Raw genomic sequence first — 60,948 nt, forward strand, 5'->3', positions numbered from 1 at the left:
AAACCTTTTTTTATGTGGGACAAGAAAATATGATGTAGGACATTAAAACCCACCCCTCTCCTAGAAAATGAAATATTTTAGGAAATATTAAAAGGACAGAATATTTCCCCTAAAAAGGGAAGTAGAAACTCAGAGAGGCAGAAACTCATCCTTCTCCAACCTTTGTCAATAGGCCATTAAGGCCTGAGCCAGAGAAACATATTTTAGGCAGGAAACAGACTTACTCTTAATAGCTCCCCACATCTTTGGCAACGGACCATTAAGCCCTGAGCCAGCTTATTCTACATAACCAAGATCTACCCCATCTCTTTGCCCTTCATTGTAGCACCCTCCAAGTTTCAACCAAACTTAGTATTAAATACGAGGTGTGAGGTAAACGGCAAAAGCTTTATTAATGGTTAGAACTACAACAGAACTTCAGGACTCGGACAGTGCTCGCTCGCCTGACAGCTCTTTATATTCTAGAGCTGTCAGGTGGCTAACCAATAGTCGGCCAGCAATTCTCCCGCCAGCCGGCGGGTGCGTCAGGTCCAGTCAGGATCTTGCGACTCTGGCCCCTCCCGTCGGCTGGAACGGCAGGACGTAACACCCCTTCCCCCCAGATTGCGCATGCGTAATCTTTTAAGTACGCGGGCCTCCTGCGCAAGCGCTGGGATCTTCGCAGAAAGGGAGTGTCCGCCGAAGGGAGAGGAGGTGGCTTGCAGCTGTGACATGGCCGGTGGGAAGGCCCAGTCCCGGAGTCCAAGGGAGGAATTACAGGTAGGCGGCCAGTTAAAGCTGGCAAGAACGGGGGTTGGAGTCATGTAGCGGAACGGATGGCTGGAGCTGGAGAAGCCGCGGCAGGGCGTGGTTGAACAGGAGAGACAGTTGCTGGGCAAGCAGGCCCCAGCTGTGGTGGTTTCAGAGCATTGGTTTCAGCTGGAGACGAGGAAGCCACGGCTGGTGGTGGCTGGGTAGGCAATGCGGCTGCTGGGTAGGCAGACCCCGGCTGCAATGGTTGCTCGGGCCCGGCAGAGGTTGACTGCGGTCTCTCCGTTGCCCGATGCCAAAGTTGATTTAAATGGCGCCGCCATACTCTTCCATCAGCCAGCAGGACCCTGTAAGAACAGGGCCCTGTTAGCTTGGTAATAACCCCAGGCAGCCATTTTGGGTCCCCCGCAAAGTTTTGGGCGAATACCCCCTCACCCACCAGAAATGCCCTTGGTGGGTCAAGTGTGGGCCCCGAGGTGGGGGAAAAGGAAGGGTGCAGCCTGTCAAGGGTGGTCCGCAGGCGGCGGCCCATGAGGACCTCGGCGGGGCTCTTCCCGGTGGACTGGCAGGGGGTAGTATGCTGGGCGAGCAGATAGCTGCGAAGTCTAAGTGGCCAGGGCAGGTGGCTAAGGCGGGCCAGGCCTTCTTTAGCTGACCGTACAGCTCGTTCAGCCAAGCCATTGGCAGCTGGGTGGTAGGGAGCAGTGGGGGCGTGCCTGATGCCCAGGGATGCCAAGAAGGAGAGGAAAGGGGTGGATTGGAATTGGGGCCCGTTGTCGGAGACAATGATGTCGTGAGTTGTAAAGAGGGACTGGAGGATTTGGATGGTGGCGGCTGCGGTAGTGGATGCCATGGGAAAAACATCCACCCATTTGGACATGGCATCCACTACGAGGAAGAAAGATCGGCCATCCAGGGGGCCAAAAAAGTCTATATGGAGGCGGCTCCATGGGGAGGAAGGGGCCTCCCAGGAACGGGTCAGGGCGGCAGCAGGTGCCTGCCGGCCGGCCTGGCAGGGGGAACACCGCTGGACCCAGGTCGCGATGTCCGCGCCCATGGAAGGCCACCAGGCATAGCTGCGGCCGAGGGCCTTCATCCGCACTATGCCTGGGTGGCCTTCGTGGAGACGATCCAGGACTTGCTGGCGGAGGGCAGTGGGTATGACGACCCAGGAGCCCCAGAGTAGGCAGTCTTGTGAGACTGACAGTTCATCGCGGCGGCGGTAAAACGGAAAGAACTCGCCGGAGCGAGTCTCCTCCATCCAGCCCCGCCGAACTGCGTCTAGGACCCTCTGGAGGATGGGGTCGATACGGGAGGCCTGCGATATGTCGGTGGCCGAGAGAGGACAATTTAGGTCGTCGGTCAGGGCCGCGACCGAGACGGAGGGAGCTGGATCAGAAACTGGAAGGGGCAAGGGGCAGCGGCTGAGGGCGTCCACCTGGCCCATCTGTTTCCCCGGGCGGTAGAGGAGAGTATAGGAGTAGGTGGAGAGAAACTCTGACCAGCGGCCCATGCGGGGAGACAGGATGGGAGGGGTGGGTCGGTTTCCTAAAAGAATGCAAAAGAGAGGCTTGTGGTTGGTTAGAAGGGTGAAGGGGCGGCCGTAAAGGTAGGGGTGGAATCGCTTTACTCCCGCAACGGCCGCAAGGGCCTCCTTGTCCAACTGGCTGTAAATCCACTCAGGTTTGGAGAAGGTGTGGGAGTAGAAAGCGATGGGGGCCTCGGAGCCATCGGGGTAGGAGTGGCTGAGGACAGCCCACACCCCGAAGGGGGAAGCATCGCACGCTAGAAGTAGGGGGAGGTGCTCGTCATACTGGACGAGCACAGGGGCCGTGGTCAGGAGAGTTTTGACAGCCGCGAGCGCATGCGCTTCGTGGTCTGTCCAGACCCAGGGGGTGGAGGCATCGAGGAGGCGATGCAAAGGCTCCGCAACAGAGGCCTTATGCGGAATAAAGGAGGAATAAAAGTTTAGGAGCCCCAGGAAGGCCTGGAGCTCCACCTTGGACGTGGGGGTGGGGGTGGAGGCGATGGCCTCTATTTTGGAAGGCGTGGGGTGGATTCCATGGGAATCCACAAGAAACCCCAGGAACTCCACGGATGGCACACCGAGCTTGCACTTGGAGCGCTTCAAGTGCAAGCCGGCGGCACGGAAACGGGAGAGGACGGCCCTCAGTGTTTTGATGAGTCCTGATTGGTCGGGGGCGGCAATCAGAACATCGTCAAAGTAGGGTACGACCCCCGGGATGCCATGGAGCACGCGCTTCATCAGCCCTTGGAAAATCCCAGGAGCCACACTGACCCCGAACTGTAGCCGGCGGCACCTAAAAGCACCGCGGTGGGTCACTATAGTTTGCGCCGTGGCGGAGACCTCATCCACCGGCAGCTGTTGGTATGCTTGGGCCAGGTCCAGCTTGGCAAAGATCTGGCCCTGGCCCAAGGAGTGCAGGACGTGCTGCACAACGGAAACAGGGTAAGGGTACGCCTGCAAGGCCTTGTTCAAAGTGGCCTTGTAATCGGCGCAGAACCTCAGGGAGCCATCAGATTTTAAAGGAAGGACAATAGGGGTTTCCCAGGGGGCGTGGTCGACGGGTTCCAGGACGCCTTGAGAGACAAGTTTGTCAATCTCGGCATCCACTCGAGTCCGGAGGGTGAAAGGAACCCATTGGGCCTTTAGGCGGATGGGCGCCACCTTGGGGTCTAGGTTTAGGGAGATTGGGGTGCCGGTATAGCACCTCAGGGAATTGGAAAAAACATCAGAGAACTCCGACAAGAGGGAATCTAGGGAGGAGGTAAGGCGGAGGGAATTTATCCCGGCTATAGTAAGACCAAAGGCACGAAACCAGTCGAGCCCTAGGAGGGACGCTAGGGGCGACTGGAGGAAGGGAGCCCTTGAATTTTCGGAAGGAGACAGGGAAATGGCCACAACCCAGTATGGGGATGGAATTTCCCTGATAGTCGCAGAGGAGGCAGTCAGCAGGGCCCAGCTGGCTAGCCTTGAGGGTCGGTATAAGTGACCTCAGGGTGGCCCACGGCATAATGGTGCGGGCGGAGCCCGTGTCCAACTCCATCTTGCAGGGGCGGCCTGCGAGTAAGATGCGGAGATGCATCCTACCCTGGCCGCCATAGGAGGAAACAGCAGTGGAATCGGTCTGCCAATCGGGCAGGGAAGGCTCAGGAGCGGAGACAACATAGCAGCTCATGCGGGCTGATGAAGAGGGACTGGCAAACTGGTGTCGGCTAGCAGCAGGCTGAGGAGGAGGCGGAGGAGGAGGTGGGGGCCTCGGGTTTCGAGCGTCCCCTGAAGCAGAGCGGCAGACATTCGAAATGTAGCCCTTCTTGCCACAACGGCGGCAGATGGCCATGCGGAACTGGCAGGAAGCTCTGGGATGGCGGCCACCGCAACTGAGGCACACGCCGCCATCTCGAGGAGGCTGAGAACGGAGGCGGTCGACTGAGGACATGGTGTCTGCACACGGGTCGAGAGCCAACATCTGGCTGTGGACAGCGGAGTTGGGAAGCGCCGGCATCGCTGAAGGCGGGAAACGGCAGACATCAGGGGTGGACTGCCCGGCCATCTCGTAAGCCCGAGCTTCGTCCACAGCTATCTTCATGGATAGCTCAGTGCGCGCCAGGATCTTCCTGTCAAGATTGATGTCGAGGAGCCCGTGAATGAATTGTTCGAGGAGGGCATCCTCTAAATCGGCAAACTCGCAGTTGATGGCAGCTGCGTGCAGTTCGGTGACATACTGCGCTATGGATTGGCCCTGGCTCTGAATACACCGCCGGAAGTATTGACGGCGGGTGTACTTGGAGGGCGAAGGCTCATAATGGATTTTGAGCCGCTCCATGAGAACGTCCAGAGGCAAAGAATGTACCGGGGCCAGTGTAGCTAAAGCCCGGGCGGTGGTGAACATTTCAGGCCCGCAATAATGAAGGAAAGTGCCTCGACGCCTCCCCTCAGGGAGCTCAGAGAGGTCGTGGGCCATGAGGAAAACCTCGAACCTTTCTAAAAAGGCGTCCCATGATTCGGCCTATGGCCTGAAAGTGGCGAACACCAACGATGGAGCCAGGGCAGGGACGATGACAGGGTCCGAGTCGGTCATCCTCGTCGCCAGTATTAAATACGAGGCGTGAGGTAAATGGCAACAGCTTTATTAACAGTTAGAACTACAACAGAACTTCAGGACTCGGACAGCGCTCGCTCGCCTGACAGCTCTTTATATACTAGAGCTGTCAGGCGGCTGACCAATAGTTGGCCAGCAATTCTCCCGCCAGCCGGCGGGCGCGTCAGGGCCAGTCAGGATCTTGCGACTCTGGCCCCTTCCGCCGGCTGGAACGGCAGGACGTAACACTTAGCACATAACCTACGAAGTTAGTTAAGGTCCCCCCGCCCCTGGGAGTCTGACAACTAATCAGAGTACATTTCTTACACAGGAACAGGAAACAGAGAGGTGGGGCCCCAGAACGGGCATAAAACCCAGGGACTCTCAGGTTCTCTGCCCTTTTCTGTTCAGGAGTTCAAGCCATATGATCCTATCCCCCATTAAATCATCTTTCCAAGCAGCCTCCATGTTTCCAGTGGGGGTGGGTTGCTGCCAGTGCCCGACGGTACTCGCAAACTGGTTGATGACCGGACCCGGAAGTAAGCCTGCCCCGCCCCCAGCCCTGTATATCCGTCCCGGATGGACGGTATTTTGTTCCTTCTGTCTCCCTGTTGCTCAGAAAAGCAACTTTGGGAAGATCCTTTACTAGCAGGCAGGTTCTAGGACACCTGCCGCCACCAAAGGTCCTTCCCAGAGTTGCTGTTCTGAGCAACCGGGAGACACAATCTCCTTTCATTCTCCCTCTGCCTCATTCACTCGTTCGGGCAGCAGAGAATGAAAGGAAATTGCATAGTCGAAGACAAAGGAGCCTGCAGCCCGCCTCCTTCATTCAAACGTTCAGGCAGCGGGGATGGGGGGGGGGACTTTCTTGCATGCCTTCTTTCTCTGAAGCTGCTCTGGATTCAGCAAACCGGGCAGCACGTGCCCTTGGCCTTGTGCAGCAGCCGAAGAACAGGAGGCGAGGATTCAGCTGCTGCACAAGCCCACGGGCACGCGCTGCCCTCTTCTCTCTGATAGCTGCCTGGTTAAAAGGGAGGAGGTGGCTCCACCCCTGCAGATGGGATCCGGACCAGCGGAGCCTCCTCCTCCTTTTTAACCAGGCAGCTATCAGAGAGAAGAGGGCAGCGTGTGCCCGTGGGCTTATGCAGCAGCCGAAGATCGCCTGGTTAAAAAGATTGCCTGGTTAAAAAGGAAGAAAAGGAGAGTCCGCTGGTCCGGAGCCCATCTGCGGGGGCAGGGATCAGATCATCTGGGGACTTCACGCACCTGCTCACTCGCATGGCCTGCATGCTTCTAGCAGGAATGGGAAACACGGGGATCTTAATGTAGTAGGGCGAGGGAGACTGGAGCGGGAGGCTGCCGGGACACGAAGTTTCAAGGCAAAACGCAGCTGCTGCAATCGGTGCGCCTGCAAATTAATGTTCTCCAAGAAGCCTGTGTTACCCGGAGCAGCAGCAGCAGTGGGCACTACCTCCACCTCCCGGTGTCCAGTGTCCTCCTCGGGTGGTTGATGGCCATTTGCACATCTTTTCTGAGCTTATCTTGGGGGGCGACCGCGGCAGAGCCTCCAGGTGGAAGACGAGTGAAAGGCACACTTTAGAGGTCAACGGAGGATCGGCTGTGGCAACCTGGCCCCAGCCGCATTTCGCCAAACTGGACAGTACTACTCCCGCTTCCAGCGCTTTTCTCCAGCCAGGCTGCAAAGCACAGGGAGCAGAGAGCAGCCACGCCCACAGAAGCAGAGACCAGCCGCTGCCACCGCTGCTAGCCCGCTGTTGCTGCTGGTGATGATAGTAATAGTAAACATGGACGCATCTTTGCTGTATGTTCTGCTGCACCCAGTCTCGTGGGAGGAAAAATGGGAGACGCCCCACTGGCAGAGCCTCCGGGTGGAAGGCAAGTGAAGGGTGCAGTGGTGGGAGAGGCTGGGTGTCCTCGAGGCTAGGCCCGGGGCTCACTTCCCTGCCTCCTTCCTCCGAGAGCTGCAGGCGGCAGGGAAAACAAGTCTTCTTTGCCAGCCTCCCAGCTGGCAAAACAGAATTTTTCACCAACTGGAAGGTGTGTGTGTGTGTGAGAGGGGGGGCAAGAGAGAGAGAAAGAAAGAGAAAGAGTAAGAGAGAAAAAACGGAAGGAAGGGAGAGAGAGAGAGAAAAGAGAGAAACAAAGATAGAAAGAGAAAGAGAACAAAGGAAAGAGAAAGAAGAGAGAGACATAGGAAAGAAGTAAGGAAGAAAGTAAATAAGTAAGTGGGGGAAAGAAAGAAAGAAAGAAAGAAAGAAAGAAAGAAAGAAAGAAAGAAAGAAAGAAAGAAAGAAAGAAAGAAGGAAGGAAGGAAGGAAGGAAGGAAGAAAGAAAAAGGAAGGGAGGAAAGAAAGAAAGAGGGAGAGAGAGAGACAAGAAAGAAAGAAGAAAGAAAGAAAGAAAGAAAGAAAGAGGAAAGAAAGAGAACTTGTAATCACAATTGAGCCCAAACTTTTGGTTGCTAAGCAAGAGTGTTGTTAAATGAGTTTCACCACATTTTACAAGTTGACCACTCCCGCCCAATCACATGACCACCAAGCCACGCCCAAAAAATAGGCCACACCTACAGAATAGGTTCAAAAAAAAATTGAAACCCACCACTGGTTTCCAGTGTCTTTTCCCCCACCTGGAACTGAACCCAGAAGGACATTTCTTCCAACAATGATAAGAACAGGTATGAAAAAAGGAGACATGTAAGCTTGAGACAATAGACATGTGAAATGTCTTCTCTATAATTTTGGACATCTAAGATTTCCCATTTAAGCTATGTCAAGACTCTACCTACACTCCATAGAACATATAGCTGGGGGTGGATGCGAAGGCAATTACAATAAGTCAAATTCAAATCTATTTTTAAAAGAAAAATATTAAACACCTAAAATGCCCAAATGAGCCCATTTTAAAAAAAAATTAACCAGAATTTAAATCTGCAAACTGTTAGCAAACCTCAAAAAAGATGCTGTTAAGATCCTTCTAAGGGAGTATACATGTTGTTGATCACAGGACACAAAGCAGAGTCTTTAAAGTTGAATTGCTCCCAAGGTAGATGCATCCCAGTTAAATACAGAGTTGCACAACAGGCAGCAGCAAACTGAAGACTTTTGCTTTAAATAATTCGATTACTGCAGTCACATTCAAACCCTTTACGACTTGAAAATCGGATACTGAGTCTTTTTTGTGCTCTGAACAAAAGCTTACTTATATGGTGACTCCAGAGTTGAATGGCTGGAAGGGAATTACTAAGACAGTGAAAGCCCTTGAATTGCTCTGTAGATTTAACATTAAATCTATTTATTCATTCAGTCAATCAATTTGTATGGCCACCCATCTCAATAAATGACTCTTTCCAATTATAAAAAAGGTCAAAACACTTTTTGGTTTAAAAAAATGTAGGACCTTTGCTTTAATTATTAATAATTTATTTCTATGTTTTCCCAAAAACAAAAGGATGCTAGTGTATTTCTGAATTCTGTAGTGTATTTCCTTGGCAACTGTGAAGACCAAGAGGAGATATAGGTAGAACAATTACACTGTCTGCATAGAGCAAAACTTAAATAGGCTACTAGATGAGGACTGGTGATGGAATTTGTATTTAATAAAGGTCAAAACAACATTGATGCTATAGAAATTAAAGTCCCAAAAGTGCTTTTTAAAAAGACCACATGGGCTTTTGTTTTTTCCTTAAAGATTTTTCATTTCTCATCCAAGAAGCTTCTTCAGTTCTGAAACTTGTCATCCAAGCTTCTTGGATGAGAAATGAAACCTCTTCAAAGAACAAAGTCCAGTTAGTTGCCTGTTAAAAAAGCATCTTTGGGACAACCATGACTGAGATGACTGAGAATCTCCATAAACATACAGAAATTAAACAAGGTGTGGCAGAATACACCCCTGCTTCCCTCTGTTTGAGATGGAAATAAGGGCAACTATGGTTCACCATTGTTCTTGCATTTAAATTGCATTTCGTGGAATGGCATTATTTTCATGAGAAGATAACCATTCTTTATTAAAAGTATCTTCTGACTGAAGGGCTGTTCTGCCCTATGACCACTGTTAAGAACAGTGTCTCTTTACATATCTGACTCATTCTTATTTCATATGACGCAGGCTGAAACTTGGTTTTCTGTCATTACTTTCATTATTCTCTTGTCCAAATCTCTTTTTGTTCATGTAGAGCCATCAATGCAACATCTCAGATTTGCACCTCAGATAAACTTACCTCACACTGCAACATGCTATTCCAGTCAGCCAACTGCTCTTCCACAATACGCCATCCTACTTAATTCCACAATTATGTGCCACTGCCAGCCAATCTTCTATACCTTAAATTGCTTTTGAATCCTCACTCCACCTAGTGTGGGATTATTTTTTTAAAAATTGCAGGTAGTTCAAACAATGGGACATTTCCTAATCCTACCAGTCCCTGCTTTTTATGTGGGAATAGCATCATTGCAAAAATAGCATTGATACTCCCCTTCAAACCCTGAGAAAAACCATCTGATGGGGTTTTTTTTATCTCTCCAGTCTAAAATTATAGGAGTTCTGAGTGGCAAAGAAGAAGTGTGTGAGATAATTTTAAGTCATCTGATCATGCCAAAGATTGCTTCACCAATCAGCAGGATGATATGTTCAGTATATGGCCACACATCTATGGAGAGTCTCAATCACCCAGAGCATGGTTGTCCCAAAAGTGCTTTCCAAAAGGCAACTAGACTTTCTTGGGGGGGGGAGGGGGTTCCCCTTGAAAACCTTTCGTTTCTCATCCAAGAAGTGAAGAAGCTTCTTAGATGAGAAGTGAAATGATTTCAAAGGGGGGGAAACCTCCCAGGGAAGTCTAGTTGCCTTTTGAAAAGCACTTGTAGGAAGTTAACATCCACCCCTCTCCTAGAAAAATGAAATATTTTAGGAAATATTCAGAATATTTCCCCTAAAAGGGAGGCAGAAATTCATCCCCCGCCCCCTTTGTTATTCTACATAACAAAGATCTATCTCCTTCAGGCAGAGCCATAGTAGGGATTGTCCAAAGCCCTTTCATTACATCATCATCCAGCAAGGCTCAACCAAGCTTGGGACTCAGGACAGCCTACAGAGTTGCCTGTGCATGGCCCCATGGAGTGTGACAACCAATCAGAATACAAGCTCAAATTCAAAAGCCCAGAGAGGGCATAAAACCAAGGCACTCTCAGCATCTCTTCCCTTTTCCTCCCAGGACCTCAAACCATGTGGTCCTGTCCATCATCAATAAACCTTCTTCCCAAGCAACTTCCATGAATCCAGTGTCTTTTTCCCCACTTGGAACTGAAACCAGAAGGATATTTCTTCCAACACACCTTTGGGATACTTATGGACATCTCTCCATCTCTCTCTCCATCTCTCTCTCCATCTCTCTCTCTCTCTCTCTCTCTCTCTCTCTCTCTCTCTCTCTCTCTCTCTCTCTCTCTCTCTCTCTCTCTCTCTCTCTCTCTCTCCCTCCCTCCCTCCCTCCCTCCCTCCCTCTCTCTCTCCCTCTCTCTCTCGCTTTAACGTGCTGGAGAAGGGAGGAGGTTTTTTCTGTTTTTTCTTACTGTGTTCTTCTGTTCTGTGATCCGTACATCGCATTGTGTTCTGCGATGCATGTAAAATCAGCAAAATTCTCCACAAACACAATATCAAGACAGCCTTCAACACTAACCAAAAAATAGCCAACGTCTTAAGAAACCCCAAAGGCAAAATCCAGCTAGAACACCAAGAAGTCTACGAAATACCATGCAAAATCTGCCCTGCAACATACATAGGACAAGCGAACAGGAAAATAAATGCACGCATCACAGAACACAAGAACACACTCACATACATACACACATACAATTATCCTTTTATTGTCTTGCTTTTTTTCCTGTTTGTTTCTTCCGTTTTGAAATCTTTTGCTTTATTTGTGTGCACAGATTTGGTTCTGTCTTCTCTTTCTGTTAAAGCTGTACGGTAAAAATCAGCATCCTCTCTTTTCTTATGTCTAGAAATACAAGCTGAAATATATCAGATTTCAGGGCTCAGCCTGGTTCCATGGAACACTGATGAATGTCTTTAAAAGAAGTCCAAACAGAAATAGATACATAAATACAACACATCCTCTGCTTGGGAATTTTTTGCTGATAGCAGCACATCAAAGTTATTAATGGTTTGGTTACAACAGAACATGGGAAGTTTGCTTTAAGGTTGGCACTGCTCAAAGCCTGAGAAAGATCCCTGATTGGATAGAGACTAAAAGACTATCTTCTCCAAGCAGCAGCTGAGCACCAGCGTGACTCACAGCACATCACATGAAAAGTGTGGTTGTTTTTCCAACTTTCCTCTCATCAGCTTGCTCATAAAACTGACAATGGCCTTTCCCCCTTCTATTTTTCAGTTTCCCAAAGTCTTGCTCAGCACAGGCAGAATGCGCCACCTACTGGCCTCTTCCAGGATACGATATCTAATCTTTGCCTTTTCCTACCAAAGAAAATCTTTTTTACAGGGAAAACTGCCTGTACTGCCTTACGATCACAACGGAGACCAAAATTTTTGTTGCTAAGCGAGGCATTGGTCAAGCCAGTTTTCCCACTTTTACAACCTTCCTTGCCGCATTTTGAAGTGAATCAGTGCAAATTGTTAAGTTAGTAACAGGATTTCAACTGAATCTGACTTCCCCATTAGCTTTGCTTATCAGAAGGGGACAAGCAAACATGACCCTGGGACATGGCGACCGTCATAAATGTGAACTAGTTGTCAAGCATCTCAATTTTGATCACATGACCATCACGATGCTGCAGTGGTTGTAAGTGTGAAAAATGGTCATAAGTCACTATTTTTCAGTAACGTTTTTAACTTTGAATGGTCACTAAGTGAACTGTTGTCAATTGAGGATTGTCTGTTCTTTTCGGCCATGTTTACCAGCATGTACGGCCTACACTTATGCAATTCGTGCAGGGGATGGTTTTGCACACATGCGCTGCTTTCACAAATGCTGCTTCGTGTGCACACCTATACACACGGAATCACACAATTCTGTGGTCTGGTTCTAAATGGCCTGCAGCCCAGTTGGAGATGCAGGCCATTTGGGGACCTCTGTTCTAAAATGTAGATATTAATATGGATCACTCTGTGAGAAAACAGCATAGGCTGTACAAAGTTTTAGTTTACTTTATTGATTAGCGCCGATGGGCCATATCAAAGTGCAGAGTTCCAGACACAAATTATTACTCAAATCTGATAAACACAATTTAAAATGAAATTGGAATAAAATACACTTTAAAATGACATTGGAATAAAATACAACAATGTAATATATAGATCAATAAAATATGATAAAATTATATTTCAGTGTCACCCCCTACAATCTACCCCAATCAGTCCCACATATGCCGATCTCAACTGAATCATTTTGCTCAAGTAGAAAATGAGCATTAACATGTTTGGAGAAAACACAAGGTTTACAGTAGAAACAAAACTGTAAAGGGGAAAAAAAGTAACTCAAGGAAGAAAATTCCCCAAAGCCCAGCATGGGAGGCATAGCTTGGACTATGATCAGAAAATGCCAAGAGTTTTGAGCTGAGAGAATTCAAAAAGATGGAATTAAATATGGACATGTGTTGTTAGTTTGAAACCCTGTCATACCTGCCATCTTATTGGAACTTCCCATTGTAAAATGGATACACCAATGAAATTGAAATGTTTGTTGTATTGAAATTAAAAGGAGAACCAATGCCTTTTCCTTCCTGTAAAAACAAACCACAAAACCAGGAAAGTTTAACAAACTTTTTCAAATAAATTTCACGAGCACCATGTTCCCTTACAATGTTTGTGGGATTGTTTGTGGAGGGAAAAGAATCCTTCTTGGACACTTTGAAGAAGGGTTAGGGGACTGACAACCATTTTGTGACTTGTGGACTTCAATCATAAGGGGGCCATTGTCCCTCACTTCTGCTTTAGAGCTACATTCCTTCAGAAACATCATACATAATAGAGATGGCCATCAACAATCCATCTTCCACCACTCTGATTTTGCTTCCTCAGTGTCTCCATATTGCATCATCAAATCCAGCACTAAATTGCCAAAATACAGTGGGATTCCTGTTCTGGAGGAATATGAAGTCTTTAAGGGTGATGATAAGAATAGTTTATCTCCTAGATATCATCCAGTCCCACTCCCATACTGCTACTCCTCCACCCCAAAATAAGAACACACCATAAATGCGATTTTACCCCAGCTGCTTTGGGTAACTTCATAGTAACAGCAGCAGCTCACTTCTTCAGTAGGCCAGGAGGACAAAATGAGGCCCCTAATCTCTCAAGTGTTGTGCTCACCTAATAGCCCTACCTGTAGCCTCTGGGAAGGCGCAACCCTGAGAAAAGATATTATGCCTCCCTCATCTTCAGAGATGATACCTTGAAATGGTGCTGCTGTCTTGATGGCAGCCCAGTTACCCTCCAAAGTTAAGATAGGACTTCTGTTGTAACTGTAAGCCTGGGGGTTTCCATCCCTATTCACAAGTGATGGAATGACAGTTGACATATGCGAACCAGGGGAAGTTCTCTTATGAAAATCACTCTCTTCACATTGGAACTGGGTTTTTTGGATTTTTATGACTGCCATCCTATGTTTACTGAGTGATGCACAAGGGCCATTGCAAATATCCTATTACTACGACTTCCAAATGTCCTAGTATAAAATAGAAGAGGCCAATCTCACAAAACAAGCAGGCAGCCTATCAACCTAATATGTACACCTTGCTGATATATCCCTGTGGTTGGAGCCTGTGATGAGATATGCAATGTTTTGCCAATACATTTGTCTACAATAATTCTTTACAAGGCCACACCTTGATCAGAGTGATTTATTTTGCCTTAGTATTATGCCAACACAAGCTATTCTATAAATTCATTTTAGCTCAGAAATGTCTTTAAGCAGCCAACCTCAGCCTCATGCTTCTTATATATCCTAGATTATAACCTTCTCATACCCATGAAATAATTGCTAGGATGAAGGGAGATGTAAGCGGACCAGGCTTTATCTAAAGATTATTTTAGAAATAGAAAAATTTGAGGTAGGAAGGAAATCTGGATTAAGGTGCTGCTTTATCCAGGTGGATAAAATTTTACCATCCTGCAGGTGAAAATAGCTAATAGGTTCACTAAAGGCGATCTATATGTAGACATCAGACAGTGATGCTAGGAGTCTGGGAGGGCTCTTAAATTTGTCAAAGCGCCAAGGAGTGTAATTTAGCAATAGCTCACTTTTTGTTGGAAAGCAAGAGGGGAAAAAAACCAAGTATGTTTTACACAATTATGTAAGTTGCTTGTAACTGAATGATTTGAAATGCATACATATTTTTACCATTCTAATAGGCCATACATAAACCTGATAATCTCAGGGAGGAAGGCTGTGTGATGTGAAACATTACTAAAACCACAATACATTTCAAAATAAGAAAGAAAAGGATAACTCAGTGAAAAATAAGATTTTCTTTAATACTCAAGTGATCATCAAAATTCTGTAAACATTTCTGCTTAACTGGTTTCTACCAATTATTTCTTAAAATTGTAAGTCGAAAACTACATTTAAAACAAAGTTCTAAGGACAAATACATCTGAGTTAGAAGTTTCCAGGGTTTGAGGATTGTGTTGAAATATATCTTCCAATTTGCCAAACATTTACTTCCATGAAAGAAACTTTTTTTTTCTCTTTATTTTTCTCTATTATTTTCTGGATAAACATTTAAACTGAACAGCGGGGGACAGAGAATTAATTGATACAGAACATTTCTGTCCCCAGCAATCTAAAACTCATAGGGTTTTCAGTACATGTAACATAGATATTTGTGCGGGTAAGATTATCATTCCTGCTGTCAAGCAAAACCAAGCATTTAATAGTGAGTGCCATACTATGTGCATGAATCATACAAGTGGCAAGAAAATAGGGGCAGTCAGGCATAACACAGGTTATGTAGACAGTAAACACAGGGTCAATCAAAATGGACACAAATGTCTATACACCAATGCACAGAGTATGAGGAATAAACAGGGTGAAGTAGAAATGCAAGTAAATGAGGGCAGATATGATATTGTTGCCATTACAGAAACTTGGTGGGATGAAACCCACAAATGGAACATACAGCTAGAAGGGTTTAAATTATTTAAAAGAAATAGACCAAATAAAAGAGGAGGTGGAGTTGCACTATATATGTAAGAAATAACTACATCTCTACAGAAATAGAGCACAACAATGATTGGGGGGGGGGGGGAATGTTAACTACCCTGACATCAACTTGGAAACAAACTTTGCACCAAGTGGAAGATCCAACAGGTTCCTAATGAACCTAGCAGACAACTTTGTTTCCCAAAAAGTAGAGAAGGGAACAAGGGGAACAGACTTAATTCTCACTAACAGAGAGGAAATGATAGAAGGTGTTGAAACCATAGGAACCCTGGGGGCAAGTTGGCCATGCAATATTGGAATTCAACATTATGCAAACACAAGTAGTAGAAAAAAGTCAAACTAGAATCTTGGATTTTAAGAGAGCTAATTTCAATAAACTTAGAGAGAGCTTGGGAAGAATTCCATGGATGAGAATCCTCAAGGGGAAAACAACTCAAGAAGCTTGGGAAATTTTGAAAAATGAGATTACAAAAGCTCAGTCTAGCACAATACCAATGAAGAAAAAAAATAACAGCTCCCAAAAGAAACCAGCATGGCTGCATAAAGAACTCTCTGACCAATTGAAAGACAAAAAAGTTAAGTATAAAAAGTGGAAAGAGGGGGACCATAACTAAGGCAGAATATCAGCAAATAGCCCGAGCTTGTAAAGATGAAGTAATGAAAGCTAAGGCTCACAATGAAGGCTTGCCACAAAAGTAAAAAATAACAAAAAAAGTTTCTTCCAACATGATAAAAACAAGAAAAGGGTTAAGGAAACAATTGGTCCATTGCTGGGAGAAAGTGGCAAGAAGGTGACAAGCAACAGGGAGAAAGCAGAACTATTTAACTCATTTTTTGCATCTGTGTTTACACAAAGGGATAAAACAGTCCAACCTATCAAAAACAGCACCACAAAAATCAGATTAGAAAGACAAGTTAAAATAGGGAAGAGAATGATAAGTGAGCACCTGTCTACCCTAGAGGAGCTCAAATCACCAGGACCAGATGGATTACACCCTAGGGTTCTGAAGGAACTGGCAGATGATATCTCAGAACCACTGAACTATATCTTTCAGAGATCCTGGAGCACCGGGGAATTGCCAGAGGACTGGAAAAGAGCTGATGTGGTTCCCATCTTTAGAAAAAAAAAAAAAAATAGATCCAGGAAACTATAGACCTATCAGCCTGACCTCAATACCAGGAAAGATTCTGGAAAAGATAATCAAGCAACAAATTAGCAACACTTAGAAGTAAACAAAGTAATAGCCAAAAACCAACTGTGGTTTGTCAAAAACAGATCATGCCAGACTACTCTTATTGCATTCTTTGACAATGTAACAATTAGTGGACCAGAGGAATGCTGTCGATATAGTTTACTTGGACTTCAGTAAGGCATTTGATAAGGTAGACCATAACCTACTACTAGATAAAGTAGAAGAATGTGGGTTGGACAGCATCACCACAAGATGGATTCGTAACTGGCTGATCAACCGCACTCAACGTGTAGTCCTCAATGGAATGGCATCTACATGGAGGGAAGTATGCAGTGGAGTACTCCAAGGCTCTGTTTTAGGCCCAGTAAATCATCAATGATTTAGATGAGGGAATAAATGGGGAACTCATCAAATTTGCAGATGATACCAAGCTGGCAGGAATAGCCAACACTCCAGAAGATAGGCTAAAGATACAGAAGGATCTTGACAAACTTGAACATTGGGCGCTTTCTAACAAAATGAAATTCAATGGTGAAAAAAGTAAGGTTCTACATTAGGCAAGAAAAACAAAATGCACAGGTACAGTATATATGGTATCTTGCTCAATATTAATAACTGTGAGAGGGATCTTGGAGTCCTAGTGGACAACCATTTAAATATGAGCCAGCAGTGTGCAGCAGCTACCAAAACAGCCAACACAGTTCTAGGCTACATAAATATAGGAATAGAATCAAGATCACATGAAGTGTTAATACCACTTTATAATGCCTTGATAAGGCCACACTTGGAATACTGCATTCAGTTTTGGTCGCCACGATGTAGAAAAGATGTGGAGACTCTAGAAAGAGTGCAGAGAAGAGCAACAAAGATGATTAGGCGACAGGAGACTAAAACATATGAAGAACGGTTGCAGGAACTGGGTATGTCTAGTTTAATGAAAAGAAGGGCTAGGGGAAACATGATAGCGGTGTTCCAATATCTCAGGGGTTGCCACAAAGAAGAGGGAGTCACACTATTCTCCAAGGCACCTGAGGGTAGAACAAGAAGCAATGGGTGGAAACTAATCAAGGAGAGAAGCAACTTAGAACTGAGGAGAAATTTCCTGACAGTTAAAACAATTAATGAGTGGAACGCCTTGCCTCCAGAAGTTGTTAATGCCCCAACACTGGAAGTCTTTAAGAAGATGTTGGATAGCCATTTGTCTGAAATAGTATAGGGTTTCCTGCCTAGGCAGGGGGTTGGACTAAAAATCTCCAAGGTCTCTTCCAACTCCGCTATTGTATTGTATTGTATTTTGCTTGGAAAATTCTTTTGGTTGCTTTTTTGTTTTCTTTTCTTTTGGAAACAATTTCACTTTTGAACGGAAAATGTAATGGTTTTTTTTTTCTTTGCAGATCATGGAATATCAGGAATTAGCAAGTTACAGCCCAAGGCAACAGAATGTCCAAGAATGTCAACTGAATAGCAAAATAGAATTTTTGATAGGGGAGTTTTAGCATTTTCAATTTAAAGAGAAAATTAATGTAAGTTTTACATTTTTCACTTAAAGCTTTAAAATGGATGGATTAAATCTCCAGGACATCCAGAGGGTTGAAGACGTGAGTCTAATCTCTCACTGCCTTCCGTAATCCTTGAAAGCTAATAATCATAAGTCTTAAAATTAATACCATTTCTTCTTGCTTTCTACCCATGCTTCTCATCTTTAAAAAAAACTTTGAAAGATATTCAAGATAATTTGAAGTGCAATGTGGGAACTGTGGGAGGCTACAAAATACTGTAAAGTTCTCGAGAAATGAAAATTTCACCAAATTTAGCTTTTTTGCAAATTATGAAAGTAGTAAAATTTTCTGAAAGTTATGAGAATGGTTTTTTTTAAACCCCACATATTTTTAGCCTAGTCCCATTAAACAACGCAGTAGAAATGTACACCTAATGAGTGGATCCAAATTACAAAAGTAAGGATAGATATTATTGAAATAAAGGGAAAAGTCCTCTTACTTTCAAAGGAAAACAAATTCAGCTTTAACTCATTTTCAGAAATGCGTATTTCTGGTTTTAACTTGGCCCTCTAACATAAATGTTCTATTTTTAAAGAGTTACTAAAGATTCTTATTTAAAAATATTTAGTAACTCCCCATCCAAAAATAAATTCAATGTCTTAACATGAACTGAAACAGAAGACACACACGCTCTGGATGTAAAATGTGTATGTGTGTTAACAAACATAACAAGCTTCAAGGTTGAAAATTACATGAAGAAAACAAGGTATGAAAACCTATTTTTAAACGAGAGAAGACAGGAGATGATATTTTGCACAAGGGGTTTCCACCTCTTGAGCACTGAAGGATAGCTCTGTATTTCTGTCTTGTTTTTATTCTCTTCCAAATGATCAGGAGTTGTATCTATTAGACAAAAGCATTTGCAGAACCATGCATTGCTTTCTTGGGCAGTATTGATAGCAGTTGATAAATATCCAGTCTATCAAAAACAAACAAACATTTTCTTGGTGGTTCAGCTGGAGTTGAATGTGCTGCTGCAGAGAGGAGTCGGAGAAACATTGGAGAAAGGATGAAAAACGTTAAGCCCAGTTAAACCAGTTGAAACACAGAAATACAGAAAATAAGACAAAGTTACAAAATCAGTCAATAGTCAAATGCAAATGTAGCCACTCAGATATTTTGAGCAGCTTAGTTTTCTCAGCAGCAACATTTGGTATGTTTGTTTGGCTGACAAATATGTGATCTGTCTGAATCCCTTATTAAACAGCAGAATATAATGTTTCCAGTGATAATATTTTACAAGATTCACACAAATAATAATTTTGAAAAGTAAAACATAAAGGCAGATCCTTTTAAAAGAGTTCTACATGAATATATACTTTTATAATACACTAGAAAAATTAATAGCTAAATGTTTACAGCTAATTTTATATCGCTCTTCATAGTAGTCATTTAATATAGATTCGATAGATAGATCATAGACATAGAGATGGATAGGTAGGTAGGTAGATAGGTAGGTAGACAGACTGATAGACAGACAGATAGACAGACGAGGTTGCTAGTATATTGCATATATTGTATATCACACATATGCTATATATTGCAAAAGGAGAACTGAGACAATATCTATGGACCCCTCACATCCTGGACATAAACTGTTTCAACTCCTCCCCTCGGGATGGCATTGCATTCCAAAACAACAGGAATAGGATTTTCCCTTGCGCCATCAATGTGATGTACACCTAATTCTCATAGTGCTGTCTAATGTCTATGTATAGTTGCACTGGTGCAGTGACTAGCATGCAGTATTGCAGCCTAACTGTACTGACTGCAGCAGTTCGATCCTGAATGGCTCAAGCTTGACTCAGCCTTCCACCGTTCGTCAGTAAAGTCAGTAAAATGAGGACCCAGATTGTTGGGGTGGGGGGCAATTATGCTGACTCCGTAAACCTCTTAGAGAGGCTGTAAAGCACTGTAAAGTTCTCTCTCTCTCTCTCTCTCTCTCTCTCTCTCTCTCTCTCTCTCTCTCTCTCTCTCTCTCTCTATCTATCTATCTATCTATCTATCTATCTCTATCTCCAGCTTATTGCTTATCTTGCATTCATTGTGAAAGGAATAACTGATCTTTGAGCTTAAATAACATATAGGTCACTTAACGTTACCTACCATGCTAGGCAGAGTAATAATAAAAAGATGGTACTGATAGCAGCAACTGAGCTTAAAATAACAATAGTCAAGTGCTGTACTGGAAATGATATATCTGAAAGAAAGAAAAAATAAAACAACATTTGCCATGTAACATGTAATAAAGGAATTTAGCAAAGGTCTGTAACCATTTGAGATACACATAGACACTATTGTTTTCCCATGCTTTGCAGTGGGAATTGCCAGAAATCTCCTCTCTGATCTGCAATTTGCACTGAACAAGCTGTACAATTAAAGTACAAGCAAAAAACCATCATCAGTACGGCGTGTAACCTTTTAGTCGTTATTAAAATGGGAAGAATATCAAAGTTGGTGGCAAAATTAAATTGAGAGGCTCCTTGTTCTGACGTGAAGGCTATCTCTTACGTACAAAGATTATTAGATGCGATTACCTCCAAAAACAAATTAAAAACAACAGTGAGTCGAAAACCTGAACTGTTTCCGGGGGACAGGAAAGTTCATCAAGAGATAAGCAAAGGAAGTTCAGGATTTTTAACCACCATCAAATTACAACTTGTGCAAACTGTCCTCCTTAAAGAAAAGATATTCGAGCAATCCACAAAACATTTGCCCACTGACAATTTCATCCTCATTGCAATTTCAATCTTACATCAGTTGAGCCACTCGGCTGCATCCGACAAAGAGAGCTATGCCTTTTAATAACATTTGTTAGTTGGAAAAGGTGCCATCAGACTCCTAATTTTGCGACACCACAGGCTAACATAGCTCTTCTCCTACAATTAAATGGGACATATCATGGTCTATATTTAATACATTGAGAGGGAAACCCTAGAGCTGCAAACCTATGGCATATGCAGCCTTCTCTGCGGGCACACGAACCATCACCCCAGCTTAGGTGCAGCACACATGGGTGTGCGCCTCCCACCAGCCGGCTGATTTTCGTGGTCTCTGCTGCACGTGCAGGGTGTGGGGGGCATAAGGAGACACATGCACATGTGTTGGGGTTGGGGGGAGCACGGGGGGGGTGGCGTTCCCCTCCATGACCCATTTTTGGTCCCAGGAGACTGCAAGGAGGCCTGCTAGGCCCCAAACAGGGCACGGGGGTGCATGCGCGGGTGTGTGTGTGCATGCAGGGGGGTGTCACGGACACATTGCATTATGGGTGTGGGCGCACGCGTAGGTGCATTTTCAGCACACAACGATAAAAAGGTTTGACATCACTTCCCTAGAGGATGAGGGAACTAGTTTTCAGTATAGATTTCTGTTGACTGGACTTAAAATTAGCAAACAGCATTTTCTTTTAATGTGTTGCATAGACCTAGGCCTTAGTGTTTAGTTGAAAGTGATTTTAATTTTAGCCAGCGTCTATCCACTGAAGTATGAAGACCTCTTCCGTGTGTGTCCAACCCATACGATCCTGAGCTTTCTTTTGCAAATTGGGTCCCTGCAATACTTGCTGATGTCGTTGATCCATCTTCTTTTAGGTCTCTTTCGTGGATGGTTTTTATCAAAGTGGGATCCATTCTATGACTGCCTTGGTTCACCAGCCATCAGTTCTTGCTATGTGACCAGCCCATTTCCATTTCAATTCTTTTACTGTCTTGATATTCGTTTGTTCTCTAATCCATGTGCAGGTCTTTCTGTCTTGTCTTGTAATGCCAAGCATGTATCTTCTCATGGCTCTTTGCACCACTCGTAGCTTTTCTATCAATTGTGGGGTTAGTGATTTGCATGTGTTCCTAATTATCTCCCAGCTGTTGACCCAGGCTATGTGTCTTGTCTACTCTAGCTACATCTATCTGGAAAACCCAGGTAGAAAGGTGAATGGGAAGGTTTACAGATTCTGTATGCCTCAACAGATTGTGACTGCGTGACTGAGCAACCACAGACTGAACCTGGGATGTGTGTAACACCTGACGCATGGCACAAAAGGCATTTGAGCCAATGCTATCTAGCTTCCTGCGCAAGCCTTTCAGCATTTAATGCAAAGAACTGGTTTCATTGAATGTCAATGTTCAGTGGGGCTGAAGCAAGCAAAGATGAGGGTAGAAAGATGACACCTTTCTCTCTTTTTCTCTCGTAATTTGCTTGAAAAGATTTTTGAATTGGGCCGAGCAACACATAAACTTGCCCTCTGTCTAATCTATCTCCTGAAAATGCTCCATATTCTGCAGCTTCTGGAGGAGTTTTACCAGCATCAAATCATATGAATGTAACTTGTTTAGAAATTTGTAATGGTGTTATTGATGTTAATGTGTCTATCTCCTAAATCTAGATTTACAGCAGTGTGGGGGTGGTAATAAACTGTTATTATTAATGCTTCACTTGACAATTTAGAAGAAAAAAATATTTCGTAAAGATCTGTTCCTGTGTGAATTGCTCTTGTGTGTATCCTTGGACAAGTTTCTTCCCCCCCCCTATCATTTTGTCTCCCTGCCTCAACAACCCAGTACTATTTTATCAGTAGAAAACCTACCTCTAATATGGGCCCATATTACACAGGACTGCGTTCTCATCTGAGGGAAAAAAGACATGTAATGTATTTTTTTTCTCAATACATAAAAAACTCTTAATCCTCATAAGGATGTGGAGATCTTTCAATTTTAGAATGTGTGTGCTCCTCACTTTCTTATATAACATCTTACATTTCTCTACTCAGTCTCATAACTTAAATTTAAAACTTCTTTGAAAAAAATATTTGTATGTATTTCACATAATTTCTATATTTTTGCATGGCACTCCGCCATAATATGCAAAGCATTAAAATGCTATTTTACATATTCATTTTTCATGCATATTCATTAAAATGAAAATTAGAATTGATCTGATCCTTAGTTTCACCTGACCGCAGGATGCTGAGACCATCATAAAAATGTGCCAATCACAAAATACTCAAACTATGATCATGTTACTGCAAGAAACTGTGACAAGTTACAAAATGCCCAAATGGCAATCACAGGAGCACTATGACGACAGGTTATAAACCTACTTTTGCAATGCCATCCTAACTTCAAATGGTCACTGAATGAGGCAGTTGGTAAGTGAAGACTACCTATACCATCTTAAATGTATTGAATACTCAGTTTCTTTTTCTCTCTCTATAAAATAACCTTGGAAACAATTGTACTTGATCACAGACTACCTCCATCTGGAATCTTAAAACAGGTCGCATCACATTTCCTGTCCTGGGCTTCTGTACTTTTTAAAAAAAAAATCAAAACAGAGAAATAATAGAAAGGGGTCAACATAACATCCCAATATATCAATATTGAGTTGACTAACAGGTCAATTTAGTATCATCTGAACTTGACTTTGGGGGGCAGGGGAGAGGTCTTATCAAATGGGGGAGAAGCATGATCCTGCCCTTGTTCCCACATATCCCTGACAGTAAATATATTCTGACTCTTAAGGATCCTGGGATTGAAGGTTTGATTGGTGATCCATTTGGTGGTCATGCTCTAATTATTGATTTTTTTTAAAAAAAATTCACTTCACTTACCAACTGCCTCATTTAGTGATTGTCTGAAGTTATCATGACCTTGCAAATGGAGTTTATTACCAGTGCTGCCTGAGCTAATATCACTTCAATTTAACTGAAATCTCTCTTGGTCTTAAAAGAGGCAGGTAAACACCTTTTTACATTCTTTCGTAAATAGTTTTGATTGTTTTGCATTCTTCTAAATACTATTATGTTCTTTTTGGCATGGTCATGTTAAAAAGCCTTTGTTTTCAATTCATTTCATTGCCAACTTCTCTTTTGTAAGCTGCCTAGCAATCTGTGGAAATGCAAATATAAAAGGAGCAAAAAAAAAATGGGAAGAATTTTAAGAGTCTTCATACCCAATTCCACTTGCTGACAGTCCTAAGTACAATGCAATACGCTTTTCTTGGTTTCAAGGGAGCATTATAAAATCCTCCATAATATAGTCGGTCTCCGAGAACAAAGGTCAACCTGTTCTCAGGGATGCTCTTGGCTGAGAACTCAGCTGTCACGTAGCTACCAGATTCTGAACCTTTGGTGAAGTAGGAGTGGTTGGTCAAGGAGTAGCAATTAAAGTTGCAGAGTGGAATCCCAGGAATGACAATCACTTGGTAAGAACTAGAAATCAGAAGATAAAAACATCAAGTCACCCGAAGAACTATTTTTACTGCTATTGAACTTTGCGACCTAGCCTGATGCTGCTTTCAGTGTCAGTTGCTCAGGTGGCCAATATTAAATGATTTTTGTACCTATGACCTACCTTATTTGCAGGGCCTTGGCCACAAGAGACAATAATCAATCAGAACAGAGCCGAAAGGGACCTTGGAGGTCTTCTAGTCCAACCCCCTGCTTAAGCAGGAGACCCTATACCATTCCAGACAAGTGGCTGTCCAGTCTCTTCTTGAAAGCCTCCAGTGATGGAGTGCCTACAATTTCTGAAGGGAAGCTGTTCCACTGGTTAATTGTTCTCACTGTTAGGATGTTTTTCCTTTCCAAAATGAACAGATTCCTTAATGCAAATTAAATAATTGTCACTACTCCTTATCTTCAAAAACCTCCCAGAACCAATGTTTCTGAATAGGGTAAAATGGTGAAAGTTCCTACCTGCCTCTGAACAAAGCTCAAGAGTCAACAACTGAATGAACTAACCAAAATGATCTAGTAAGCACTTTGGGATGTTAAACTGCAATCCATATGCAAGAGGAACAAATCCATATTTCCCATATACAGGTAGCCCTCGACTTATGGCCACAATTGAGCCCAAAATTTCCATTGCTAAGTTAGGTGAGTTTTGTCCCATTTTATGATCTTTTTTGCCACCGTTGTTAGGTAGATCACTGAAATGTTAATGTTAAGTGAATCTAGCTGTCCCCATTTGCTTGTCAGAAGCTGGCTGGGAGGGTTACAAATGGTGATGACAAGACCCTGGGACAGTGCAGCTGCCAAAAATATATGCCTGTTGCCAGGCGTCTAATTTTGATCACGTAACCATAGGAATGCTGCAATGGTTGTAAGTGTGAAAACCAGTCATAAGCAGTGATGGGATTCAATTTTTTTTACTACTGGTTCTGTAGGCGTGGCTTGGTGGGCATGGCATTGCAGGCTTGGTGGGCGTGGCATGGGCATGGCAGGGGAAGGATACTGTGCAATTTCCATTCTCTCCCCACACTAGGGGAAGGTTACTGCAAAATCCCCATTTCCTCCCGATCAGCTGGGTCTCGGGAGGCAGAGACTAGATGGGGGTGGGGACAGTCAGAGGTGGTATTTACCGGTTCTCCAAACTACTCAAAATTTCCGCTACTGGTTCTCCAGAAGTGATCAGAACCTGCTAATACCACCTCTGGTCATGTCACTTTTTTTCAGTGCCATTATAATTTCAAAAGATCACTAAATGAATGGTATAAGTCAAGGACTACTTGTACTATTGCTTTGAACAACAGTGATATTTGAAAGGAGAGGAAACAAAATAATCAGAGCAAGTAACGTTAAAAAACAAAACAATTACATGGAAGTAAGCGTTCTTGGGTGTCTGAAATATGTAGCGTAAAAGCCAGAGACCTGATTGGACCATTTTTTTCTTCAGCTTTCAGAAAGCTCAATAATGGTATAAAGTGTTGTGTTGACATGAATTCTACTTGTGGTGATGGTGGATCTAAAAAACAAATAGGCAGTTATTATTGTAACATTTTAATGTATTCATTCAGCATTTATTTATTCATTCTTTAAAAAAAAATCACACCCTTTTTTATTAGGAATCCAAAACAACATGCAAGCAGCAAAATCAAATCATATCAGAACTGGCAACAATAAAACAGAACAAAAATAATGGTTAACAGAAAATGCAGCCTGGTTTATAAAAATGAGATTAGTCTACACCAAAAGCTTTCTTAAGACTTTTTTGTAAAAAAAATACCTTGGCTGAAAAAGCGTAACCTGCCAGCACTGTTGGCAACTACTGTCTATTTTCCAAAAATGACCATCTCCTCATACAGGGCCCAAAACTCAACTCTTAAACTCTATGTGAAGGGGAAAATGATGAATATTTCTCTTTGACCAGAAGTTTTCTCATTGTTCCAAAGCTTAAAAAAAACCCAAACAGATGTAAATTATATTTAACAGTACATTGTCATTGGGACACAGCAGTCAGTAAAATTTTATATACCTTTTTTGTGCATAAAATGCTGCCAGTATGCATGTTATCATTATTTGGTCCTTGTCCTACAAATAAACTACTGACCACCATTAATTCTGTTACACATTAACAGGATTAACATTAATCCTTAGTGCACTCTAGAAAGGATTCAATATACCTGATGGATTCAGTAAGATTCCAGATGGGACTTGAAGAGTTTCCCAGTGACCTGGGGGAATATTATTTTAATTTTTACTTGTTTTCAGTACCTGATATATGATAGGGATGGGTAAAACTCACTGATTCAAAAATGAAATATTGCACAAAACTCTGGAATGCTCTGTTCCACCTCTGGACCAATCTGAACTCTTCTTGAATCACTAGCAGTTTGCCTAAGCTGTGGTGGTCTTCCAGACATTTTCAAATTCAATTTCTATAATTTTGGATAGGAATTCTGGAAGGAGAAGTCCAATAGACCTGGAGAACTTCAGTTTGGGGAAAACTGCTGTATGGTTAGACACAGTGCAGGGAGTCCTTAAGTTATGACTGGTGTCTTAGCAACCATTTGAAGTCACAACCGACCGCCGCAGAGCTACTTATGGCCTAGTTTTAAAGTTCCAATGGCTGTTCTCCCCACAGTCACATAATTATATTTGGGGTGCTTGATAACCAGCCCATATTTACAATTGTTTGCAGCATCCCATGATCATGTGACCACAATCCACATTGGTTTTTTTTGCTGGAAACGGGTAATTATTTCCTATTTCCTGGGGGAAAAAACATTCAGAACAATGGGTCCTCTTCACAAGGGTGCCCAGGCAGTTTCTGTGTGGAAAACATACTCATTAATAAGGAATGAAGATCCACTGAAGGAAGGACAGTTTAACAATAAACCCACACTGTTATTAACTTTTAAAGATCTGCTACCTTGCTTCTTATAAAGTATAACTCATGAGGGGAACAAGTCATGTTTTAGGTCTGATTTCTGCAGAAATATTGAAAATGACTGTATATAAAATTATTTAATCAAACATGGAAACTGGAGCTCTGGAGAATGTAAAGTATCTTCAGCTGTGATAGATTCTCATACTGAAGGAACAACCTTGGAATAAGAAAAAAGAAGAAAAATTGTAAATCAAGGCACTACCTGCTAATGGGATGCTCAAATTGATGAGGACACTATGATTTAGGTCAGCAGTGGAGATGTTTACAGTGTAATTGCTGCCTGAAGATAAATTGAGGCACAATTCTGGATTCCAAGAATCTGTGGTAAAATTAAGAATCATTTCATGACTGAATTCCTTCTGATACCAGCGTAGGCCCACTAGGTGAATCTGTAACAAGAAATGCATAATTAAACACATCTGACACTGTGAATTATGCTGTGTGTATGACACTAATGGACAGCCTAAATATACATGTACTGAAAATAATGTCTAATCTGAGAGAAAAAAGGTATGATGGGAAAGAAGCTTTCTCTAACCTGATGCTTCCTGGTGAATTGGAACTACAATTCCCAGCCAACAAGGATCATTCCAAATGATCTGGAAGTTATGGATTGAGGAAAGCTGGGTTAAATGTATACAGTAATGAGGGGTGGGGGGATGCCAAACTAGATAGCAATAACACTTAGACTTATATACCACTTTACGGTTCTTTACAGCCTTCTCTAAGTGGTTTACAGAGTCAACATATTGCCCCCAACCATCTGGGTCCTCATTTTATTGACCTCGAAAGAATGGAAGGCTGAGTCAACCTTTAACCGGTCAGGATAAAACTCCTGGCAGCAGGCAGAGTTAGCCTGCAATACTGCATTCTAACTACTGCACCACCCTGGCTCTTGATGATAAATAATCCATGCCCTGAGCCTTATTTCAAAACACTTGAAAGTGATTTTTCCAGACTTCTGACAAGAGCAGTTCACCAGGCAGAGAGGAAAAGGTAAAAAAAGAGATTGACTTCACAGTCCATGGTATGCATGCATGAGTACGGTAATTTAAAAGCTGCATCTGCAAACCATTCACCAGGACCAGGAAGTCCACTCCACCCCCACTTCACATGTTTGTAAATCAAGAGATAGATTGCCTTGTTCCTTAGGTTTATTAAAGCTAGCTGTTGCTATTTGGATATGTAGTTCTGCAACATCTGAAGAGCACCTGCTTTATACCTTACAGGCCTATTCAAGAGAAGAGGCATAACATAATACTTTTTCATAACAGACACAAGAATACTTGAGATTAGAACTGAGGGAGGAGCCAACGTCGCGATGACACATCGCGCGGACCTGACAGTCTGGGTCCGCCGATGAAACTTTTGTCCTTGGACGGTCCAGTAGTACCTAAACCGTCCCGAAGAGACAGTGACAGGGAAGCCAAAGCCTTGCTGGTCACAGGGACACCACAAAGTCCCTGTTTGACCCAAGGGTAGAGCTTCCAACCGAAGACAAACAGGCAGCCCCCAGGCTGGCTAGTCGGAGACGGCTCCCGAGGAAAAGGCGAAGTGAAAGCGTTCCATCTGGTGAGTTTTTTTTTTCTTTTTTTACTTTTAGAAGATCTGCGTTAAGAAACTTAAAAAAAAAATTAACTAGTCCTCAAAGTAAGAACAAAGCGGCGAATTTGATACTTATTGGGCTGCTAATAGAAAATTTCCTGCTCTAGTTCGTAACGATGTTTTGTGGATTGAAGTAATTGCAACATTTCCTGTCTCCCCACTTGTAATCTATGGACTGATCTTTTTTTCTCTATTTTTTTCTTTTTACTACCCTAATTTTTTCTGTTGGCTAAATTAAACTTCTTTTCTTACTTCAACAAATTTTTGCTTCTACTGGTTAAAATTATGTTAAAGATATCTAAGGGAAAGATAAAAAAATAACTGATTAATTATTGAATCTGCCACTTGGAAGCCAAAGTCTGAACTTTGTTTCTGTTTTGGATACAATGTTTCCTGTGTTCTGCTTCACTTGGTTTTACTGACCTTGCAATGGAAGTGTTTGGAATTCACTTATAAAACCTGATAAAGACTTAATAAACACGAAACCTGTTTTCTTAGTGCTTCTGGTAAACATTCTGGCAAGAGAAGGAAAAGACAAACAAGAGATAAAAACCCTCCTATTTTAAAAACCTTGAAAGAACTTGTGTTTAAGATTTAAAATATATATAGACACATTTCCTAAAATTTTGACAGGCTAGAGTGGCAGATTCCTTTTCCTATTTTTTCTTTATATTCCTTCACATTTTGAAAAATGGACCAATACTCAGAGGAAGAAAATCTAATAATTCAACACATCCTGGCTGGACTTCAAAATATTTCGGAAGGACTTGAGAGATTTGACAAGAAATGGCACAGTCTATGGGGTGCTACAGTTAAAGAGGAGGGGGTTGGAGCCCCAGAGATCAAAGAAGAGAATGGAAACATAGAAAATAAAGATAAGATGTTAGATGAATCCATTAATGGACTAAATACGAGTGAAAGCGAAAAGAAGGGAAGCTGGAAAAGTGTTTTTGACAACTTGGAGCCTTTCTTTCAACTTTAAGATGCAGGAGGGAAAAAAAGAGGGAAAAGGATGGAATTAAGAAGACAAATATATCCAGAAACAACCTTGATAACCAAAGCTAAGCCTACGTTAGTAATAATTAAAGAGCAATGAAACTACATGAGAGATCCTTTAAGCTACAGGGTGCGGAGAGAAGCTTTAAACTCTGAAAAGATCCCAATAAGAGAAATGACGCAGCTGCTGGTGAGAGAGAAAGGACCATTTTGCTACTGGAAAGACACTGGTTGATAATGCCAATTGATGATAAAAATTAGCTAATTTTTGATGATTAATAAGTAGGGACTTTAGTATTTTGTAGACTCTTATAGGTTATCATTGAATGTTTATTCGTTAACATATAATATATCATGATATATCAACGAATTGATAACCTTATTAGGATAACCAACCAGGCCACAAATTGTAACTGAGATTTGGTGAAATGACTTATAAATCTTATAAATTTGTGTTTAGATCCTGTTATGAAGCTATAAATAATTTGGATTAGAATGAGAGGTGATATGACATAAATAGCAAACAATTGTTTTCTCTTTTCTTTTCTGTCTTTTTCTAATTACAATAATAAAAGGGAATGTTAATGCATACTTTGGTGATTATCAACTAGAAATTCCAATTTGGATTAGAAATGGTAAACAATTGGTTTTTTTTTCTGTCTTCTAACTACAAAAACAAAAGGGAATGTTAATGTATACTTTGGTGATTATCAACTAGAAATGTCAACTTTTTTTTAAAAGATTGTCTTAGATTTTAAATGGTTATTTTGTTAACACATATTAATAGATTGTTGTTTAGAGATTGTTGCTTTTTTGCGCCTGTGGAGAGAAGAGGAGAGAAAGATAGTAAATAACCCCTAGTTAACTATAATAATAAAGAATATGCTAGAAAGAGGAAATGTTAGATGTCCTATCAACTGACTTTTTTTCGTTAGAATATGTTATAAAGATATAAAGATATGGCAGACTAATTGAGACTGGGGGAAGGAAAAAAAAATGCCAGCAGATGGCTGTGTTTTTGAAATCTTAATTAAATGAAAATGGTGGTATGGTGATAGTAAAATATATAAATTTTTAACATATACAATTTAAACTGAATGGAATATATGTGATTGTGGAAGGAACGCACAAAATGTACTTGTGACCAATGGATACGCTTTCTACAAGATGTAATAAAAGATTATTTTTTTTCTTTTTGTGTTTTTTTCTGTAATAAAACTAATAAAAAAATTTCAAAAAAAAAAAGAAAAGAATACTTGTGATTCAATTCTACCTGATAGGGAAAATAAATTTAAATAGATCTATACTATTCCTTTGCAGGTAGTTCTCAACTTACGACTAGTTACATAGCAACTGTTGGAAGTTTGGACGTACATGGAAAAAGGAAATTATGACTTGGTTTCAATGGTTGCCCCCACCCCTCACATGACTACACTTTGGGTAATAGGAATTTATGGATGTTTGCAGCATCCTGGAGTCATGTGGCTCTATTTTACAGTATAAGAGTTTTGCCAGTTGCAGTTTTCAGCTAAATCATACTGTAGTGATGGTTTTGCTTAATGACTGTTGTGTTCGCTTAACAACCATTGCAAAAAAGGTCATAAAATTGGGTTGGTTGCATTACAATCCAATTTATGACGGTAACAACATACAACTGTAATGGGCAGGCTCCATTGCAGTTGTTTGTCAAAGTTCCATTTTGGCTTCTGAAGAGACAGCTAAAGAGCTACCAAAATCAACAAAGCCTATGAATTTGAAGAGATAATGGTTCCACCTGTGTGTTTCAGACAACGTCACTCTCAAAACTTCACCATCAACAGAAGTGTGAAAAAAGTATTTCTCAAAGCTCTTCCATTACTTTCCATTCACTTATAACTGTGCCTAACTTACCAGGTAGTTTTCCTCAGACTGTCTTCTTCCTGGGACTCTCTGCCATTTAATACAGGTGTCATTAAATATGGAGATATTGTTGAATACTGTCTTTTCTAGAAAGGAAAAAGGAAGTGGAAGGCACTGAATTAAATACTTACAAATCTTATTTTTATTGGAATTATGTATTAATAAAGATATTGAATGTATATATAAAAGCAGAGGCCTGGGGCCAAAACAACTGGTAAGTTATAGCTACTCTTCTCCTTGTTTTTCATAGGTCTTTTCAGATCAAAACACGGCAATGCAGAGAGGATATTACTGAAATATAATTCCCAAGATTCTTGACAAGACATTCCCTATTGACAGATTGTCTTGCCTGATTTCTTCTGGATCAAAAAAACCTGCACTTCCTCTCTCTAAATACTACATATAGCACACTTATCCTCCAGTCCTATTTGCTCTTTTGTTCTATGGTTTTCTCAGCCTTTCTATGACTCTATATCCTTTTCTTATTTCAGCAGACTATTTTCTAAGCTAATGTATATTTTGATCCAGTATTTAGCATGCTCTTTCCCTCGCCTCTGAATCCTACAGAATATTGTTTTTCCTGATACAAATACTACCTGTTTTTAAAGTAACATTTCTTACACCAACCTCTTCTTTTTCAATTTCCATTGAATTTCATTGATCCATTACTTCATTGTTGTTGTGCATAGCGCTTTAATTTCACAATTTTTCAAGATTTCTTCTAAATCCATTTAATCCTTCATTTAATTCTAGTTCCATTCACTCATTGAAAAGTTGACTACAAATTTTAGTTTTTACATTAAATTAATGGGTTGATTTAATGCATTCAGGGATTGCATTCCCTGTCAATCACTAACAATTCACCATTCAGAAATAGCATAGCATAGCATGACATCATATGATATGATAGCATATCGCCCATTTGCATGTTTTTGCAAGCAAACAAGCTTGCAGGCTCAGATAGTACCAAGGACTGCCCAGTTTAATACTGATATTCTCTTTTCTTGGAACTAATATGGGCATCAATTGCTTCAGAAAGCATTCAAATGAGGGAAATTTGCATGTAGGCAAACTTCCACCAAGGAACAATTATTCTTTTTGAATAAATATCTAAACCCCACTCTCAATAGCACTGAAGATGTTACCTACTTGGGTAATAAAATGTCTGCAAGTAAACAACTAGTTTGTGAGAACATCAAGAACTCCACAATTCACTATCCAATTTTGCACTGTAAATTATACCATATATTTCAGCTAATTTAAGTAGCACCTCACTAATTAATCTTGGTTGATCTTGAAAACCACTGGACATTGTTAATATCTGGATAGGAGGTTACCAAAATGCACCAATGCATTGGAAAGTTAACAAAATATCAAAGTAACCAATGGCAAATCACAGGAGTAAAGCATGATTAAAGGCAAACATTACATTTATCTTTTAATTTTTTAGTAAAAAGTGTTCCTTTTCTTTAAAGAGAAACAATGTTGCTTGTTAAATCTCATTTGGTATCCACCAGAAGTGATAGAATTGCATGACAACTGCCCCAAATTGCACAAATACGGTATGTAAAAAAATCAAATATGGGATTAGCTTTACACATACAAATTTAAGCGCATGGGTTCTGCTCCCTCCCAGATTGCTTTTATACCTGTTTGCTTCTAAATCACTTTGTGTCAGTGTATTTATATTTCAGAATCACATTTCCATACAATACAATGCAATTTTTTTCCATGAGAGAAGTATCAACATCAGTGCAATATACTGGGGAAAAAATAACTTCCTTTTCTTTCTCATTATCATAAGATCTGGAAGAGTAGTTTATGTTCCACAATAATAATTTAAGGCAAAATTTCTATTATTAATGGTTAATATTTTCTAGAAGTACAGAACCTACCAACCACTGGATGAATTACTGGATGTGCTATTCTGAGCCGTAAACGCAAATTAAGAGAGTCTGCAATAATGTCCACAGTGTAATTTGTGTGTTGCCGTAATTGCAAACACACATTTACAGTCATTTCAGTGGCGGGTGGTTTGATCAACATATCTGTCGTGTCCTCTGATTCATTTCCTAGCATCAACATAGTAACCTGTAAGCAAAAAGAGAAAAAAATATAAAAAGCAAGAGTCCACGGTCCATCTCTATAATTTAATATTTTTAAAATTCCAATTCCAACTCTCCAGAGAATTCTAGAGATTATAGTTCTGCAAGAGCAGCATCACAATACAGGTTCCCAAAGTTATTTGAAGAGAAAAGTCATGGCAATTGATTAAATTGCATGGCACTGACTTAGGCTCAACTTTTGGTATATACATGGATGAATGCTCATCATCTCTTTCTGTAATCTGCTTAACCCTATCCATCTCCCCTTTCTCAAATTCTCTCGGTCTTGTCAAGCATAGTCACTATTTTCACATCATCAGCCCAAAAGTCCACTATAGATTAGCTTCATGCCTTCCTTTTTTGATCCTACAGGCAAGGGTAATTGTGTCAAAAGCTCATATTCCTGCATCACTCCCAGAGCTACCTTCATGATACTGAACTAGGGGTGAAATGCTCTGAAGTCTGCCACCAGTTTGTGTTGCGCATGCATGCGCACTTTGCACCCCCACAGGCGCGAAGAAGCCTTTTCTAAGTCTGCAAAGCTACAGTAAGTAGAACAGTGGGGGTGGAACAGCTGTGCCACATGATTTAGATTCGCTAGAAAGCAGGATTTCCTGCTTTCTAGTGAATATAAATTGTGGGGCACAGCTGATTGTCGGAACTTTAAAAAAAACTTTTTAAGGAGGGCATAACAATTAAATTCTCAAAAACAAAATTAAAGGGTTTTATAGTGTAGATATATATTTCATAACTCTGAAGACAGCAAGAAACTAGAGCAAGATAGTAAATCTGCATTAAAAATGGTTTTGTTTTACCAAAGCCTCCCGGTTTAGAAGTACAAATACAATTGTCTCCACAAAGTTTACAATGAATCCAGAACAATGCTATCTATTACCGAGCTAGAGAAAATCATAACCATCTAAATAATTTTATTTTGAAAATTACTTGCCTTTATTGCTAGCATTTTAATAAATGTTTATACACTCATACCTACAGAAGACCGATTGCCTGTACTAAGTAATAAAGATAATTTTATCTTTCAAAGACAGAAGATATCAAATGTCTCACGAACTTGATAAGTTTCATTTACTCCAGCGCTTCCATAATGTCTCTTCCATGATACACAAGGATCTTTCCATGTAACATCAACGAAGTCTTGCACTTCTACAACACAAGAAAACAACAACCAAATACATTACTTAGCAAAATGACTTACGAAAAAGAAAAAGTCATTTATCAACCTAATTTCTTATTTTTATCATGTACTGCTAACCAATACATGAAAATTGCATTGTAAATTAAAATGGTAAGAATGTAAGAAGAGCAATCAAGCCTTATCTTGTGCAATATTCTGTTATTTCTTTTTCTTTTTATGACCCTGTAGTCCCTTAATTAAGGGGTAGAGTCAGGGCAATTGGATAGAGCTGAGTATTTACTGGCCGGATGCCCTTCCTGATGTCTAGATGGAGTTCACAGAGATATTTTTTCTTTGTGCCCTAAGAGAAAAACATCTGCCACTATCTAGCATTGAACTCTCAACCTTCCAAGTAGAAGGCGAGCGTCTTCATAACTAAGCCACCACGCCGCTCATTCAGTATTCTGGTTTTATTATTATTATTGTTAATTAAACTCTTCCATGACAGTCAACCAGATGCTTATCAAACCTAAAAAGTTAGCAGTTCTTGATTTACAACCACAATTGAACCTAAAATTTCCGTTGGCAAGCAAATTTTGCCACATTTTACAACCTTTCTTGCCACAATTGTTAAAGGAATCACTATAGTTGTTAAATTAGTAACATAGTTAAGTGAATCTGGCTTTCCCATTGACTTTGCTTGTCAGAAGGATGCAAAAGGTGATCACATGACCCTGGGCACTGCAATCGTCACAAATAGGAATCTTGATCTTTAGTCTCTTTAAATAATGTAATATCTTTTAATTTTTTTTCTCTGTCAATTTTTACAAAATTCTTCAAAGCTTTAACAAACTTCTTTTGTAATTCCAATATAGGAAAATTATTCAAGTGATTTTCTCGGTTGTTATTTGTACATGCCTTTTAATTATTAAAATATCAGCTGATTTCTTTTGTATGTTCAATGTAATATATTTTTCCATATCATTTTTATAGCCTGTTATTTTTAAATCCACTTTCACATCAGTCCCAATCATGTCAAGTAACACTTTTTCCTCTTTTTCCTCTAGCATCTTTTAAACATAATCTTTCTATAGAGGCAAAAACACTTAAAATTGATTTCTGGCTCCATTGTTCAAAAATATCCTTTAATATGACCGATGTTAAAATACTTTACTTCATTCTGCATTTGTGAGTTTGAGTATTATTATTCTTTAATTGTAATCTTTAGTTCATTCTAGTTCCCTCTTGTCTGTGAGTTTTTCAAGCCTTATCTCATTATTTTTTTTGAAGAATTAAAAACAAAACTATTTTCCTATGGGAAGGATTTTTTAATAATTAATTCCAAAATCTTCTTTCAAATTTATATGGACCCTTAAACTGTTTGTAATTTTCTAAAATCAAAGTTTTAACTACCGTATTTTTCAGAGTATAAAACGCTCCTTTTTTCCTCAAAAAAAGAGGGTGAAAATCTGGGTGTGTCTTATACATCGAATACAGCATTTTTTTGCCTCCCAAAGCCCCACCCCTTCACCATAATGGCCATGCATAGCCTTATGAAGGCTTTCAGAGAGCTTTTGGGGGCTGGGAAGGGCAGAAATTTGCAAAAAATGGGCCGTTCCCCCCCCCAGCCCCCAGCAGCACTCTATAAGCCTCCATAAGGCTATGCATGCAATTTTTTTGACAGAAAACAGGCCCATTTTCTGTTCTTTTTTGGCCCCCCACTCCTCCAGGAGCACTCTGCAAGCCCCCCCAAGACTATTCATGCCGTTTATTTGAAAAAAAAAACAGGCCCATTTTCACGAAAAACGGGCCGTTTTGGGGAGGTTTGCACAGTGCAAAAAATGTTTTTTTTTCCTTTCGGAAAGCTCTTTATTAAAGTGATTGATGAGAATTATATTGATCAAGTGCTGTGCCAGCAGAAACAAGTCTTGGGTGTTGCAGGTTGTCAGTGATTTCCTTCTCCAGCACATGTATAAATACACCTGGAAACATCTACCTACCTACCTACTCTCTCTCTCTCCCTACATATATACACACACACACACACACACACACACACACACACACACACACACATATATATATATATAGTGTCACAACCCCTGGTAAGCCCCAATTATGGGAGGAAGCTAACTGCTTCCATCATCTGTCAATCGGCTCATCACAAGAGTCCATCATGACAGAAACCCAATATTTTTACTGTTGCCTTTGTTATATTTGTGTTTTTTATTTGTGCTGATAAATAAATAAAGGGAGACTAGTATAGATCTATTTCAAGCTATTTAGCTCTCATCAGCTAGCAATCGAATCCCAGTAAGGGTATGGCTAGCTGATGAGAGCTAAATAGCTTGAAATAGATCTATACTAGTCTCCCTTTATTTATTTATCAGCACAAATAACACACACACACACACACACACACACATATATATAATATATATATATCCCTCTACCTACCTACCTACCTACCGTCTCTCTCTCCCTACCTACTGTATTTATCTCTTTCTATCCCTTTACCTAGCTACTGTATTTCTCTCTCTCTCCCTCTCTCCCCCTACCTACCTACTGTATTACTCTCTCTCTCTCTGTCTCTCTCCCACTATCTACCTTCCTACCTACCCACTCTCTCTCTCCCCCTATCTACCTACTGTATTTCTCTCTCTATCCCTCTCTATCCCTCTATCTACCTACTTACTTTTTTAAATTTGCCTCTTCAAAACCTTGGTGCATCTTATACTCTGGTGCATCTTATACTCCGAAAAATATGGTACCCCTTTTCGGTTTATTTCTTAAACTTGTATTTAAAGCTTATTTTGCTAAGGATTGAAAGAAGGATTGAAAGAAATTTAACAATCCAGCATGGTTAAATCTGTTGATTCAAAGATTCCTAACAGCTGAAAAGCAGTTAACAAGAACTCACTGAAAATGATTAGAAAAGGAAGTAGGTGAACCCTAGTGTTGATTCAAAGGTGCAGACTGTAGATTCAGCAAGATAGCTATTCCCTTGTCTCCTAGAGTTCTGAACCCTTGGAAACCATTGTCTTACAGTCTGTTTTACAGAAGAAGAAACTGTCTGGAGGACTTGTGGGTGATCTCAACTTCTTTCTTCTGGAGAGGTATTATGAAGAGCCAATGGACTCGCTGGCTCTTTATCCATATTTTGGTTTGTTGTTAGTTGCGAAGTTGTGTCCGACCCATTGCAACCCCATGGACAATGCAACTCCAGACCTTTCTGTCCTCTACTATCTTCTGGAGTCCATTTAAGCTCACGCCTACTGCTTCAGTGACTCCATCCAGCCACCTGATTCTCTATCATCCCCTTTTTCTTTTGTCCTCAATCTTTCCCAGCATTAGGCTCTTCTCAAGTGAGTCCTGCCTTCTCATTTGGTGGCCAAAGTATTTGAGTTTCATCTTCAGGATCTGGCTTTCTAAAGAGCAGTCAGGGCTGATCTCCTCTAGGACTGACTGGTTTGATCACCTTGTACTCCAAGGGACTCACAGGAGTCTTCTCCAGCACCATAGTTCAAAGGTCTCAATTCTTTGGCACTCAACCTTTGGCATTTCAGTTGTCAACTAGCTATTCATCGAGCAGTCTTCAGTTCACCCTTTCTTCCAACATGTCTGAATAGTTTTCTGATCTTTGTTCATGGTGGTTAATAAGCAGATGCAGTGATAATTAAATGAACCCACTCATTTGAATGAATGCTTTTTGCTAAAACTGGCAAAAATGGCAGAAAACTAGCAAAAAAAATCACAATCACGACTGCAGAACAGCATACGTTATAAAGCTGACTCACCAACAAACATTTATGACGGCTGGGGATGCTTTAAAGCCCATAAGCACCTCTTCCTGTGGTAAAACTGATGGTCATTAAATGACCAGTATTTTTAAAATTATTAAAAACAAATGAACAAATGAAATTTTACTTTTACTTTTTCCACAAGCTGATATCTCAGCAAAATTAGAGAGAAAATGCCATGTTAATTTTAAATCCAGGTTCATATCCTGCTTTGAGAATGTACTATGTATTATATTTATATATTAAAATAAAAAACACCCCATCTGATTTTAAGGCCCATAAATAGCATTTTTCTTTCTCCCCTCACATAAGAAATATGTCTTAGATCAGCAGTCCCCAACCTTTTGGGAAGCAAAGGCTGGTTCTGTGGAGAGGTGTTTCTTTGGACCAGAGGGGGTATGGTTTCACATCCCCCGCCAGATGGGGTTTCATCCCCCAGATGGGGGCTGCATCCCACAGATACATCTCTCAGGTGGGGCTTCCCTTGTTTGCATGACCTGGTTTCCAGCATGCCTCATCCCGGTGCCGGTCTACAGATACTACAAGAGTTTGGAAAACCACTTCAAATTATTTCCATATTTAGGAATACAAAGTTCAAGTGTACTTTACTGAAAATCAAAAACCAGATTAAACAACAAAAAAGGAATAAAGATGAAGCTATAATGCCAATTAATAATATTTAAATGCAACATGCATTAAACACATTACTTAAAAGCACATTATGCTTCAGTTCATAAGTAATTAATTCTAATTTTCTAAATCACTAATCTAATACATGATATCAAACTCCACAATTTCTTCCAGATCAAAAAGGAGCTCCAATAGGCACAGATATACATATGGCAAAATATAAGCCTCAGTTTCCCCCATCACAATGAATGTGAACCAAAAGGTTTCCTCTGTGAATTACTGAAAATGAAGCTCTTGCAAGATATTGGAGCGCCAGAGGAATCTTATTCTCTTAACTTTATATTATGTCCCTGGGCCCAGTTTAGTGTCAATCTGCAATACTAGATTTATCATATGTATGCTGTTAATAAAAAAGGCCACTGGATGCCAGTACTGTTCTATTAAAATGCAAGACCCCAAAACTGTACCATTAAAAATTTAACAATCCTTTTCAAACTAGTGTTATAAAGAGATTAAGAAGAAGGGTGACTTTGTGACAAAATCAAACATTTAGATGGCTTTAAGGGAAATTTTATTGGAAATTTTATGTTTGGGTGCAAGAAGAGCTATTAAATTTATAATGGAACCAAAAGGTACTATTGAAAAGGAAGAAACTCTATTAAATAAAATTGAAATAGACTTTAAGGGAATTTAAAAACTACACCTTATAAGAAAGGGATAGAAATACTGGATTTACAAATGAAATTGAATTATGAATTAAAAAATCAAAAAGATACATGAAACATAAAACAAAAGAAGAATGTGTATTATTTTTTACATTGGACTTTGTGGAATTTCCTGAAGCTGTTTCAGTGGAACTGCAAAAGGATTTTAATGAGGATTACAAAAATTCTGAGAGAAGAGACTCGTAGATGTTGGCATTTTGTTGGAGAGATTGCCATTAAAATAATGGCCTGTTAATTCTGGTGATCTTTAAAGGGGGACTTTTTGGACAGGGATTGGATGATGAGTTTTAGTTTTGGTAATGTTTAACAAAGTGGAATGGATTAACTTGTAAAAGTATTTTTTACAATATTTAATTGTTAATTGGGATTCGGCTTTGAGTATTAGAAGAGATAGTTAGGGGGAATTTGCCAAAGTAGGGAAATATAAATATTTTAAGTTGTTATTTCTGTTAAGTCTTAGTGGATTTTTCTGATTAATAAGAGTAATTGAAAATTTACAGATGGGTTTATAGAAAATCAGGTCAGGTAATCCAATGAAGAAGTGTCTTGTATTTTAAGAGACAGTGATAAGATGTTAATTTTGCCTATGCTTGCTAGGAATGAAGGGGGAAGAGTTCCCCCCCCCCTCAATTTTTCCTCTTTGTATATATGTGTGTATGTATTCCTGAATTAGCTTTTATTATTTTCCTTATTTCTTAAATGTAATTTTTAATAAAATTATTGGGGGGAAACTTGGGATGGCAAATGTGTCATAGATAATATACTTCATTTCACTGTAGTTTAACAGTGGTCCCCTCTACAGTAGATCACAGTAGAAATCAATCTCCACAGAAAAAACTAGTAACTAAGGGTTACGAACCCTGTCCTTAGGATAGTTATTTATAATTTGAGACTCTATGCTATAATTAATTACCAAATAAAAAACCGGTAGGTTTTTAAAAAAAATAATTACAACCTAATCTGATAGCTGCTTTTTATAATTCAATATATTATATAGCATCAGATTAAGGGAGGGATTGTTCTAAACATTCACTTCTAATTCTACAATGTTTGTCAAGAAACTTTTTGTTTTTACATGTATAAGTTATTATGTCCTTATGCATCTTAATTTGAGTCTGTATAGACCTGCCTTTCCTAAACTGGCCAATGAAGTCACCACCTTTCAGATGTTCAAAATAAAAGATAGATATATCCTCAAGTCAAGCTCAATGTTTGACTATTAATACGGATTCATCCATGCATTTTCTTTTCAGAATATCTTTTCTATTCCACAATCTGGCCTCCAAATCCTGGAATTCTCTGGTGAGAATAAGCAATAACCAGGTCTAACGTAGCTTAGCTTCTGAATCTAAAAAGAACAGCCATGTGCTGTCAGCTGATGAAACACATGCACACACGCACACACAGTCTACTCTAAATGAACTCTGGGGAACTGGAAGATCTCAGAAAAATTTGAAATTATAGCTCAGATATTTGGGGAATTCAAACAAATCGCTTCTGTTCTTAGATCAGGAAACATCTGTAATACTGTTCTCCTTCTGTTTTCAGAGTGATATTCCCACTGTAACACTATGAATGTAACAACGAAATAAAATAAATCATATACATGACTAGAGAAATCACACTGAGGATTTCATTAGGCACTTACTTTTACATCTTAAATCCAACATTTCCCAAGATCCATTTCTGGTGCAAACAGAATGACTTTTTGTCCCCATGGAATAGAAACCTTTCATGCAGTTGTATTCTACGGTGCTTCCTGGATGAGTAGACCCATTCCATATCACGTTTGAGAAAGACAGTACAGGAGGTTGGCCACAAATGATTTCTAAATGGGAAAAGAAGGAATTTTTATTAAGAAATACATTTTGCAATATTGTACTACATCAGGAGGATTTATTCCTTTATTTTAAATGGATTCTTTTAAAGACCCCAATGTTTAGACTGTGCTCTATAATTTGTCCCAAACTCCCACTAATTGTGACAAGCAGGATGAGGTAGAGAGGCCACTACTATAAAACTCCCTTCTAATTCCCAATCAATGGATTACTTTTTATCAATGGATTATTACCAGCTAAATATGAGCCAGCAGTGTGCAGCAGCAGCCAAAAAAGTCAATGCAGTCCTAAATTGCATTAACAGAGGGATATAATCAAGACCAAGTGAGGTACTAATACCATTCTACAAAGCCCTAGTAAGACCACACCTAGAGTACTGCATCCAGTTTTGGTCAGCACACTATAAAAAAGATGTTGAGACTCTAGAAAAAGTGAAGAGGAGAGCAACCAGGATGATTAGGGGACGGGGGACTAAAACATACGAAGAACTGTTACAGGAACTGGCCATGGCTAGGCTAGTGAAGAGAAGGACCAGGGGAGACATGATAGCAGTGTTCCAATATTTGAGGGACTGCCACAGAGAGGAGGGGGTCAAGCTATTTTCCAAAGAACCTGAAGGCCAGACAAGAAATAATGGATTGAAACTGACCAAGGAGAGATTCAACCTAGAAATAAGGAGGAACTTTCTGACAATGAGAACAATCAACCAATGGAACAGCTTGTCTTCGGAAGTTGTGGAAGCTTCATCACTTGAGACTTTCAAGAAGAGATTGGATTGCCATTTGCCAGAAATGATGTAGGGTCTCCTGCTTGAGTGGGGAGTTGGACTAGATGACCTATAACCATGATGGCGAACCTGTGGCACGTGTGCCACAGGTGGCAAGCGGAGCCATTTGTTAGGGCACGCAAGGCGATGCCCTGTCAGCTGACCAGCATGCCGTTTTTTGCCCTCCTGAAGGCCCCTGAAGGCTCCGGGGGTCAAAAATTGGCACTACTGGGAACCCAGAAATTTTGGAATCGTGACTTCTGGTTTGTCCATAGGGCTGATTTTCTTTTTTTATATTTATATAAAATTTTATTTTTTATTACATAGACAACATCACATAACAATAGAATAAAAACAATGGGAAAAGGAGAGAAAAAAAGGGGGGGGAAGACAAAAAAAACCACCCCATCATCACATACAATATGTCATTTGATCACAGGTGCATCCCTACTACGTTTATACATCCCGTATCTCTCTGTTGTATATTTAATAGACACCACAATAACCTAGGGTTTTTAAAAAAAGGGAGGGGGGAGACAAAAAAGAAAAAAAAGAAAAAAAAACCATCATCACATGCAGCATGTCGTTTGGTTACAATTGTTTTAACCTCTGCATCTTCAAATAATATTTACCGTCTCAAATATTTCATCTAATATAACTAAAGGCCTCATTTTCATTCTACAATATATATTCAGTTAACATTAGCATTATTTTTCCCCAGAAAGTATACTTCTATTTATTGTTAACCTTGCATTTCATACCTTCAAACAGAGATCTTATTCCTTCATTTTTCAACAAAGCATCGCTGCCTATATATACCAGTTTTCATTTGTTCCCCTATTAGAATTGCTTTATCAGCAGCGAAATATCATTATAAGTTCTTAACCTTATACATTATATCCCCAGACCTTATATTAATACTTCATTGTGTCATTATTAGATTATTTCACAGCATAATTATATCATCATTTGCTTTTTTCAATTAAGGCATAAATATATCATTTTTCATTTCCAAAGTTTTTTTTCCCCTATAGGGCTGATTTTCAACCTCCTGAGACTTCAGGGGCCTTCAGGAGTGACTTCCGGTTTGCTTGCTTGCCCTCCTGAAGGCCCCTGAAGGCTCCGGAGGGCAAAAACTGGCCCTATGAGCTAACCAGAAGTGACTTCCAGTTTGTCTGTAAGTCCGTTTGTTGCCCTCCGGAGGCTTCCCTGAAGGCTCTGAAGGTCGAAAATCGGCCCTACAGACAAACCGGAAGTCACCATTCCCAAACTTCCGGGTTCCCCATAGTCCATTTTTTGCCCTCCAGAGCTTCAGGGAAGCTCCTGAAGCCTCCGGAGGACATCGGGGGCGGGGAGGCTGTTTTCGCTCTCCCCAGGCTCCTAGAAAGCCTCTGGAGCCTGGGGAAGGCAAAAAAACCACGGCAAAAGCGGGGGGGGTGTCTCCTGATCACGCGCATTCGGTCACGCAAGGGGGTACATGCATATAGCATTATGGGTGTGGCATGTCAGCGCATGACCCCTCTGTGCTCCCACCGCTTTTAGCACGGCAGCCAAAAAAGGTTTGCCATCACTGACCTATAAGATCCCTTCTAACTCTGTTTATCTGTTAAATCTGATTATAATCAGCTTTAGAGAAGAATAAGCTTCCTGCTTTAGGGATTGGTTTTTAAGGATAAAATAGAAACAAGATAATAAGTAAAATGAATAATATCTATGAAAGGTACACCACTGTCCAGCCCAGATGTGATGACCCTAATATTAGCCTCATTTAGTCATTTGTTATTTGGAACCATCAAAAACACCAAATAAACTCCCCTGCAACCAGTGTCATTTCAGTGACACTGGCTACAGGTGGCAAATACACATACATTCAGCATAAATGTCTGCAGCACTGAAGCCACATTGGGTTTCATGTGAAGTGATGGAGGATATAGTGTATGAACAGTTGTATATGTGAAGGCTTCCATGCTGCAAACACTTACATTCACTGGGTAGATGTTGCAATAGTTAATGCTTAACAGTTAAACTTGAGAGACCGCCTACTGCCAATTACCTCCATCCGACCAATTAGATCCCATAGATTAGGCCTCCTCCGAGTCCCATCTGCCGGTCAATGTCGACTGGCAACTACACGGAGGAGAGCCTTCTCGGTGGCAGCTCCGACCCTATGGAATGATCTCCCCGTGGAGATTCGTACCCTCACCACCCTCCAGACCTTCCGCACAGCCCTTAAAAACTGGCTATCCCGACAGGCCTGGGATTAAAGACTGTAACCCACCCGAATAGTATGAATGTTGTGCTTTTAATGATGTATTGTCTTATGTGTCAATTGTTTGTTTCCCTCCCCTTTCGAGTTGTAAGCCGCCCTGAGTCCCCCCAGGGAAAAGGGCGGCATATAAATAAATTACTCTAAACTCTCTAAACTCTAAACTCTAAACAATTATTATAATGTTGGCAGGAAAATATGGTTATCTGGATAAGGAACATCTGCCTACATCCAAAGATAAAAGTGGAAACAATGAATCAGCCATTAGAATGGAGGGGATTAGAATCATCTACCGAAAAAGTACTTTTCGTATAACCATTCTGATTCTAAACTAGTTACTGGTTGGGTTATCAGGAATGAACAACTTGACAATAATAATGAGACTTTTTCCTCAGAAAGAAAATTGTATTTATGATGTAAAAGCAACCTTCTGGTACCATTACAATAGAAAGGATGGGGGCAAGATCATGTCACTATCTAGAGGGCAATGAATTTTCTATTTTTTCCTATTGAGGAGGGTATTTTTATATATTCAAAATATTAGCCCTACATTAGAATATATGCTGTAGTTTTCAGCATTACTTCTTTCAAAATTGTGTCACCAATTTTAGACAGTATGGTAAGAAGGGGCTCCAGAGGCTGCAGAAAAGGAATCGAATGGAGCTGTTATTTGATTTTATTTACCCATAAAGAATATTTGAATAAAAGTAACAGATAATATATTTACCCTTGCATTCAAAAGTAATGTTTTCCCATTTGCGAGATATTTTACATTGTGAAAAATTATGTTCTCCAAAAGACTGAAATCCATCCTTGCATTTATAGTATACGGTGCTCCCTAAAGTTGTGCTGTTATTCCAGATAATGTCTGCATTTGGCAGCCACGGTGGTTTTCCACAGTCTATTTCTAAAGGGACAGGAGATAAAACAAAAATATGAGTATTGAAAATTGAATGCATATCAAATAGTTTAATAAGAATCTATATATTATATTGACTTATGTACTTAATTTCACATAAATAGACCCTTGCCAACGCAATGAAATTGTGGGGCAAAATGGATCCAGTAATGCAGGGAAAGTGTCTAGCACACATGTTCCTCGATTGGCATATTCTCTGTATAATGTGTTCATGTCAGGTTTAAGCATGATTGTCTACTTCATAGGTACTCCTAAAAGTTAAAGCCAGTTGACCTATTATGTCTCTTTTAAGAGGGGGTATGTTTTCTGTCTGCAGCTTGCAAAAGCTGTTAGCTCAGGAACAGAATCCATCTTCTCAGATTACAGACATTCTCAATACACATCCACAAGTGAGGCACAGCCTACGAGCACCCTTGTGCACTCATGGCCAGTAGACAAGGAATCAGTTTTCAACCCTCCCTCTCTACTAAAGAGAAAAAAAAGATAATTGATAAAAAGCCGTTTATAGCGAGTACGAGGGCGATGGCCCCCAGCTACTCATGAGAAACAGCAAGACTTCCATCCTGCAATCTCCTGCAGAGGAGTAGCCGTTTGGAGCTCAGATGGGCGATCTCTCCTGTTCTCCTTTATCTGGAAAGACTTTCACTGACCAGAAATCACTGCTGGCAGTGTTCACTTCACTGATCTACTACTTTGGAGGCAACTGGTCCACCATAGAACCACACCTAGGAATCTCACTGATTATTTTAAATCTTGAAGCAGAATTAGAGCAGAGAACAAAATGAGGAGTTGGGTATCAGGGCTAGGAAAAACACATAACTAACACAGCTTTTCTGAAATTTTGATTAAAATTCAGGGAAATATGCAGACATCTAAGGCAGAAAAGTGTGTTAGAATATACCTCTTTGTGTGTTGCTTGTAAGCCCTTATTGTCTCTGTTTATTTCTTACAGAAATAATAAATTTTAGGTAAACTCAGTTTTCCTTTCTATTCCTCCCTTAGGATGTGACCAAGATGATTTATTGTTTTCTTCATTAATATCTTGTGGTCTGAAATATAGCAATAGCACTTAGACTTATATATCGTTTCACGGTGCTTTACAACTCTCTCTAAGCAGTTTTACAAGAGTCAGCCTATTGCCCCCAACAATCTGGATCCTCATTTTACCGACCTCAAAAGGATGGAAGGCTGAGTTAACCTTGAGCCAGTCAGGATTGAACTCCAGGCTATCGGCAGTCAGTCTGCAATACTGCATTCTAATCACTGTGCCAAGGCTCTTATATAATCTAGAAACTGTGACTCTTCTAATCTTGTTTCTTTTCCCATTTTTACCTTTTAGTCACCTTAACAGGTGGCAGAAAAACAGAGAACCCTAAGTGTCACAATTAGAGGGAAGATGACAGGATAGGCATACAATAGAGTAGAAATGATGGCAATATGAACTACTGGACTAGGGTGTACAGTCTCAGAAGGTTTCTGAAAGAGGAGATTCAATTCTAAAAGGTCAGTTATATTGTTATACCCATTACTTCAATACAAAATAGTATAAAGAGTTTCAGAAAGCTGCAGGAAATATTCTGAAAGTAGCTTAGCCATATTCAGATACCATGTTATGAAATACCTATTATGTTTTAATAGTCCTCTCTCTTCTAATATAGCTATAATTAGGTATTGGGAAAATTCATTTCTGTGGTGATTAACCACAACTTGTGTAAAAATTGGTTCTCAGACTGATAAAGATTCAAATGACTACTATGTAAACAGCCAGCTGTAGACTTCTCGGTTATCAAGAAAGGGAGCTATCATGCTTTCAGTTCACAATAAGGCTGTGAGAAAGAGATTCAAAAGTCTTTTTCCTAATATATACTAAAAGAAATTGGTTCCACATTGAAAAATTAGTTCCCTTGTTGGAATTCTTATATCCCTATTCTTTTCATCTGAATAAATCTTGCTAAAGAGAACTCTGTGAGAATTATGCTTGGGAAAGAATCATTTTCAGTTCAGGCAGTCTGTCATATTTGGATCAATAAACTGTTAACCATTATTAAAAAGTTAATGTTATGAATCATCACAACATTTGAAAGGGTGTAGGAAATACTCCAAGAAATAGGGCCACTGTGAAGTGAACTAAGAAGATGTTGGATAACATAACGCAGGGACTCCTGCGCATGTGCGAGACCGGAAGATGGCGCCCAGGCGTTCTGCTCCGTTTTGACGAGGCGAGCAAACGCTGAAAAAAGCCGAAAATTGAACAACTCCGAGTCTCGAGGAGGGTCCTGGGGATGTCCGGAATCCGGGGGACCCGACGAGCTCAGACCTTGGCGGGGGTCGCCGCTTCTGGGCGACCCCGGACTGGACAACTCCGGAGGTCTGTTCTGCTTGCTGGGAGCGGCCTGCGTTGTTCGGCGGTGGGGGGCGGCGGCGTTATGTCGGCGTCTCCCAGCGCCCTAGACGATTTCATCAGGTTTGAAAGGGAGAGAGAACCAGCTGAAGCAGCCCAGACCTTTGCGGGGGTCGCTGCTTTTGGGCGACCCCGGACTGCACAACCTTGGTCTGTAAGCCGTGAGCTGCTTATATTTCTCGGTGGGGGGGGCGGCGCCACGTTTGCTGAAACGGTAGCGTTTTTCGACGATCTGGGCGTTTTCATCCTGTTTATTGAGCTGCCTCACTGGGACTCTGTAAGATCATTATTGCTCCGGAGGGAGAAAGGACGAATTGAACTAATGTGGGGACTGAGCAGATTGGAGGGGCGGTTTTTTCTGACGTTACATCGGCCCCCCCGGACGGCTCCTTTTACTATTCAGCCTCACTTCCTTTGCCCCTGCTTGGTCAAGTGGCCCTCTGGACGCATTTTATTCTTTGCCCTCCCTTGGTATGGTGAGGTTTTTCCTTGCGTTTTCCACCTGCCATCTGACGCCCCTCTATTGTGGCACTTTAACTCCTGGCCACCTCTGGTCGCGGACTTTGAACTTTTAGACCCACCAGCTCAGTTCCATCTGGCTTTAAGCACTATCAGCATTACCACCTGCTATTATCCCTGGACCTCCATTTGGGACAGCGCTTGCGGAAGAAGGCCCCCTGTTTTCCTCAATTGTTCCGGACTCTTTGGACCTATTCAGACCTGTAGAAGAGGGGGACGCGATTTACGCCCCTGTATACCTACTCTGGACCATAACTGGACGCTAATTATTGTAACTATTTTAACCATCTCGATTACTGAGAGCCACTTGGCTCTGCCCGGACTCGCACTCTAGTCAACTGCGCAATCTATCTTTTCCTTCTTTTCTCTTCCTCTTTTTCTTCTTACTTTGTATGGGATATGCTAGAGGTATGTATGTAATTGAATGAATGATCCCACTTTTATTGCCATTATTGTTGTATTTTTGTGTTTTTTAACTATCACGTGGGGATTGTTTGGGGGAGTGTTTGAGTATGTATGATTCGGAGGGCCTGCCGGAGATGGCGGGGGCGATGGGGGTGGCTGAGGGGACCAGAGACACAGGAGAGGGTCGGGGTATTGCGGTCGTAACAGGGAGGGGCAGATACGGCGGGGACTTTAGGGCAGGCCATTACCGGGGAAGGAGGGTTCGCTATATTGCAGAGATCCCTCCTTCCGGCCCTAGGAGTCCCACTCCAAGACCAGATGGTGTGAGTAGTCAGGACCCTGGTCTCAGGCTGTTGTCGCTAAATGCCAGGTCTGTTGTCCATAAAGCTCCTCTCGTCCGGGACTTAATTTTAGACGAGAGGGCAGACCTGGCATGTATTACTGAGACCTGGCTGGGCCCAGAGGGAGGAGTCCCCCTTGTAGAGCTGTGCCCAGAAGGATTTCAGGTGCTACATCAGCCAAGAGCCCAGGGAAGGGGTGGGGGTGTGGCCGCCGTTATCCGGGAGTCGTTAGTTCCTCGTAGGGTCCCTGCTCCGGAGATTGTCGGGTGTGAGTCATTGCTGTTAAAGTTGGACCTCAAGGGTCAAGTGGGTCTGCTGCTAACGTACCTGCCTCCCAACAGCGTTGCAGCAGCCCTCCCCTCGCTCCTCGAGTCGGTAGCCGAGCTGGCAATTGAGTTCCCTAGGTTGATGGTCCTGGGGGACTTTAATTTGCCGTCGCTCGGTGAAAGCTCTGATGGGGCGCAGGAGTTCATGGCTTCCATGACAGCCATGGGCTTGACCCAAGTAATTCGAGGCCCAACCCATTCAGCGGGACACATGCTTGACCTTGTATTTCTCTCGGAGCAGTGGATTTGTGATCTTGGTCTGAGGGGGAGTGACATCATACCCCTGTCGTGGTCAGACCACTGCCTACTGAGGCTCGACTTCCGGAGGCCAAACCCCCACTGTAGGGAGGAGGAACCGACCAGGTGGTTCCGCCCCAGGCGCCTTATGGAGCCGTTAAGGTTCCAGACAGAGCTTGGGGTTATTCCTGACACTCTCGCCCACAGTCCGGTCGAGACTCTGGCTGCTGCGTGGCACTCGGCAGCGTCGGAGGCCCTCGACCGGATTGCGCCACTGCGGCTCCTCCGAGGCAGCGGATCCCGGAGACCTCCTTGGTTTACCGAGGAACTCCGGGAGATGAAGCGCCGGAGGAGATGCCTAGAGCACCGTTGGAGGTCCGATAAGTCCGAATCGAACCGAGCAATGGTAACCACCTGCACCAGGGAATACACCAGGGCACCTAGGGCAGCAAAAAGATCACATATAGCCACCCTGGTTGCATCCGCTGAGTCCCGTCCAGCCGCCCTGTTTAGGATAACCCGCTCCCTATTGAACAAAAGGGAGACGGGGGAACCCTTGCAGGGCAGAGCTGAAGAGTATGCCCAATTCCTCGCGGACAAAATTGCTCGGTTTCAGTCGGACTTGGACTCCATCCCCGCAGCTCCAGCCGAGACACAGGGGGATCAAGTAGAACAACTCTGGGTTGAGTTTCAGGATGTTACCCCCGGGGATGTGGACAAGGCCATGAGAGCTGTAAGTGCCTCCACCTGTGTTCTGGATCCGTGTCCCTCATGGCTAGTCACGAACTGCAGTGAGGTGACACGAGGCTGGATCCAGGCGGTTGTGACCGCCTCCCTTCGGGAGGGGAACTTCCCCGCCGCACTGAAAGCGGCGGTGGTGAGACCCCTCCTAAAGAAACCATCTTTGGATCCAGCTGTCCTTAATAGTTATCGCCCTGTCTCCAACCTTCCCTTCCTGGGGAAGGTTGTTGAGAAGGTGGTGGCCTTCCAGCTCCAACGGTCCTTGGAGGAAGCAGACTACCTAGACCCCTTCCAGTCAGGCTTCAGACCCGGCTGCAGCACAGAAACAGCTTTGGTCGCATTGATGGATGATCTCTGGAGAGCCAGAGATGAAGGACATTCCTCCATCCTGGTCCTCCTTGACCTCTCAGCGGCTTTCGATACCGTCGACCATGGTATCCTTCTGCGACGACTGCGGGAGGTGGGAGTGGGAGGCACCGTGCTACGGTGGTTTAGTTTTAGTTTAGTTTTAGTTTTATTGCAAATTTATATGCCGCCCTTTTCCCTGAGGGGACTCAGGGCGGCTTACAACAATAAAGGGAAGGGAGTGCAAGACAAGACTTAAAAAGAAAGGAAACGTGATTGAAAGGAAATTGGTCATAAAAACACAGCATTCACTCAACATTCGGGCGGGGTGAGAGTAATCCTATCCCCAGGCCTGACGGGATAGCCAGTTCTTAAGGGCTGTGCGGAAGGCCTGGACTGTGGTGAGGGTACGGATCTCCACGGGGAGGTTGTTCCATAATGTCGGAGCTGCAACTGAGAAGGCTCTCCTCCGCGTAGTCGCCAGTCGGCACTGACTGGCGGATGGAATTCGGAGGAGGCCTACTCTATGCGATCTGATGGGACGCAGGGAGGTAATTGGCAGGAGGCGGTCTCTCAAATAGTCAGATCCACTACCATGGAGCGCTTTATAGGTGGTGAGTAAGACCTTGAAGTGCACCCGACGATCAACAGGTAGCCAGCGCAGCTCACGGAGGATTGGTGTTATATGGGCGAACCGTGGTGCGCCCATGATCACTCGCGCGGCCGCGTTCTGGACTAGCTGAAGTCGCCGGATGCTCTTCAAGGGCAGCCCCATGTAGAGCACATTGCAGTATTCCAGCCTAGAGATCACAAGGGCTCGAGTGACTGTTGTGAGAGCCTCCCTAGGCCCCTAAATTATGGGGTGCAGGTAGGGCCGCAACTGGCGCACCAGACGAACCTGGGCAAATGCCCCCCTGGTCACAGCCGACAAATGGTGGTCAAGACTCAGCTGTGGTTCTCCTCCTACCTCTCGGACAGGTCGCAGTCGGTGTTAGTGGGGGGGCAGAGATCGTCCCCTAGGCCCCTAAATTATGGGGTGCCTCAGGGTTCGGTCTTATCCCCCCTACTATTCAACATCTACATGAAACCGCTGGGAGAGATCATCCGCAGGCACGGGATTAGATACCATCAATATGCGGACGATACTCAATTGTATCTGTCCGCCCCGTGCCAACTCAATGAAGCGGTAGATGTGATGAGCCGGGGTCTTGAGGCCGTTATGGGCTGGATGAGGGCTAACAAGCTTGTGCTCAACCCAGAAAAGACCGAGTGGCTGTTGTGTTTTCCTCCCAAAGATCTGACTAGTATACCATCACTCAGGCTGGGGGGTCAAATTGTATACCCCTCAGAGAGGGTTCGCAACTTGGGAGTCCTCCTGGATCCGCAGCTGTCATTTGACCACCACCTAACGGCTGTGACCAGGGGGGCATTCGCCCAGGTTCGCCTGGTGCGCCAGTTGCGACCCTACCTGAATCGGGAGGCGCTCACAACAGTCACTCGGGCCCTAGTGATCTCCAGGCTGGAATACTGCAATGTGCTCTACATGGGGCTGCCCTTGAAGAGCATCCGGCGACTTCAGCTAGTGCAGAACGCAGCCGCGCGAGTGATTGCGGGTGTACCTCGATTCACCCGCATAACACCTATCCTCCGCGAGCTGCGCTGGCTACCTGTCGATCTCCGGATGCGCTTCAAGGTGCTATTAATCACCCATAAAGCCCTACATGGCAGTGGATCTGGATACTTGAGAGACCGCCTTCTGCCAATTACATCCCTGCGACCAATAAGATCACATAGATTAGGCCTCCTCCGTATCCCATCGGCCAGCCAGTGTCGGCTGGCAACCACAAGGAGGAGGGCCTTCTCAGCAGTAGCCCCGGCCCTTTGGAATGAGCTCCCTGTGGAGATTCGTACCCTCTCCACCGTCCAAGCCTTCCGCACAGCCCTGAAGAACTGGCTCGCCCGTCAGGCCTGGGGATAAGGATAGTTGCCCCTCCCGAATGTTGTATGGATGTTGCCTACTATTTTTAGTATATGTCTCTATTTTGTTGTCTGTATCCCCCCCTTTCCTAGTTTTATGTGAGCCGCCCTGAGTCCCCTCAGGGAAAAGGGCGGCCTACAAATTCTAATAAAACTAAAACTACAAAACTACAAAACTATTATCCATCAAAACAAAGGCAGCATCTAAATTTTAACTGAGCTGCACATAAAACCGTTTTGCACATCTTATAAGTTGACAACACTCTGGGTCTATTACTAAAAACAAATTCCAAAAAGATCATAGAGTAGTTGTGAAACAACAATAACCAGTATGAGAAGGCAGATTTATGCACATGTATTTGTTTTCAAAATGGATCAGGAAGGCATGTTTTTTTCCTTAAGCTTTTTTGATACAGTTTTAATCCTATTAAGTATTTTATGCAGCTTTTGTGCTTTATAGGTTGGGGGGGGGGGTGTTTATATACATTTTTTTTTTTCTTATTTTCTGAAAACCACTGAGAATATAATTGAAACACAGTATGAAAACAGTATGTAAACAAGCAAGCCTGGGTCAGTATGTCACAGTAACAGAGAACACAGTGAGACATTCATTAATTAATTTAAAAATAACACAGTGAAAGTTGTTTTTAAAAATAAATACAAAAGGTATAACTGATAGTATCATTAGGCAGCGTGAACTAGGAGAAGAAAGAAAAGGAATAATAATAAAATGCTATCTTTGACCTGCAGAGACAGCACAGATTCAAACCAGGGGTGGGTTCCTGCCGGCATTACTGCTGGCTCGGTGCCTCAAAAATTTTGCGCACATGTGCTGGCTTTGCTCAGGCGCACATCAGATGCACACTCTGTGCTCATGAACATTTGCAAATAAAAAGGTCTGTGCATGCGCAAAACCTTTAAAAAGTGAAAAAATAATATTTTTTTGCACTGAAAATTATTCTGAGCATGTGAACAGAAGCGAATAAAAAGATGGCAGCCCCAGAGGAGAACCGGTTTGGTGATGTGGCAAGCCTAGGTGCTGCCAGTTCCAGCGACCCAGGCCACCAAATTACTACCAGTTTGGCCAAACCAGTCCGAACTGGTAGGAATCCACCTCTAATTCAAACCTGCCAATGCGGCAAGATTTTCTCCTGTGAGAAAGGTAAAAGCCTCTATTATCCCAGAGAGATGCTGTCTAATGGCCAGCACTGAACTCAAAGTCAACTGCTCAAAATGTTTGCTTCTCCGGGAGACATTTTGGAGAAATCTCTTCTTCGCGCTAGTGTTAGGCTAGCCTAAGCAGCAAACAATCAAACAACAGCGAGTAGCCAAGATTAGTGCAATATCTTAAAACACGGATGTCCAAGCTTTGTGGCTTTAAGAGTATAGCTGGCTGGGGAATTCTGGGAGTGGAAGTTCACAAGTCTTAAAGTTACGGAAGTTGGACACCCCTATCTTAAAACTTCTACGGGATAAAAATCCAATAATAATAGGTAAACTTTTAAAAAAATATCTAGGGAGCTTGGGGGACATTGTATGGTTATCCTGGGTGGGTCTAACACTGAAAATCTTGGAATTATATAAAGTTGGCATTGATTTCTGTGAGATTTAAAGGAACCATTTTTTTTCCAAATGGACTGACAGACTCCTCTCATTGGATCAATTACATTTATCAATAGATTTTTCAAATGCTCTTTACCTTTACACACCATATCTGCACCTTCCCATTTTCCTTTGGCATTGCAAACCGCAGTTGAGTTTCCACTTTTAAGGATATAATTAGGCTGACAAACATAAAGAATTTGGTTTCCATAAGTGGTTTTATTCACAGGAGCTGACAGAGTGTTTGGAATATAAGGTGGAGGTCCACAATCCACAACTGCAGTAAAATGAAAGGAAAAATTAATTTGAGATGCTTCTCCCCAAATATTTTGACTTCTGTGGAGTTTTGACTTCTTTGACTTCTGTTTGACCTATCAAGTGGAGAGGGAAGGGTTCCTTGAGAGAAAATATAAAACACCAAGTCTCATTTTCCTCAGAATCAAATCCTTGGAACGCCTAGGAATGAACAAAGTTGCAAGAATTAAAGAACTTTACCTGCTTGAGAAAAAAAGCAGCTGAAGGAAATGGCATTCCCATCTCATTTTTTTTAGTTATTACCCACGTGAATAGTTCTCTTCCCTATTAGGTTCAGATCTGTAGTAGACTGAGATTTATTGTGAGAAAAATAGTGCTTTCCTTGGTAATATAAGAAAAAAATAAATTAAAAATTAAATTAAATGGGTTTTTAAGTTATTGTGCACCTTCTGCAGTTTTAAACCAATGTGTTCTAACTTGATATGTTTTAATAAATGATAATCAGTAAAAGCAAGAAATGTGCTTCTGATATATGAGGAATGCAAATCTTAAGAACAGAATGATGAACTGATAAGGTAAAAAGAAATAAGCACACTTAGTGTGGTTTATTCTGACAAATCCAAAGAATAAATAATATATTAATTTTAGCAGATTTAAGTATAAGATCGTAAAGATGATCCATGCAATGCCAATGCTATACAATACAAGCAGGGTATATTTTACTGCTTCTGCTAAATATTGCAGATGTAAATTTAACTTGCACTACATTCACTGTTTAATCTATTATATATGAGATTTTAAGAGAATCAGACACAAATGCATTTTGCTCACAAAGTTTAAAATATACTCAATGAAAAAGTCCATAGCCAAAAACTAAAACTAATTGTACAGACTGCACTTTAAATTAAATTAAAACAGAAAAAAATAATGATTTATTGTTGCAGTACTTACCTATACATTTTGTGCCATCATTGGGAATAAATGTTTCATGTTTATTAGAAGGCTGGAAGCCTACGTGGCAAACACAGTAGTAGCTTCCGTGTGTGTTATGGCATACAGCATGTTCACCGCAAATGCCAGAAAGACATTCATTTTTATCTGACAATATATTTAAAATATATGACAGAGATTAATCAAATTAATAAAGAATCCAAACAGCATTATATAATAAGAAAAATAATATTGTTCTACCACTCTAATAATGGATGAAAATATCCTGATTATGTGTCAGTATAATACATATACATCTAACCTGGAGCAAGTAGGCAATATTATTTTGTTACCATCATGATGAATTAACAACATATATATATATATGTGTGTGTGTGTGTGTGTGTGTGTATGTATGTATGTATGTATGTATGTGTGTATATATATATATATATATATATATATATATATATATATGTATGTATGTATGTATGTATGTATGTATGTATGTATGTGTATATATATATATATATATATATATATATATATATATATATATATATATATATATATATATATATATATATATATATATTTATTTATTTATTTATTTATTTATTTATTTATTTATATATTGTGAGCATGTCATAAATAAATGCCAGGTGCCAAGCACCCAAATTTTGATCACATGATCATGGGAATGCTGTAATGGTTGTGTGAAGACTGATCATGTCAGTTTTTTTTAATGATAGTGTAACTTTGAATGATCACTAAACTAATGGTTGTAAGTTGAGCACTACTTGTACATTTAGCTCAAGGATTAAAGTATACTTTTGATCTATTATCCATACACCCAAGATTGATGCTGGCCACAACTATGGATATCCCTGTACTGTTGTCCCTGGATGGGAGGCAGAATGGTCTATGTATCCACGCATCTGTCTTTCATTTTCAGTGTATTTAAAAGCATACTGTTGTAGAACTCTCTAGATTGGATAGTAAATATTCACCTACCATGGCAGATTGTTATTCCATTTCCCATAAATCCATAGTTGCATTCACAGATATCTTTGCCATCTTTTTGTATACATGTGGCATTTGCATGGCAAGTAGCACAAATATCAAAAATTACATCTCTGGTGTTTTCTGCAAAAAAACAAAAGTGGGGATTAAATCAAGATGGGAAGTATCCTAAGAATAAGGTGAATCTGAAAACCTGAAAAACAAGGAGAACCTGGAAAGAGTAGCAAAGAAGAGAAGCATTAGAATAAAATGGTTTAAATTGTTAGAATTTTTAGTGTTCTGTGCACTGCTTTGGACTCAATGAAAAGCAGGATTTAGTTTAATAAATTAAATTTTTAATAAAGCAGTAAGAGAAATGCACCCAATATGTAATTAGCAGACACACAAGGGAGATTCTCTGATGAGGATTGTCAGATGAGGAGACCTAAATTCAATCCCTCATGGGCCAGTTGCTTTATTGCAATCTAAGTTATTTCATAAGACTGTTGTGATAATAAATCATATGCTAGTGACAATTATTAACAATACAATGCACTGGGTTATGATTCTTAAATCAGCAATCAGCATGCCAAAAGACTATCTGGCTATCCATGCTAAATTGTAGTCCAACATATTTGGAAGAAGCATGGTCTGCACCAGTATTTCTCAGACTTGGTTGGTATATGTGGACCAACTCCCAGAATTCCCTAGCCAGCATATTTGTTGCTGAGAATTCTGGGACTTGAAGTCTACACATCCAGAAATCATTAAGATTGAAAAATAGTATCAGCTTAAAAGGTGCACACACAAGGAATCCTTAGAATCACCTAAAGAATCAGCTTAAAAGGTGCACGCACAAGGAATCCTTAGAATCACCTAAAGAAACAAGGAAGAGGGAATGGGGATTTTGGCATCCTCAGTTAGTGAGCTACAACTCCCAGCATCCTTCACTACTAGATAAACTGGCTGGGCCTGCTGGAAGCTCCCCATATAAATCTTGCAAACTGGAAAGTTTGCATAATATATCTAGAAGAAAATTTTGCAACTTGGCATGAAGTGCTGAGTGGCTCCCACCCACTTTTTAGCATGTAGGAAATAACGTTCAACGTTTGCTGGAAGACAACATCCTCATTTTGAAGATATTGGGCAAGCTCAATGGTTCACAAACATCTCTCTCTCTCTCCACATAATTTGCCATTGTTATATTTAGAATTTCTTTCTATCAAGATTAGGCCCATCATGTTTGAAAAGGGAGACACTGTTGAAATGACCATTGTATTTTTTAATAGTACTTTTACTCACTGAACAGAAGAATGATTGAAAGTTTGGGGGAAACTAGAATAAATATATCAGGAAAATGTTATGAAAAAGTAGAATTCATTCTGGGGATGTATTTGTTATATAGATGGGTTTTCCCTCCAAAACAATAGAACATCTGATGCATTCTTGAGCTATTTATCCATATGCATTCTGCACATGACCAGAGATACTTTCTCAGCATTATTCAGACAGCAGATGACTGGCCTTCACAACACATATGGAGGTCAACATGTTGGTTGCTTAATCACATTGTTCTAGGGCAGGGCAAACCTAAACCAAAAGTCCTAACTGGAAGCCCCCTGTTCAATTCTGGAGCTGACCGGAAGTTCAGTTCCCCCACCATAGTCTCTCCTCCTAGCACAGCATACTTTTTCGTCTACCTGTCATAACCGAAAGCCCTATCAATTGTGGAAACAACCCTCCCCTTGCCATAGTTTTCTCCTGGTGCACTGTGCTTCTCTCCCCCCCCCCCACCAGAAGCTCCTCTCAAAATTGTGGCACCAACCAGTGACGGAGCCACAGCAGAGGGAGGAAAGAGCCACATGCGGCTCCAGAACCACAGTTTGCTGACCCCTGTTCTAGGGTCTTGCTGCAGCCCTGCTTAATAACAGAATAACAGAGTTGGAAGGGACCTTGGAGGTCTTCTAGTCCAACCCCCTGCACAAGCAGGAAACCCTATGCCATTTCAGACAAATCGTTGTCCAATCTCTTCTTTAAAAACCTCCAGTGTTGGAGCACCCACAACTTCTGGAGGCAAGTTGTTCCACTGGTTAACTGTTCTAACTGTCAGGAAAAAAATATTTTGCCACCTTGAGATAACTTGCCTCAGCCTTTCTATAGCATGTTGAAAAAAGCCGCAATTAATACGAGTAATACTTCTATTAGTATTAACAGTCCAAGATGTTTAATAAAGGAGCTTGGAAGAAAGAGAGGGGGAGGGAGGGATAACGAGAGAAAGAGAGAGAAGCAGCAAACATTTCATCAAAATTGACCCCTGGCTCCGCCTGTAATTGCCCAACCCTACGCCAAACCCAGCTTCGGATGCTTCAAAAGCCAAGATCTTGGCGCGGGAGCGGTGCTCCGAATTAAACTCCAAGTCGAGCCCAAGCGCCGGATTCCATGCGAAGTCCCCTCTCCCCTCGGTCCACGCTTACTCCGTTTCTTCTCTTCCTCCGAAGAGTGGGTCAGAAGCAGCAGCGCCCACAAGACCAGCAGCAGGAACTGAGGACGGCCCCGCGTCGCTCCAAGAGGCCCCGATTTCATGTCGCCTCCAGCAGCCACGGTTCCCGCCTCAATTCGTCTCAACTTCGAGAGGCCCCTGGCGGAGGAGAGGCCCGGCTTAAGGCGCGGTCACCTTCTACTTCTTCCTCTCTCGACTCCAATCTGTCTTCGCCCCCTTCCTCCTGCCGCTTGTCACCCTTATGGGTTGCAGGAAGGAAGCGCTCAACACCCGCAGAGCGTGGGAAGTTTTTGGCTCGACTCTTCCTGCCCCTTCCATCGGGTGCAGCAACAGAGACCCCCGAGCCTCCTGGCATCTGAATTGCTCCCCATCGTCACCCAAGTACACCTCACGGCCACTCTTCCCCCTTCCTTTTAGGGCCATTGAACCCCGAGCTTAATTGTTATCCAGGAGGCTGCCCCAAAAGCATTTTATAGTTTGCAGAATGGAAGATGTAGGAAGGTGGCACACCCGCATTTCCCACTCTGCTCATGGCTGACGTGGGAGACTGAAATTAGTAGACTAGGAATTGGCTGCACTGTGTTGTTGTTTAATAGGATCGATTTGCCAGATGCAAAGTCACCAATGCCGTTTCTAAAGTGAGAGTGTCGGAGTAGAGACACTTGGAAATTCTCACCTTTGGCCAGAATTAAAAAATAGCTGAAAAAATAAGGACGAAGCTCCCCTAAAGAAAGTTGCAAATATATTAATTATGTGAATTCTCCACGGAGACCCGCTAAATGTTTAAACAACAAAATACCTATCTTGATCTTTCAGTTCTGGACTATTTTTCGATAGGGTCGTTCTATCCAAGTGGCTGCCCTGATAAGAGTATCAGTTGACTTTACAAGGGAGTAGTTACTTTATTAGCAGCCAGAAAGAAGATAGTATACTGGTTTCTTATATGATTTCATACATTTCATTGCCATATGATTTTTTCTTTTTCTAGTACTGTAAACCCTTTTCTTGTTCAGATAGAGAATCACACTTCAAAAAAATATGTTAATAAAGTCAGAGGTTTTAAAGGTTTGGGGAGTATTTCTAGCCTCCTTATCACTTTCTCCAGAAGGTGCAACTGATAATAGTATGATTTAGAGCAGAGTTTTCAAACTGAGCAAGAAAACTGCATATGTTGCCTGTGTGTTAACAAACCACCTTCAATAGTGCAGTTCTAATCCAATGAAAGGGAGTGAGGATTCTGATGTAACACAATTTTGAGGCTTCTAATGTAATTCCCTGATGGATCTGTTGTATTGCCTTTGGCAACATTTTCTCCCTTTACAAGCTGGAAGCAGTTTTTGCATTTACTTTTTACAATTAGTTCCTAAATATAGCTCATGTTGACAAGTCTTTTTAGCTGTAGAGATAGAGGCAACATTAGCCACACTAGGAAAATGATAGCAGAAAATCAACTCCACAGTTAAGAGTAGAATTACACTTTATTGAGATAGGCTACAAAGTCAGAATTTCCAAGTCTAACTGTGCTTTCAGGAATCAGGGAGGGAGAGAAGTCAGGGAGGTATTTGCCTAAACCACTTCTGAATATTATTTTGTTTCCTAGGTTTTAAAAAACGCTTAAGCACCCTTGACTAGGTAAGAGTTTCTACATATTTCTGCCCTTATTCTCTACAGGTAAGGTACCTGAGTAGTTGTCCAAGAAAGATCTGCCTACAATCTTTGCAG

At 41.6% G+C, this 60,948-nt stretch overlaps 1 protein-coding gene across 3 annotated transcripts; it reads right to left on the reverse strand.

Annotated features, from left to right (window-relative positions):
• Positions 1–15,658: 15,658 nt before the first annotated feature.
• Positions 15,659–59,370, reverse strand: SUSD1 (sushi domain containing 1). Of its 3 annotated transcripts, none has more exons than XM_087716168.1 (15): positions 59,201–59,370; positions 56,739–56,870; positions 55,746–55,892; positions 54,637–54,816; positions 45,454–45,633; positions 41,505–41,684; positions 34,639–34,730; positions 33,357–33,552; positions 31,453–31,547; positions 27,164–27,350; positions 25,443–25,536; positions 23,744–24,002; positions 22,380–22,419; positions 19,904–19,997; positions 15,659–18,768 (listed from the first exon to the last, which is right to left on the reverse strand). In XM_087716168.1, the coding sequence occupies exons 1-15, from the start codon at positions 59,307–59,309 to the stop codon at positions 18,750–18,752; spliced, it is 2,004 nt and encodes a 667-aa protein (XP_087572294.1). In that variant the 5' UTR covers positions 59,310–59,370; the 3' UTR covers positions 15,659–18,749. The 3 variants fall into 3 exon arrangements, with proteins under 3 accessions (XP_087572294.1, XP_087572293.1, XP_087572295.1); XM_087716167.1 differs by having other exon boundaries at positions 15,659–18,771; XM_087716169.1 differs by lacking the exons at positions 15,659–18,768; positions 19,904–19,997; positions 22,380–22,419 and having other exon boundaries at positions 23,854–24,002; positions 25,390–25,536.
• Between the last annotated feature and the right edge of the window lie 1,578 nt (positions 59,371–60,948).

Source organism: Thamnophis sirtalis, unplaced genomic scaffold (assembly GCF_051295495.1).
Source record: "Thamnophis sirtalis isolate CommonGarterSnake01/CBP01778 unplaced genomic scaffold, rThaSir2_p1.2 scaffold_5, whole genome shotgun sequence".
Classification (NCBI taxonomy): domain Eukaryota; kingdom Metazoa; phylum Chordata; class Lepidosauria; order Squamata; family Natricidae; genus Thamnophis; species Thamnophis sirtalis.

Excerpts from the sequence above, each read along its gene's own strand:
- SUSD1 (XM_087716167.1), bottom strand. The coding sequence starts at position 59,309 with ATGAAATCGGGGCCTCTTGGAGCGACGCGGGGCCGTCCTCAGTTCCTG. Across the intron at positions 45,634-54,636 it reads TGCAGATATGGTGTGTAAAG|AAATAGACTGTGGAAAACCA; the intron begins GTAAAGAGCATT and ends CTGTCCCTTTAG. Across the intron at positions 31,548-33,356 it reads AGTAATTCATCCAGTGGTTG|AAAAGACAGTATTCAACAAT; the intron begins GTAGGTTCTGTA and ends TTTCCTTTCTAG.